General features: G+C 36.1%; 4 protein-coding genes and 1 long non-coding RNA gene across 20 annotated transcripts; 2 read left to right on the top strand and 3 right to left on the bottom strand.

Moving 5' to 3' along the window:
- Positions 1-13069: 13069 nt before the first annotated feature.
- LOC108218189 (uncharacterized) lies at positions 13070-26058 on the bottom strand. 14 transcript variants are annotated; one of them, XM_064091355.1, is made up of 15 exons: positions 25667-26057; positions 24754-24992; positions 24277-24425; positions 20348-22544; positions 19872-19951; positions 19622-19763; positions 19445-19535; positions 18977-19162; positions 18657-18770; positions 17692-18145; positions 16663-16848; positions 16059-16193; positions 15421-15755; positions 14998-15284; positions 13070-13571 (listed from the first exon to the last, which is right to left on the bottom strand). In XM_064091355.1, the coding sequence occupies exons 1-4, from the start codon at positions 25822-25824 to the stop codon at positions 22338-22340; spliced, it is 753 nt and encodes a 250-aa protein (XP_063947425.1). In that variant the 5' UTR covers positions 25825-26057; the 3' UTR covers positions 13070-13571; positions 14998-15284; positions 15421-15755; positions 16059-16193; positions 16663-16848; positions 17692-18145; positions 18657-18770; positions 18977-19162; positions 19445-19535; positions 19622-19763; positions 19872-19951; positions 20348-22337. The 14 variants fall into 14 exon arrangements, with proteins under 14 accessions (XP_063947425.1, XP_063947419.1, XP_063947417.1 ...); XM_064091349.1 differs by having other exon boundaries at positions 19622-22544; positions 25667-25859; positions 25896-26058; XM_064091347.1 differs by having other exon boundaries at positions 17692-17816; positions 18002-18145; positions 19622-22544.
- LOC108216971 (chlorophyll a-b binding protein 4, chloroplastic) lies at positions 20081-20956 on the top strand. The gene is given in 4 exon segments (XM_064091344.1): positions 20081-20429; positions 20432-20572; positions 20575-20712; positions 20817-20956. Coding segments are annotated over 4 exon segments (768 nt in total).
- Positions 26059-32880: 6822 nt separating the features above from the next.
- Positions 32881-42846, bottom strand: LOC135152367 (uncharacterized). Its single transcript, XR_010291448.1, has 3 exons — positions 41210-42846; positions 35181-40457; positions 32881-34428 (listed from the first exon to the last, which is right to left on the bottom strand). It is a non-coding gene; the product is annotated as an uncharacterized LOC135152367 (long non-coding RNA).
- A 2720-nt stretch (positions 42847-45566) lies between these two features.
- Positions 45567-56425, top strand: LOC108216037 (uncharacterized). The gene is made up of 12 exons (XM_017388692.2): positions 45567-45781; positions 45877-45908; positions 46364-46449; positions 47884-47964; positions 48761-48840; positions 49379-49430; positions 49643-49732; positions 51526-51594; positions 51756-51857; positions 52719-52787; positions 54492-54548; positions 56022-56425. The coding sequence occupies exons 1-12, from the start codon at positions 45708-45710 to the stop codon at positions 56106-56108; spliced, it is 879 nt and encodes a 292-aa protein (XP_017244181.1). The 5' UTR covers positions 45567-45707; the 3' UTR covers positions 56109-56425.
- A 1754-nt stretch (positions 56426-58179) lies between these two features.
- On the bottom strand, positions 58180-67283 carry LOC108219165 (signal peptide peptidase-like 4). Of its 3 annotated transcripts, XM_017392463.2 has the most exons (14): positions 66946-67283; positions 65376-65534; positions 65160-65271; positions 63924-64043; positions 63430-63581; positions 63121-63303; positions 62298-62332; positions 61508-61670; positions 60196-60249; positions 59541-59633; positions 59300-59442; positions 59049-59119; positions 58669-58752; positions 58180-58514 (listed from the first exon to the last, which is right to left on the bottom strand). In XM_017392463.2, the coding sequence occupies exons 1-14, from the start codon at positions 67105-67107 to the stop codon at positions 58417-58419; spliced, it is 1629 nt and encodes a 542-aa protein (XP_017247952.1). In that variant the 5' UTR covers positions 67108-67283; the 3' UTR covers positions 58180-58416. The 3 variants fall into 3 exon arrangements, 1 of the variants encoding a protein (XP_017247952.1); XR_010291045.1 differs by lacking the exon at positions 58180-58514 and having other exon boundaries at positions 58687-58752; positions 59206-59442; positions 66946-67253; XR_010291046.1 differs by lacking the exon at positions 58180-58514 and having other exon boundaries at positions 58687-58752; positions 59222-59442; positions 66946-67253.
- Between the last annotated feature and the right edge of the window lie 4806 nt (positions 67284-72089).

The raw sequence follows: 72089 nt of genomic DNA, 5'->3' as shown, positions 1-72089 counted from the left end.
TAATTAAATCATTATTTGTATAGTTAAAATAGTAATATTATATAATATTTTCTTAAATATTTATAAAAGACATTAAAATAGTAATAACTATATAATTAAAATTTCTCGGCGTCGCCTAACGGCGACCCCTCGTATCTTAAATAAAATTAAAAAATTATAATAAAGTGTATGTAAAAAATTTTATTTTTAAGTCATTTATATAAAAATATGCTCATAAGATTTTGGCCCGTGCTTATCACACGAGTATGATTTTTTATTTTTTTATCTGGTTGACCTATATATATTTTTTATTAACAAACAATATGATATGAAATATAAGTTATGAAAGACAATGAATGTAAGACTCAAAATACTCGAGTTATGTTATTAGCGATCACTACGTTGTAGACGTTAAAGATAATATGAACCTTTTATACGAATGTCGATTGAAAGAAATGAAATCACGCAACAGAAATTACAACGACGCGGACTATATAAATCTTTGTATTTAGAAACATATATAATTATAAACTTAACATGATTAGGATGATTATAAAGCTTCCATCTATTCCTTAAATATAAAATTAAGGTGAATATGTTGATGATAGAGTTTCCACCCGTCCTTAATAAAAATTGATAAATAAGTTAAGAAATAATTAACATTAAAGAAATACATCAATAAAGGAATACGTATGTAGTCATAATTCAGTTACATTACTAAAATTATATGCTATAATTATTGCCTATATTGAAAATTGATAATAAAGAGATTGTTATAGAACTAAAAACGGGGGTGAGCGATTCGTGCTTTGGACTGGTCTCGGTGCGAGATGCCTACGTATCTTCTGCGTGGAGAAGAATCAAGTCCAAAACGTAGTTCTAGTTATGAGGGGTAGAGCCCTTTATATAGGTGCTTCGGAGTCAGAAGTCGGATGGAAGTACGCTTCCATGTATCAGACTTTCTATCGAAGTAGGTTTCGAGGCAAGAGATAAGATAGAGCTCTTATCCTCTTGTTGTTGACGTTTATCCGAACTTCTGAATATTTATCTGCTAGAATCAGATGTATTATAGAATTTGGACTTGTAACTGGACCTCTGACTGGGCCTCTATTAATTAATTACGAAATTAATTAATATTTAAGAGCCTCGGGCCTTATTTAACTGGGCTTTAGTGTTCTTGGGCTTTTAATATCTAATAATAATTAAATATTACTTCTGACCCATATCATTTGCCCCCCAACTTTCGACAAGTTTTGTAAAAACTTTTCAAAAGTTGCTGAGTCCTTATCGGCTTTCTGAGCTCCTGATTCATATATCATGCGAGAAAGCTAACTTCTGTAAATTCCCATCGTCCAAGGTCTGAAGTTCCATAAATAGCGCAAGGATCTCACCGATCTTGAAACGATTCGAGAGATGATTTGAATTGACTGTATAGTAAAGATAGCTCTGTTTCGTACCCTTCGGGATCGTACTTCATTTTTGATTGGAGTATCGGAAGACATGAGTCTTTCTTTTGACTTTTCGAGTCGTTTTCATGACACTATGAGTCTTTTTTATTGGTACAACAAGTATCCTTAAAAATTACGTTTGTAATGGTACTTTCGAGCACTTTCGTATTTTTTCAGGGCTAAATTCAAATTAATTGGAATTTTTATGATGAAATTCCAATTTTCTAGAATTTTTCGAGCCTTTATATAATTTTCAAAATATATTTGAAATTAAAATTTTAATTTTATGATTTTTCTTGTATTTTTCCCTATTTTTGGAATTTTTGGGACATTTCTTTTAAGAATTAAATAATTCTTTAATAGAAATTCATCCCTCTCCCTGAGATGCTCCCTTGGCGTGGGTACCCCCGCCAAGGAAGCACTTTAGCTTGCCACGCCTAGGAGTTATGTCTCCTGGGCGTGGTTGGTTGATGTCTTGATTGTTCTGCCTCCTTGGCGTGGGTACCCCCGCCAAGGAGGCATTTTAGCATGCCACGCCTAGGAGTTATGTCTCCTAGGCGTGCTTGACATAGCTTCCACTGTGACATGCTTCCTTGGCGTGGGTACACACGCCAAGGAGACATAATTCCATACCACGCCTAGTGGCAATGCCTCCTAGGCGTGGTTGACCTCAAGGCCTTTACATAGGCTTCATTCGTTAGTGCTTCCTTGGCGTGGGTACACCCGCCAAGGAGACACAATTATATACCACGCCTAGGAGAGATGCCTCCTGGGCGTGGTTGATTTAAGGCCTTCACAAGGCTTCATTTGTTATGCTTCCTTGGCGTGGGTAACCCCGCCAAGGAGACATGTTGTTACACCACGTCTAGGAAATATGCTTCCTGGGCGTGGTTGGCTTTAATGCCATCATAAGGCTTCAATTGTTATGCTTCCTTGGCGTGGGTAACCCCGCCAAGGAGACATGTTGTTACACCACGTCTAGGAAATATGCTTCCTGGGCGTGGTTGGCTTTAAGGCCATCATAAGGCTTCAATTGTTATGCTTCCTTGGCGTGGGTAACCCCGCCAAGGAGACATGTTGGTACTTATTTCGTAAGGAATGCATTTCGCTACAATCGTCTTAGGAACATGTTACCGTTATAGGTTGTGGGCCTTAGTCTATAACCTGTCAGGCCTATTTTTCTTTATTTTTTGCGTGTATCTCCCAGAATTCTCGAGATCCTTCTAGAATAGGTTCGAATCTTTCAAGTTTATGGGCTTCCCGCCTTTGACAAGGCTTGATGACCGGCCCAAGGCCCATTTTACGGGCTGTAGCCAGTTCATTTTAGGGTTTACCAGCAAGTGAACCGGTTGTGGATTGCCTATATAATGAGTGACTGAGAGTTCATTTCTCATTTCACTCCAAAGTTTCCAAGTTTAAGTGCTAGAAAACCCTCCCAAACACTCTCAAAAATTCTCTTATTTCTCGGCGAATTCTTAGGCGTATCTCCGGCAATCTTCAAGTTCTTTCCAGATTCCGGCCGATATTCAAGGGTTTTCCAGTTTTCCGGGCGATCTTCAAAAATTTCCCAGGTTCCGATCAATCTTCATCTTTTCTTCATTCGTTTCTGGGTTTCAAACCTTCATCACAAGGATATCAATGGCGGATTCTTCATCCTCTCAACAATCCCAGCTTTCTCAACAGCCCGCTGCTCGTTCTCGCGTTAACCGAGGTAAAAAATCCCTCGTTCATGCTAGCGTTTTTTCACTTAGAGATTTATTAAGTGAATTTGGTCAAGCGTTCCCCAATTTGCTTCATTTAGATGCTTATAATTATCCCACTAAGCTCACCCAAAAAGATATTGATATTATGAGCAAGTTGTTTGGAATTGAACACCCTTACAGGGCCGAGCTCCCAGGCCCAAATGACCGGGCTTGCTACCCAAAGCCCGGGGCAATTAGGATTTACAAAGAGACCTTCTATGCTGGGTTCAGATTGCCTCCCCCAATGTTTGTTTATAGACTTTTAGCTGAAGCCCGGGTATGTCCAACCCAACTCCAGCCCAATGGCTGGAGGTTCATAAATTGTTTTTTGGTCCAGTGCAAGAAGCATAATTTAGAGCCCAGCGTGGCTGTATTTAGATATCTTTTTAAGTTTGTGAACGCCCCAAATGACGAAGGCTGGGTCAAAATCCAATATCGGACTTTGGGCCGCAGCATCTTTGTTTCTGACTCGGCCCCTGATTCTCTCCCGAATTGGAAAAAACAATGGTTTTATTTATACATGGAAGGGGCCGATTGGGCCGACTACTTTTACTCGGACTTCAGCCGGGCCGAGGACGGAACGATGCGGTCCCTTAAGTTGGGGGTCGAGGAAGAGGCTGCAATTAGGGTTTTGACGGGGGACAACCTCCACCATTGCTCGTTGCTTATCTCGGAGGCCTCCCTCCAGTTACATGGGCTTAGCGATTTGGGCCCTGAGGGTATGCCCCATCCACTTGCGCTTTTAATAAACTTCTGTTTACCTTTATAATTTGGGCTTCTAACTTTTCGTGCCTTTGATTTGCAGCCCAAGTTGCTTTGGGGAGCATATTCAAGAAGCGCGAAACCGCCGCTTCTCAGGCGGTGGTTACCGAAGTGCCCCGCGAGAAGAAGTCGCGAAAGAGGGGAAAGTCCCCAGTTATCGAGAAGGTTCCTGCCTTCTTGACTCCTCGCGAGGTGTCTGTAGAGGAGGATTCAGGCCCCTATGTCGTGGAGTGGGGCCTTCTTAAGAAGGACACCGTGGTGGGAGATTCTCGGGCCGCCGCGGAGTGGTCCAAGAATGTGGTCACCCCTCGGGATCGGGCCCATGTGGTCGAATCGTCTGAGGACCTCCAGATTGAGCTCCTGGGGGCCCAAGCAGTGGCTACGGTAAGCCCAACTTTAATTGTATGCTTTTTTATTTCGAAGCCTTCCTTTTTCCTTACTTAGAGAATTTTCTATATGTTTTTTCACCTATATGTTTTTACTGTGCAGGTCAACACCTACCTCCAGGCCGCCGTCCATAATTTGAAGGCGGTTAGGGCTGAGAAGGCGATCGCGGAACGCGATCGCGATCGTTACTTCGAGGCTTCAACTGCCAATTTTGAGCAGTTCCGAAAGGTGGAAGCGGAGCTCGTGGCCGAGCAAGAAAAGGTCCGCGCCCTGGAGGCGGAGTTGGCCAGGGTGAGAAGAGAGGCCATTGCTGACTACAAGGCGTCGAAGGAGTTTGAAGACCTCCTCAACGCCGAGTACGACGCTAATTTCCCCGAGACCTTCAAATCTTGCTGGGAACGGATCGTCGAGGAACTCAGGACCCAAATCGAGGGAGTAACCCTGGAACGATTCCCTGTTCCGAAGCTTCCCGGGGAGGAGACCCCTTCCCCGATGGCGGTCGAGGATCTCGGGGATTCGCATCCTGTGGACTCCCAAACTTTGGAGATTCCAACCGAGGTTCTCGAGATCCAAGATTCCCACTTGGATGAGATGGATCTTGGGAAAGGTGGGGAGGCCCAAGACGAAGCCCAGGATAAGGCCCAGGAGAAGGAGGCCCGGGAACTTGAAGTCCAGGAGACTGAGAAGGTCCAGGATGATGCCTTCGATGATGGGCTTCCTTAGTCTAGGTTTCCTTTTCAGCCCTGCGTGGCTTGTTTTTGTAATTATTCAGATATTTATACCCTTCGGGGTTTTAACTTATTTATCTAAGTTCCTTTGTTTCATATTTTGCATATCGTGCATTTAATATTTTCTGCTTAGAATTTTTTTTTTTTTTTTTAGATTAACTCTCGTAAGATCTGTTAATTCAAATCTCGAAATAGTCACGGGAACTTTAACTTTCATAAATCGGAATTAATTCAAAGTAATTCGTACTTAGAATTTTAAAACTCCGAATCATCTTCAATCATTTTTAATGATTGGGATAGCCCATCAGGGTCGGTTGACTCTTAACCGTCATATTTGGAATTTACTTAGTACTTTTTCTCAGCTTCAAGCCTGTATCCTTTTTCAGGATGTTTTATAAACTCATAACACTTTAACAAAATCAAGGCTAAAATCCTCGGGACTTTCATTAATACCATAGTAAAAGAGATAAACTAAGCTTGAATTCAACTACATGGCAGTGGTCGACATGACCTTATTCCTGTGACACCTATTAACTCCTACTTTCATACGATAAGTATTAGATATAATATATCTTCAAGTTGGTTGCGTGCCAACTTCTGGGAACTTCACCTCCTTCCAGGGTTTGAAGTTTGTATGAGCCATGGCCTGTGACAGCCTTAACTTGGTAGGGGCCTTCCCAATTTGGAGCCATCTTGCCTTTGGGACCTACCCCAGAAGCCTCAACTTTTCTAAGTACCAGATCTCCTTCCCTGAAGTATCGCTCCTTAACCCGTAGGTTATAGTAATAGGAAGCTCGTTTATGGTTTTCCACAATCTTGGCATGAGCTTCGTCACGAATCTCGTCAATCATATCAAGTGCAAGTCTCATACCTTCTTCATTGGCTTCTGGCTCATACTGCTGGACCCTGGAAGATGTATGAGTGATTTCAAGTGGCACCACTGCCTCGGCTCCATAAGCCAGCTGAAAGGGGGTGGCCCCAGTTGAAACCTTGCAAGTTGTTCGATACGCCCATAGTATAGGAAGTATCTCATCGGCCCAGGATCCCTGGGCTTTCTCAACTCTTTTCTTCAGTCCATCAAGGATTATCCTATTGGCCACTTCAGCTTGTCCATTAGCTTGAGGATGGGCAACTGAAGTGAAGCGTAACTCAATCGAGTAATCCTCACAATATCCTCTAAACTCAGCATTATTGAACTGAGTCCCATTGTCTGTAACCATGACTCGAGGTATTCCGTACCTGCAGATAATGTTCTCCCACACGAATTGAGCAACTTGCTTGGTGGTTATCTTGGCCAACGGCTTGGCTTCAATCCACTTGGTGAAATAATCAATAGCAACCAATAGAAACTTTCTCTGCGCACTAGCAAGTGGAAACGGTCCAAGAATATCCATCCCCCACATTGCAAAGGGGATAGGAGTACTGATAGACGTCAGCATCTCAGGCGGCTGTCGTACAACAGGTGCAAACCTTTGACAACGATCACACCTTTTCACATAGTCTTGAGCGTGCTTTAGCATATCTGGCCAATAGAATCCAAGGCGAGTTACTTTATGAGCTAATGCTCTTCCACCGAGGTGTTGGCCACATACCCCTTCATGAACTTCTCGAAGGGCTTCTCGAGCCTCATCCGGCCTCAAACATCTCAAATAAGGGATCACAAACGATTTTCTATATAAGACCCCTTCAATGAGTACATACTTAAGGGCCCTCACCTGTAACTTCCGCGCTTCATCAGCATTGGGAGGTAGATGACCGTTTTGTAAGTACACCTTAATCTCATCCATCCAAGTGGCCCCTGTGTTAATGGGGGCAACTAACTTTGCTTCGATGCTTGGGGTTCTCAAAACCTGATAGTAAACACTTCCTGAGCATACCTCATCATCGGAGGATGCAAATTGCGATAAGGCATCAGCCTTGGTGTTCTCCTCCCTTGGCACATATTCTACCAAGCATTCTTCGAATAGTGCCATCTGGGTCTTTACAATCCTTAGATATTTTAGCATAGTCTCCTCACGGGCTTCAAACTCTCCATTCACTTGGAAGACTACAAGCTTCGAGTCACCACAGACCTTCAAATTCTTTACCCTCAAGGTTCTGGCTAGACCAAGTCCAGCTATCAATGCTTCATATTCTGCTTCATTATTGGTGGTCGGAAAGTCTAGCTTAATAGCATATTCCACAGTAAAGCCATCAGGGCTTTGGAGCACAAGTCCTGCACCACTACCTTTTGTTTTTGAAGCCCCGTCAAAAAATAGTAGCCAGTATTCTTTAGGTTTTTCTTCCTTAGTAGGTTCTTCTACCTTGTCTCCTTGCCCCCCGACTTCCTGGTTGCTAATGGTGCATTCAACTAGGAAGTCAGCTAAGGCCTGTGCTTTAATCGCCGTTCGAGGTTTGTATCGGATATCAAATTCTCCAAGCTCAATTGCCCACTTGATCAATCTTCCACTAGCCTTAGGGCTATGTATAACATTTCGGAGAGGTTGGTCTGTCAGGACTTCTATCTTATGAGACTGAAAATAAGGTCTCAACTTCCTCGAGGCCGTAATCATGGCCAAAACAAACTTTTCGATTACTGAGTAATTGAGCTCCGCTCCATGCAGAACCTTGCTCACATAGTATACTGGTTTCTGGACTTTGGATTCCTCCCGAACCAAGACGGCACTTAGCGCTTGTTCCGAGACAGCTAAATATACATACAAGGTTTCACCATCAATGGGTTTCGGTAGAAGAGGTGGCTCTGCCATGTACTTCTTCAGTTCCTCAAAAGCTACCTGGCTCTCTTCTGTCCACTCGAAATTCTTAACCTTTTTCAAGGCTTTGAAGAAAGGTAAGCATTTGTCTCCTGACTTGGATACAAATCTTCCTAGGGCCGCAATCCTTCCTGTTAGCTTCTGTACATCCCTTACATTCTTGGGAGGTTCCATGTCAAGGATAGCTTTAATTTTGTCAGGGTTGGCCTCGATACCCCGTTTAGAGACCATTAGACCAAGAAATTTCCCGGAACCAACCCCAAAGGCACACTTGGCCGGGTTTAACATCATCTTATGCGTCCTCAGGACTTCAAAGGCCTCTCTAAGGTGTTCAAGGTGATCCGCTTTGTTCAAGCTTTTCACCAACATATCGTCTACATATACCTCCATAGTCTTTCCAATCAGATGTTTAAACATCTTGTTTGCAAGGCGTTGGTATGTTGCTCCTGCATTCTTAAGTCCAAAGGCCATAACCAAATAGCAAAATACACCAAAGTCAGTGATAAACGATACCTTGGGTACATCGTCCTTGTCCATCCGGATCTGATTATATCCGCTGAAGCCATCCATGAAGCTCAGCATCTCATGGCCAGCGGTGGCATCTATCAACGTGTCTATCCTTGGAAGAGGGAAACAATCCTTGGGACAAGCATCATTCAGATCAGTGAAGTCTACACACATCCTCCACTTTCCATTGGCCTTCTTGACCATAACCGGGTTAGCTAGCCATTCTGGAAATTGAATTTCCTCGATAAACCCGGCTTCCAACAACTTATCGACCTCCTGTTTAATGGCTTCCTGCCTTTCGGGAGCGAAATTTCTCTTCTTTTGCTTAAACGGTCTCCTATCAGGGTTCACATTCAACTTATGAGTCATGAATAAAGGATCAATACCTGGCATGTCAGCCGCTGTCCAAGCAAAAACATCACGATTGTTCCTTAAGAATTTTACTATTTCTTGCTTCAAGCCTTCCTGAAGTAAGGCTCCAATATAAGTAACCTTTTCGGGTTCCTCAGTATACAATGGGACTGGAATCAAGTCTTCGGCAGGCTTGCCTCTTCTTTCTTCCTCTTCTCGGACATCGAGATCCTCTATGGGTAGTACTTGCCCCCCGGCTCCTCCAGATCTTAAGGCCCCAATATAACAGCTTCGGGCCATTTTCTGATCTCCTAATTCTTCTCCAATTCCGTTTTTAGTCGGGAATTTAATCTTCATGTGGTAAGTAGATGGGATTGCCTTAAAAGCGTGTATCCCGGTCCGTCCAAGGATGGCATTATAGGTTGACGAAGCTTTAACAACCAAGAAATTTATCATGCATGTGGCTTGTCTAGGCTCGGTACCCATAGTTACAGGTAGTTGGATCATGCCTTCAATCTTGGTTTCCACATTGTTAAAGCCATATATTGGCATGTCCGAGGGTGTTAGTTGAGTATCGGAGTATCCCATTTTTTCATAGGCGTCATAGAATAAGATGTCCACTGAGGCTCCATTGTCAATGAGCACTCTCTTTACGGACGAGTTGCCAATCACTGGTGTAACTACTAGGGGGTCATCATGGGGAAACTTTACCTTCTCGAGGTCGACGTTATCGAATGCCATGGCATAGTCAATTTTTGCCCGCTTCGGGGGTTCTCCAACTATACTCATTACTTCTCTCGCATAAGCCTTTCTCGAGTTACTGGAAGTACCAGCGGCTGTAGGTCCTCCGGAGATCACATTAATAACAGGCCCTCTAGGCTGAGTTCTTTTGTCATCGTTGTCTCTTCCACGATTATCATTGTCTCGATGATTCTTATCTCCATCCTTGGTAAATTTGGATAACTTGCCTCTTCGGATCAAGAACTCAATCTCATCCTTCAACTGCCGGCAATCATCGGTCTTATGTCCTGTGTCTTTGTGGAATCGACAATATAAATCTTTGTTACGTTTCTCCGGATCGGTCCTTATAGGCTTCGGCCATCTAACACTTTCGTCCTTCTTAATTTCCAACAGGATTTGACTCCTCGGGGCGTTAAGCCTGGCATACTCAGTAAACCTCGGCCCCATCTTCTTTTTAGCAGGCGATTTTTCCTCATCTTCCTTCCGGGAGTACTTATTCTCAGCATTATACTCCGTGTCATTCCCACGTTTCTTGAAGTTGGTATTCGGTCCTTGATTATTCTGGGATTTTCTCAAACTTTCCTCCGCCTTTATATACTTTCCGGCTCTCTCTTGTAAATCGTTCATATTGTCCGGAGCCCTCTTGGCTAGAGATCGGCGAAAATTATCATCAGTAGTGCCTTGTTGGAGTGCAATCATGGCTACCTTCTGATCAAGGTCTGGGACCTTCAAGGCTTCTTTGGTAAAACGATTCATATATTCCCTGAGTGATTCGTTCTTTCCTTGATGCAAATTCATTAGAGAGGCAGAGCTTTTAGCATGTGTTTTGCTTCCAACAAATTGCCCTACGAAAGCCCTGCTTAAGTCAGCAAAACAAGAGATAGAATTAGGGGGTAGGCGACTATACCAATGTTGGGCCATCCCACTCAAGGTTTGGGGGAAAGCGCGGCACTTGATTGCTTCGGTGACGGGCTGGAGTAGCAGAGCGTTCTTGAAGGTCCGAACATGATTAGCGGGATCACCCGTACCATCATAAGCTTTAATGGTGGGGAGCTTGAATTTTCGGGAAATCCTTGCACCCATGATTTCTTGCGTAAAAGGGGGAACCGGGTTATCAGGATCGCTTGCTGGTAACAAGTGAATTTGATTCATCACGGTTTGACGAGGGATTTCCTCCCTAGATTCTGGGGGTTGCATCCTTGCCTGGTCTCTCTTTAACCGTGCGATTTCCTCTTCATGGGCCAGGATCCTTTCCTCATAAGTTATTGGCCCCCGGGGCTCATTAGCTTCTTGCCTATGGCGGCGTCGACGGTGTCGATCAGCATCTCTCCTCCTTCGAGGGGGTGTATCATGCTCCTGCTCCGATTCGGAAGAGTCGTAGTCAGTTACATGCACATAGTCATCTCTTGTGCCTCCACGGGTGGTTGTAGTGACCGTTGAGTAATGTGTGCCGGCGTCGGTGACGGTTGCAATTACTCGAGTCAGAGGGGGCAGCGAGCCAAAAGTCAGGGGAGTAGTAGTTTGAGCAATGGTCGTACCAAGCGGGAGGGTGGTAGTTACAGGGGTTGACTCAGTCGAGACCCCGGTGGTGGTTCGACTGCGTGGAACATGGATTTCAGAACGTGGTCCGGTTGGGTTCGTCATGGTTGTTGTTGTCTTCCCACAGACGGCGCCAAATGTTATAGAACTAAAAACGGGGGTGAGCGATTCGTGCTTTGGACTGGTCTCGGTGCGAGATGCCTACGTATCTTTTGCGTGGAGAAGAATCAAGTCCAAAACGTAGTTCTAGTTATGAGGGGTAGAGCCCTTTATATAGGTGCTTCGGAGTCAGAAGTCGGATGGAAGTACGCTTCCATGTATCAGACTTTCTATCGAAGTAGGTTTCGAGGCAAGAGATAAGATAGAGCTCTTATCCTCTTGTTGTTGACGTTTATCCGAACTTCTGAATATTTATCTGCTAGAATCAGATGTATTATAGAATTTGGACTTGTAAACGGACCTCTGACTGGGCCTCTATTAATTAATTACGAAATTAATTAATATTTAAGAGCCTCGGGCCTTATTTAACTGGGCTTTAGTGTTCTTGGGCTTTTAATATCTAATAATAATTAAATATTACTTCTGACCCATATCAGAGATGTACGTGATAATTATTCATAATGGAATAGATTCTGTATTGATTTTATAACGGAATAGATTTTTCATTAGTGTATCATTAATATAAACAAATATTTAAAATAATAATAATATTTCATGTTTGGAGTAAACAATTATAAGTTTATGGATCTATAATTAAATCATTATTTTACCAGTTAAAATAATAATAAATATTAGGTAATTTTTATAAAATAATCATAAAATACATTAAAATAGTAATGACTATATAATTAAAATTTATCGACGACGCCTTGTATCTTAAACAAAATAACAAAAAATTATAATAAACTGTATGTAAAAAAAAATTATTGTTAAGTTATTTAAATTAATATATACTCATTCTTCAAAAATTTATTTAAATAAAAATATTTCATAGGATTTTGGCCCGTGCTTAGCACACGGGTATGGTTTTTGTTTTTTTTAATTAACCTATATATTTTTTGTTAACAAATAGCATGATATGAGATGTAATTTATGAAAAGTAACGTATTATAAGAGTAAGATACTCGAGTTACAACCATTGTCTTACCAACGCATTTTTATATGGACGGAGTATAAAACAATTAGTATGTATCAATATCAATTATATATATATATATATATATATATATATATATGTAATTTATTTTAATTAATTTGGATAAGTATATTATCTATTGGAAAAGTATAAATAATATTGAATATAAATTAAATAATCACGAAAGTATACTCCCACAGTCCCACCAGATTCTTTACAGTTTCCTTTTTAAACTGTCCCACTCATTTTTTTTACATTACAAAACTTTCCTAAAATTGTTAATGGGTCCCACCATTTTCCCACTTTTTCTTCCTTTTCACACTACTTTTACTCAACTATCTCTCTTTTATATATTAAAAATCAATAGGTCTCACCACTTCACTTACTTTTCTTTCTCTTTTCCACTACTTTATACATATTTCTTAACCTCCGTGCCCAAACTCAATGTAAAAAATTGGGTGGGACGGAGGGAGTATATGTTAATGAATGATCAATAAATTAGAAAATTGAGAAGATTATATAATTCGAATTTATTATTATGTAAAGTTAATGGATAATCAATAATTTATTATTAGTAACTGAATAAAATATACACTAATTTTATTTATTTTCTCGCTCATTTGTGAATTTATTATCCATTTTTATATAATTATGAAAATAATAGGTATTATAAATTTGTAAGAATAAAGAAATATATAATAAACTCGTCTTTTGTTAATAATAATTGTGTCTCATTTTTGTAATAAACTTTATGTTTATTTGAATAAATATAATTTCAGGCATAATATTAAATAAAAAAAACATTTAGAGTTATATATGTATTTCTCTTGAACATGAAGAATAAAAATGAGTTAAACATAAATCATAATGTATGATTTGATGATCTGTACATTAATTTTTTGATGGATTGCATATTATTTTAGACATGAAACAGAGTAAATAAAGTTGAGTCAAAAAAGATGTAAATATACAAAATACTGATCTACGAACCGGGAAAAACAAAAGAACAATGCTCATTTCACCTCAAAAATAATATAATCAAATCAAATAAAATCTCCAATATTACACACTCTGCAAAAGTGAGTGAAAAAGATGTAGTCAGGATGAAAGCATAGGATGACAAAAAATACATAGATCAGGACCCAAATATCTATCCTTGAATAAAGAGTAATATTAATGAAACACACAAATTCTTGATCAACAAACCAGCAGAAAAAGAGTGCAGTAAAACACGTGAACTACAAATGTTCATAAGTGACTCCATCATTTTTATCTGGTTGATCTAAGGTGCACAAATTCTATGCACAATAAACTCCAGAACAATAACACATTAGTCAAGCATTATTCACACATTAGTGTTGCTTTATACTTTGATGATCCTGTATCTTAGGATCTGGGACATCCAAAAATGCTTCATCACAACAGCCTGCATATTGCATAAAATTGATCAGCACTTTGTTGCAGTGCTTATACAGCATGCCATAGAATTGATCAGCGACCTGAAAAGCACTCAAAAATCTGAGACTTATAAGGGGCATAGACATAAATGAATGAACATGCTTCTAGCTCTTAGCATAAAATATGTACAGTACTACAAATGGAGACATTATGATATTTATTAAAGTGATTCTGAACTATATTGTACTTTGCGATCGCTACCGCTAGTGATAGAAAGTACTTGTTTCAATTGACTGTATTATGGTAATTTTTTTTATGGACGGGTAATATGATTTTGCAAGGAATTGCTAGACCTGGGTATAATGATTTCATATGCATGGACTGAGTAAAGCGATATATTAATTTTCTGGAAATTTTGATATTCAAGATGGATTCAATTAGCTAGGTTCCTTGTCAGTAATTTAACATGTCAAGATTCCTACAATCTCTGTATTTGTGCTGGCGTTTTGTGTCCTTACATGCAGTGTATCAAAAAGCTCTCTTACTAAGCTCTCTAGACTTGATATTCAGAATGAGCTGAAATCCACTCAAAGGCAACTCTGGGAACAAATGACTTTGCCAAGTGTCATGGAAAATGATGATAATGAACTTCCTTTTGATCAAGATTCTACTGATTTTGTTGAGCGTATAAAGAAAGTACTTGAAGACTCGAGAGAGATGCAAAGGAATCTAAATTCTGGAATCAGCAAAAATATGAAAAGGTTTGGTGATGAGAAACGTTTTATCGTTAATAGCCCAGGAGCTGACATTGTCAAGGTTTACCCAAAAATTGAGTCAAAATGGATGTTTGGAAATAAAGAAGTTGTTCCCCCGAGAGCTGCTATAGCAACCATTTACATCATAGTTGGAAAAAGTGGAGAGAAGATGTGAAGGCAGATCTCAAAAAAGATTTGTTAGAAGATGAGGAATTTGGTAAAAAAATATGTAGCTCAAAGACAGGTTTGTAATGCTATTTACCTGTGAAGTAATCTTGGTTCATATATAATACTGCACCTTGATATAATGATATTGTTGTTAAGGATGCATTTTCCTATTACTATGCAGCAAGATTTTAGCCCTTTTGTTTTCGCCAATTCTTTTGTCATATCTGTTTGTGGACAGTTGAGCTTCTTAATATTGATGATTCCACAAAATGTTCAACCATATATTATATGCAAATTGTTGATCCAGTAGCTTAGCTTAATAGTTGCTAAATTTCTGTTCATATCATCCAATTGCCCCCAAAACAGGACCATGTGGGTTAAAGAGTTAAAATGCCTCTGTCACATTTCATTTCCATATACTTAAATATGTATAGTACTACAAATGGAGAAATTATGATATTTTCATACCTTACTTTGACACATGTAATTGTTTTGTATAAACCCCAGGGCACATGGTAGAGCTAGCTAGAATATGCATACCAGAAAAGCCAAAACAAACATCATTCTGAAATAAGAACACTAACTTAAAAATGAAGAAACTTACCTAATATATAGACCATCAAGCCACTATACTGATTAGAGAGAATTGTAAAAGATTTAATTCTTCAACAGAGACGATCCTCCTGTCCTCTGATAATGTAACTTTGCGATTAACTGCAAATGGAAGGCTCATCCTCCTACAGCAATCCCCAGACTCAAGTACGGATATTGTTTCACCTGATGAATCTTTTTCTTATGTTTCCATGCTAGACACCGGCAACTTTGTGCTCTATAATTCTGATCAAAAGATAATATGGCAGAGTTTTGATCACCCAACAGAGGCAATCTTACCTGGTCAGAATCTTTCAAATGGTCAGGAATTGTTTTCAAGCAGGTCAAAATCTGATTATGCCACAGGAATATTTAGACGCAAGATGCAGATTGTAAAATATCTAACCGATGGGTTTCTGAGAAGCAGAGAGTTTACCTCATGAAAATTGATCCTGATGGTATCCTTCGCCAATATTCACTGAGTTTCGATACGAAAGGAAACGGCTCATTAATTGTATGGCAATCTTTGGCAGACAGATGTGATCCTAAAGGCATATGTAGCCTAAACAGATTTCGTACTCTCTCTGATAATGAACCTCAATGTGAATGTGTACCCGGATTTGATTATGTTAGTCCTGACAGCTGGCCTACAGGCTGTGAAGGGAATTATACAGCCGATAGGTGCAAGAACAATGACCAGAGGATCCCTTATAGCATGAGATCATTAGAGAATATTCAGTGGGAAGATGATCCTTATTCTGTTCTTAGGATCTACACACAGAATTGAAGCCAGTATGTAGTTAAGAGTTTCTAGAACATGCATACAATTGAAGAACATGAACAGAATAACCCGTAAATTTCCAAATACCTAAGCTTTATTCTTGTTTGAAACATAAATCTCTATAAAGACTGATTAGTCATTTGCTTACAAACTTTATCTTCTATGTTGGACGCATCTAAAATCGAACTAATACAAAATAAAGCAATACCTCTGCTGGTGACAATAGCATTTTTATAAAATACACCAATCTGATTCCATTAAAGTAGACAATTCGAATCAAGATCAGTGCTTACAGACTCTAGTGTTTGTTTTCAGGCCAGATAGTTTGACTGCTCTATTCTGGAACTCTGCCGTGAGGATCATTTGTGCACGTGATCCTGAAAGTGTGTCTGGATTGTTATGGTGCCCTGATAAACATATCTGGTGAGCTGCAGAAATTAACAGAAGATTTAAGCCATGACTCAGAGTTTGTTTCGAAAGATAAAAACTAATAAGCCTATCCCAGTACCTACTTTGGATCAAAGTAAGTCTTTCTTCCCTCACTTCTATATCAATTCATTTTGTTTGTCATCAAAATATATTGATATTGTAATTACTATTCATACCTAAATGGAATAGAAGAAAATGCAGTAAATTATGCACATTGTATGTCATCAAGTGGATATATGTGTGGTATGATATGCCCGTGTTCTGTTAATTGGCAGAAGAGGTAAACTTGTCATCATATTTTTTCTGTGAAGAAGTGCAGGAAGCATTCTAATGTTGGTATCATTATGTTTCTAACACAAATTTCCAAAGCAAATAAACCAAACAACTACATGTAACTACAACCTAACAATGCTGGGGTCATTACTACTTTTTCCCAAAATAAAAAGGAAATAAGTAGAGAAGGATCACCTGCATCCTTTCAACATTTCCGATTTCTCAAGCAGCCCAATATCCAGTAGAACATGCTCAAATTTCATTATGTCAAGGACCGAGGCTCCCTTGTCCTGCTCTACTTCTTAGTTTGTAGATGGCTCTGGACAGACGGCTCTGAATATACCAGGATTTCTCTCTTGCAGGCAGCTTAAGTTCACTTATCTAACACCAGTATAAAAAAAGATTGTATTCCCAAAATAGATCAGAAATGAGAATAGAAATAAATTAATTTATTTAGGGTAAGCACTCAACAAACAATAATAATGACTTCCTGCTCAAAAGTACTCAAACTAAAGTAAAAAAATTTATAGTCCTATTTTAGAGATAAATTTCTATCGGATAAATTCTCGACGAAATTTTGAATATATTTCCTACTACAATAAAAATAATTGAATTTATAATGTACTCCAACAAAAAATATGTAGATAATAAGCTGGTCAAAATGGGATTCACTTTAATGAGACGCCTAGCTTGTGTCTCGGTAGGCGAGGCTCACACCTCTATCAAGTCGCCCTGTCTTTCACTATACAAAGAGGGTGTGCCTTGCGGCATGTGATTGTTGGGTTTGTGGAGTCAGATTCGGAATAGGATATGGTTAGAAATATTTGGACTCCTATTAGAGTTAGATATTTCAAAGTTAGACTCCTATTTTGGTTAGGCCAGTTTCTTCTCTTATAAATACTCCCATGTAATTGTAAAATCACAACACAACAAATTGTGAGAGATCAATAAAATTAGTGTGGCTTGTGGAGTAGGATTTTCCGAACCACGTAAAATCTTTGTCTTGTGTGATTGTCGTTTATTTTCTTGTTCTTGTTTATTCGCTTTTGGGTTTTGCTTTCGTTGTTGTATACTCAACAGTGATATCATGTTACGAAGTTGCATGCATGCTTGTCTGGTATATTTATGTGACAGACTATAGTGAAGGTAAAGGTTTTAATATACATGCTGCATGAAACCAAGAACAGAAAGAACTTGTTAATTGTTAAGCAGAAGAAAACCTACCTTTGTAATCTCTTTTAAATGCTTCACTCCAATTATAGCCAGCTCTTGTAACATCGGTCCGTACATATATAAGCTTCCTGACCTTCGTTTCAGCATGTCTTGTTTGTGTTTGAAGTATTTTAATCCTATAAAGATTATCAAAATCAGCAAAGAGAATAGAAATTGCAACTGTCATAATTTATTGTCTCTTGCTGCCTCATTCCGAGATCTACAAAAGATTGTAGTGGGTTATTCTTTTTCATTTTTTTAGATTTTTTCCTGGTCGTCTTGTCACAGTCTCCTCTTTCTCTTTAGTATTCGCTGTAGGCACCTTAGAGTTGGTTGCCCTGCGTACATAGGCTGTCTCTGTGATGAATCAATGACACAGCAGACATGCGGATCAAATATCAGTATCTTCCTCAACAGTTTTCTGGCAGATTTATGATCTCCCAAAGCCAAAAGAGCTTGGTACATCCTGTAAAAGCAATCATAACATATAAGCTCAACAAAAATGTGGAAAATTGGTAAGATGATGCTAAAAAGTTAATCTAATTTCTACTTGAAGGTGAGCTGCTAACATAAATCCAATCATAATGGTACTATGTCATACATGACAAAACAATAAGACGATTGCTTTCTTTTACTTTAAAAGACTTGGGACATTACATGGAAGGCCTACTGTCTCATATTCTTGCCACATTGAGTAACAACTTTGTAAACCGTTGGCTTTGGCCCAAGTTGTGAGGAGGAAGTCAAGACTCTTTCGTGAAGGACATAAATCAAATATCAAATATTTTTTGAAGGCCTGAACTACATCGAGAACGATTTGCAAATATACAGGCTCCGTCTCAGCAACTTGACAAAAAAAAAACATATCCCATGATCAAGATCATGAAATAAGCAACAACTTATTTGCTATCCCGATTAAGATTATTATAAAATCATAATAATAGCTTGATTGATAATAGAGAGAATCATAGAAATACCTCATCAAAAAGATCTTCACTTGCCATATCATAATTTTGAAACTCATCCCTCAGTTTCTTGACCAAATCAACAGCAGTACTTCATGAAAGAATATCAATCAAGCAACCATTAACCTAATAATTAAACAATGATACATCAATATATGAAGCCAATTTAAAGCATAATATTAAAATAAAACAATATAAGGATGTTAACGTTAAACAAAATTTACTTCAAAAATTTGTGCTCAACACAATATGAAACCAATATGAAGAGGAACAAATGCATCTATAATTTACAAATATAAGAAATTGAAATAATTGAGGAATGAATCAAATACCTTTTTCCCGTCTGCCTACGACATTTTCGTTCTCTCTGCATATACTCATCTGTCCAGGTGAAGAACTGAGAAATTTTAATGTAGGCTCAATTCTTCCCACAAAGTCTCTTTTTAGGAAGGCTGCATAATATGCGACAGTGATTATGCTTGTATATCTTATATGTGCATAACTTACTCCATCCATACCTACAAATCATTTATTCATTCAATCAAAAAAATATAATTGGTCAATAATATATATAATATATACAGCTGAATTGTATTCAAAGAATCAAAATGATGAAGTTGAACATGAAAAAATAATGAAAAATTCTCTCTGAACTTATATCAAACAGTAGGAATGCTAAATACAAATGAAAACTATCAATTATAGATTAACAACCCATGCATTAATAAAGATATAGAATGAAGAATTCAAACTATGATATAAATAGACATCAGAATCACCGGATGGAAAAGGATCTTGACCTGGACTCAGTGAACCGATGTCGATCAGCGATACCAGCAGAAATCTGAAACAACACTGTATGGCCAGAAACCCGTGCACAGATCGAACATCCTGCAAAGCATTCCAAAACCAATAACAATGCAGCTTCATCCGACTTAAGATACAAATCAGTTTGAAAGTAAAGGAGCAAACAATACCTGATGATCTTGGAGGCTAAAGGCCCATCAAACCTAACCCAAGTCTCATCAGATTCGAGTTCTCACGTGAACCAATCATTTGTACAGGAAGGATGTTTAGCTGGCCTGTTAGAAAATCGAATCCACCATATCGCAGAATCATCTACGTGTCACCACCGGTGGATCCCACAACTTGCTCATAACCAGTAAGAAGAACGCAAAATATACGAAGATTAATAAGCAACAACAGCAAGATAAGGTGGATAAGGACCTTGCAGCACCATAGGCTGATAAGCATATCCAAAATCATAACATCAAATCACAGCCACTGGTTTCCACAGATCCAACTGCCTGATTTTTTTCATTGAACCAAAGCCACGAATATGGTTTTAAAATGAAGTACAAAATGGCTACAAGGGCATTACACTGAAATCACCAGCAGAATTGAGAATACTACATTCTTAATCTGAGAAAACAATAATGGCTGCAGTCACCACCCAAGCTTCGGTAGCCGGTATCAGGCCGTGTGCCTCGAAGACGAGGTTCCTCACCGGATCATCGGGGAGATTAAACCGTGAGGTCTCGTTCAAGCCGGTGGCTTCAGGCTCATTCAAAGTTGAAGCCAAGAAAGGCCAGTGGCTACCTGGCCTAGCTTCCCCTGGTTATCTAGATGGCAGGTACTTATATGGAAACATGTTTACTTCTGTGTACAAGGTAAGTTTAGTGTGCTTAAGGATAGTAATTTACCTTTGTTTCTTCATTCAGTCTTCCGGTGACAATGGATTTGATCCTTTGGCGCTAGCTGAGGACCCTGAGAACTTGAAATGGTTCGTCAGGCAGAGCTTGTTAACGGACGATGGGCTATGTTAGGTGTTGCTGGAATGCTGCTACCTGAGGTTTTCACCAAGATTGGTCTGATCAATGCTCCGGAGTGGTATGATGCTGGAAAATCCGAGTACTTCGCATCATCATCGACCCTGGAAGTGTAAATCAGGATCCCATCTTCAAGAGCTACAGTTTGCCACCAGGTGAAGTTGGTTACCCAGGCGGCATCTTCAACCCTCTGAATTTCGCGGCTACTGAAGAGGCTAAAGAGAAAGAGCTTGCCAATGGTAAGTCACCAAGCCTCCTTTCTCCTAAACCATAGTTTAACATCTAGCAAATCTAATTTGCATTCATAAACTAGGAACTAATTCATGTGTTACAAATTTTACAGGAAGACTGGCAATGTTGGCATTCTTAGGGTTTGTGGTTCAACACAATGTGACCGGAAAAGGACCATTCGAGAACCTTCAGCAGCACCTAGCTGACCCATGGCACAACACAATTGTTCAAACTTTCAGCGGCTCAACATAGGCTAAAATTTCAAGAGAAGAGTCGATTTAAGAAAGAAAATCATGTTACTTTGTATTGTAAACCATGAACACATGATTTTCACTGAAAATTTGCTTTATTGTGTACCTTCAGTTTCAATGTACAGAAGTAAGATTGCAATATTTTTCTACAAGCAAGTCCAATGGTTGTGCTAAAATGTACGGAGTTATTGCTGTAATTTAGAACCAAAAAGTGATTTTTGATGCTAAACTAACAACATGGCTCCAATGGTTGGTGCTATATCTTGTTCTATCTTAGCTGAAGATATAGAACACCATCCGAGTGATGATTTTTACATTTTGTTCTATAATATAGCTATAGAACAAGATATAGCACAAAATTGGACTTGCTCTTGACAAGCTCCATCAACAAACAAAACACAATGAAACCTATATTATTATGCACAAGTTATGTAATCTTCTTCCTTTTCTGCTCAACATTTAGTATACAAATGCAATAACATAAAGCAGCACATATCAAGGCATGTAACTGTTAACTTTACAACTTTGTGCAGGAAAATAACAACTAATATAAGCTGCTTAATCTTGTGCCTGATCCATAGTTACACCATATACCTCACAGCATTGAACCACCTCAAACATCACAAAATGTATTCTATATTCTAGCAAAACTTTTACCATCGATGTCCAAGAGTATTATTTCATAAGATGCAGACCTAAAAACACCTACGATTTTAATCAATAGAGTTGTTGAGAATATTTATATTTTCCTGGAGTATATTAATTGGTTAATTAAATCTTGTTTCTATACTGACAAATAGATATAAGAAGATGGATAACATTCATAATCTTCAACGCTCCTACTAGATTCAAGTCAACTTCCATCATCACATGTTTAGCAAGTCATTACAACATATATTCAACTATATGAACATAGATTATTAACACAAATTTCATATGATCCATGACTTCAATCTCCTAAAACACGCAGCATAAACGAAATTGCAAAATCATACTGGATTAATAGATGGTAAAAGAACATATACCCAGTACACATATGACATTCCCAGCTCTTCAGCCCTTGTTATTTCAAACTGAAAAGCGCTAAATATATGAAACTAACACATGTATAGAATCCATAAGAATATAATGAAATGACAACGTAAAAATTATTCTGCACCTGAATAATAAGAATTGAGACAGTATATATACACATATAACTATGAGCATACATCTATGCTACATAAGCACACTTCTGCCTGTATATATGTATGTATCCTCTTTAACATTATAGTCTAGATCAAAGTGGATATGAGTTTCCAAGCATTCAAATCAGAATAAATTTAATACCTTCTATTGTGAAACAAAGATGTATTTGGAGGTAACTAAGAAAGAGTAACGTGTCATCCCAGAGCAGCTTCCTCCAGTTCCCGCTCTGTCAGTATCTTTGAGGAATGAATAAACTTTGTATTTGAAGGAGACTCAACTGCTTCCAAGTCTGTGGTTTCAACAGAAAACTCACCTTGGAGTGCATCAACAGTTCTTGTGATGAAATTTGTCCTTGGCATATATTCTTTCATGCAACATATGAAATCCAAGTGATTCCTAGCCTGAACATACATTGAAGTGCACCCAGTTACAGAAAAATTTCAAAGCAATGTTTTATGTAATTGCAAAACTTTCAGTGCGAATCTATTGATAACGCTTAATGTTCACTGCAGAACTATAAATAGAATCCCCGTAAGAAGAACCCTGCACAAATGCAAAAAAAAAAAAAAAAAAAAAACAAGCCTGCACAAATACAAGTGATCAGCTTATGCCCTTACAATTTAACAGGTCCTGACCATAATATTCCCTCAGATTGCCGACTACAGGTTTACGTGGATTCTCAACAGAAGACAGTTGGGATGAATTGATTATTATAGTATATGCTAATAACGTTACCAATATAGAGTAGGAACGTTTGACAGGCACAATCAATCAAATGCCCTCAGAAGTTCAAAATGTGCTCAGAATTGTCATAAGAAGGCTCAAACTCCGGCAGGATCCCTGCCACCCTCTCAATAATGTATGATAAATTTTGTGCCTATAATGTAAGGGCCTAAGGGGACTAAAAAGCAAAGTTTCTTACATTAAGGACTTTATTAGTGATAACAAGTTTTCTCTTCTAGCCCTTCATGAAACTAAAGTTCATAGTAATCTAGCTGAGAATATTTCCTGTAGCCTCTCAAGAAAGTTGCAGTGGTCTTTAACTATAATGCATAGGAAGGATGGAATCCATGTATTTCATATCTTTCTGAATTATCAACCCTGCACAAGCCATTCATGGTCCCCAAGTGTTACTTAATGGTGATTGGTCTGGTTCTTTTCCTCACTCGTTCGCAAATATCCTCCCAAGAAGGCTATCTAATATCCTAATCACTGTCCGGCGGCAATTACTTTAGCAATCTATTGAAAGAAGCAGCTCAAACCATTTTAGTTCTTCAATTACCTTATCGATAGACCTGGTTTCCTGGAGGAAGTTAAATGGCATGGAAATATAAAATTATAATTGGTGATCCGTGGTTCAAGCTTAGTTAAGTTCTAAACTAAAAGGGTCAAGGAAACCATGGCAACTCTTAATAATTCTACTGGAAATTTACACAGTAATGTTCACGTGGCCAGAACCAACTTATTGTCTTACCAATCTACTTTACCCCCTTCTACTACTTCTGATGGGCTAAGGAAGGGCCGCTTGTCTTTTTTATATTCTTCTGCCCTCTTGGAAGAGGGAAAATTTCGAGCAAACTGGGTGAAACAAGTAGATGTTAACAATTCATATCATCAATTGTTGGCGTAGTCATCGGAAATTGAATAAAATTTTAGCAATTGAAGATAATGCTGGGGTCCTCCAATTTGGTCATGAGGATATAGCTGTAGAATATTGCAAAGATTTCCCCAAGTCTAAATGTCCGGGGCCAGATGGACTTATTTCTGAATTTTTTCTAGATTCTTGGAATATCACAGGTGAGGATGTTTGCAAAGGAATTAGCCATTTCTTTCGACTTGTCAACACCCAAGAATCATTGATTCTGCCGCCATATCTCTTGTGTCTAAAGATACGAATGCTTTTTCAGAGTATCAATTTCGACCAATACCATGTTGCAACACTCTTTGCAAGTGACTAAAAAAAAAAATTGGTCAAAAGATTGCAAGGTGTTATGGCCAGTTTAATATCTAACAAAAAATCAGTGTTTGGGCCAGGTCGTTGATTTATTGGGGATACAGTTTTATTAGCTCAGCCCTTAAATAAATCCAATTGTAGTCTCTTATATAGTAGAAGCTAAAAGATAGGGGACATACTAGTCTATATTCAGGAGCTCGTTTCGGAAGCTTGAGATAAGCCATGTTATTGATTTCATAGTCCCACAAAAACGATGTATGATGAATCCAACGATTTTTGGTGATAGATTGAGCATTTCCACCAAACTTGCGGTTGCCAAAAGCGTAATCTACATCATGCAAAAAGAATATTGAGTAACTTAAGCACCAACAGAATTTCAATGCATGATAAGAAAACTAAAGGTGTCATAAGCCAGTGAACTGAAATAGATCAGTTACAACTTCAAACATTGCTGACAGCTTGAAGCAATTTTATATATCACCTAATACATAGTTTGTGAGTTGAGGCAAACCAAACTCACGAGAACCTTTTAATCACTTATTTGGTGTATAGTAAAAAGGATGGGGCTTTCTTCTTTTTTTTTTGGGGGGGGGGGAGATGGTTGAGATATTGAATTCATTTTCGATAGTGAGCAGTATAGAGTAAAATGTACATACCATTCTCGCGGAGGACAAAATCACCAACTCCTTGAAATACTCTGCTGTACAATAAGCTACTCCAAGACATGATAGGTCGAGGATATGGTTGAACTTCAGAAACATCATCCTTGTTGCATATGAATGTGACAAATATCGTACCAGTATCAACAATAACAGTACCTCCTCCGCTAAATCTTCTAATCACGGGAACTTTATCTCTCAAAACAGAATTGATTTCAAGAAGTTCGGCAGGTTTCCTAAGCAAGAACAATCATTTAAGGAATATTAGCATCTTGGAAAATATAGGTGAAGCACGCATGAGATGACGATCAAGAAAAGACAACCCTACGTCAAATCTAGCCAGGTGATGTCCCCAGGGTCCTACAAAGCCAGTTGTAGCAGCACTGTCATTCAGTTCACGAATAATGATAAAATTAACGAAAGCATCTATACTAAGCACAAAATTTTCTCACACATGGTAATAATTTCAGAACTAACTCGTTAGCTTAATAGCCTAACATATTTTTGAAAACTCAAAAATTAATAATGCACTGTATCCTTGATTCACTACAATAGTTACCCAAATGAATAAATATACTACTAATATCAACATGTAAACATAAAGTATCACCATATTCGTTCCAATTCAAGCCAGACAATGTAATGCACAACGAACAATATTAGCAACCAGTAGTCATATTATGTTTGGTCCTCACCTTATTGCTCCAATTGTAAAGCTTCAACTTTTCAAGCAGTGGACAATTAAGAAGTTAATTTGCATTTTAATTATTGAACTCGAGCTGATTAACTATGCAATGTGGTGCATTCATAATCTTGACTAGCAAAATCCCAAGAAAGATAACTACAAAAGTGAATATAAAGAAAAAGTACACCCATCAAAAAAAAAAATACAGTGAAAAAAGAGAAATACCCAGAAATGCCCATAACAATGTGAGGTAAATTAGTTCCATCATTGATAATACACCAATTATGTGGAGAAGTACGAAGCAAACGCTCCTCTAGGTGAAGTTGCTGCAGTATTGGCACTCCTTTAAGTCTTATAAGTTTCATCAACGGAAGCGCCGCCATTGGAGAATTTGAGAGAGACCCCTTTTCTACTTATCTTCGTACCGGCAATCGAGTTTAGATTACCGGCAATCGAGTCGCCGGAGCTCCGGCGAATGGTGAGGGATTTAGGGGCTTTTGAAGATTTTCTTGGCGATTGGGAATTGGGCCTGTGGATTGGTAGAATCTGTATCAATTCGGAAATTATTTAATAACCTACAAATCATTAATAAATTAAAATTATTTAAACAAATATTTCAAATTACAACTCTATTATACTAAATCACGTTTATAAATTATAATTTTAAGTTCATGTGTCCACCTATACCTATATATCCACTACTTCGTGTGTCCGAGTGATACACCACCGAGTTTGTCTAATTTCAAGTCAACAAAAAAATAGTTGATGTGTTGTTGAAAACAATTTATTCTAATAATATATTTAGAAAAATATTTAATCGGTAAGAATATTCCAATAAAATGTCAAGTGGTGTATTCAATTGAGATTTTTAATATTTTTTTTTAATTTATAAATTTGATAAATTGCATCTGATTTTGATTTTGAACGAATTTTTGATAAAATATCACAGAATTGTTGATATGGGTTATTTAGAATTTATGCACAATACTTCAAAACCTCAAAAAACTTAAAATACATACGAAATCCATCATTTTATAAAATCCAAAAAAAAATCATGAGCTTTTGAATACCATCTTGATTTTAATGAATTTTAAGAATATCATCAAAATTTTAAGCATGATTTAAAATCCTGAATTAATATCACCACATTTTCTAGCATAATTTGAAATCACAATTGAATAACCAAGATTTTAATGGTTTTTTTTAAACGTAGGAATCCGCAGCCGCTACCCTTCGGGTGCGCACTGGGTAAATGGATTTTAAATAATCTCAGTTGAATTTCCTCGAATTTCGTGAATAAAAAAATCTTTTAAAATTCTAATTAAATACATCTCCTAAAATTTGATATCATAAAAAGGAAAATATTCCTTTTATGGAAAATATATTAAACATGACATATTCTAATTAATTAAAATATTTTAATCAAATTTTTTTAATTAAGTTAATTCGTTACATTCTTATTAGTTTGTATTAATTTCATTATCGCTATTCATCATATTTCAAAACTCATTCAAATTAATAACAAATAATTTTATTAATTAATCAAAATGATATTGTGCACATCACCCAAACATATACAAAATTTTATATTAAAATATGTTATTCAAGTTCAAAATTCGATTTTTCAACCAAAATCAAGAGTGTTAACGTACATTAATTTGCAAAAGACATTATGTTGATTTCTCGAAACACTAGTATCATTTTGTCCATGCTCTTTTAAAATTATATTATTATTAACTTTTATCCTTTATTATTAAAGAAAATATATTTATAAAATAAAAAAAAAGTCTGTGTAAAATTTGTAGTGCAAAAGATAAAAATATAAACAGATATTGAGGTATGTTTTGATATGTATGATATTTAGTTTCCTCTATTATCTTAACCAATAAATAATCAATCTGTTAGATAATGTTTTCCCGTAGGGTTTTTTTATGTGTTGAAGTGCTTGAGATGCTAAACGCAATTATAACAGTGCACCAAACAGGTCTCGAAAAAGTGTTAAAAAATAAAAAACATGAGGAGAGAGAGAAACGAGGAGAGAGAGAATTCAAATTTCAAATTTTCAAACAATCAGCGTAGTGATGATCGGAATTTCGCTGACACCGATCAATGGTTTAAGGTCACTAGGCATCATGTTACAGGAAAGAGAATTACTGTTCCGATTTCAGAACCTGGGAAGCCAGTAAAAGGGACTGGGGGGGAACGAACTTATGCTCAAGTACTCCAACAGGGGGTCGCAGAGAGTAGTGAGAGACAACAAGCAAAAGAAGATCCAATAAAGAACCGGATTTATCGAAATGGCTGTATATCAGTGATGGTGAATAATATCCCTGATAATGCAAGCAGACGTGATTTATGGCTTCTTTTCAATGGAGGGAGACGAATCAAAGACATCATTCTACCTCGAAAGAAAAGCAAGTTCAACACGAGATTTGGTTTTTTAGTGGTAGCATCCTTGGGGGATGCTCATGTTTTGATCTCCAAGTTTAATGGGATGGTATGTGGGCAATACAGATTGAGGTTACTTCTTGCTAAGGACTCCCGCGCAACTGGGACCTATAGTGATTCTAATGGGAATACCAGATGGATGGGTGCGACTGACAACTCTCAGAACAAACTGCAAGCAAACCGTATTCCTGCTCCGGTGGCTCTAATAACATCTAAGAGAAGTAAGGAGGTTTTGGTAGAACAACCTAGCTTCCGAACGGTTAAAGGAGTCATCTCACCAGACAAGCAGAGTATGCTTGACAGAAGCATGATTGGATTCACAAAGGAAGTGATCCAAGAGGACATGCTTCAGGAAAAAATTCTTGCCAGAGGATATAATTTCATTAAGGTTAGTGGTCTTACTCACAATGAATTTCTTATTTCCCCAGTGGCAGAGGAAGATAAAGAGATGGATTTAAGTGGATTAAATGATTTATTTGAAAAGTTTAAGAAAGTGGAAGACTCGGATCTAGTAGTGCCTAGAGTTGCTTGGATTCTGTGTGATGGACTTCCATTATCTGTCTGGAACAAGACAACTTTGGAAGCTGTGCTGGGTGATTGGGGAACACTGGTTTCAGAGTTTTCTGATTCCTTGGATTTTTCAAATGTTCATAATGGGGCAATCTGTATTAGTACCTGGAAAGTTCTACCCATAGAGGAAACTCTAAAGGTGATGGTTAACGGGTTGGGTTTCTGGGTGAAAATTAGAGAAATGCGTGATTCGAATAGGTCTTTCTCAAATTCAAAGAGTCAAGAAGATGGACTCTACAATGAGAGCATAGAAAATGCTTACAGCTTGGCTATCCTTGAAGAGCCTCGGGGTGATGATTCTGTTGTCTTAAATGGGAATTTGCAGTCAGATGATATATTAGCAGGTGGAATGCTGGCAATGAATCTAGGAAGGAAAGTAGGGCGACCTCGGAAACGTGCTCCCACTAGGAATGTTTTTGAAGTGAAAGGGTTCCGCAAAATTAAGAGTCGTTACAACAAAATGAAAAATAGACAGATAGGAGCAGCGCAAAAGAGGTCTAGGCTGCGTTCTGATAAAATGAAGGCAATTGAGGCCGCTCCTCCGTCCATGGGTAAACAATTATTAGCAAATGGGCAAGATGTAGCGTCACAAATCCTTGAAACAGCGGAGCTTATGGGTTTGGTGCTCCAAGAGAACAGAGAGCAAGCATTAAGTCGAATTCAGCAAGTGGATTTAATTTGGGATAGCAGTAATCATTCATGGATAATGGTTGAAGCTGAAGGTCTTTCTGGAGGCCTTGCCTTCTCATGGGATTCAAGTTTTATTGAACTTTCCAGTCAGTTTTCTAGCCGGAATTGGATTTGGTTTCATGGCAGAGGAAAAGGGACGCTGTAGTCGACTTGATAGAGCTTTAATCAACCATGCATGGCGAGCTAGTGGGGATTGGTCTCTAGAATCTAAAGGAAGGAAAAACTCAGATCATTCGGCCATTTTTCTGAGTCAAGGCTCGATTGATTGGGGACACAAGCCATTCAAAGTTTTTAATGCTTGGTTAGATAAAGAAGACTTTTTAGACCTCATTTTTTCACATTGGGACAAATTACGCGACTCAGGAAAAAATATTCATAGTAAGTTCAAGTCGCTTCGTAAAGTTATAAAGGAATGGCTGCACTCTTCAGATTCTATTGAAGAGATGATTAATAAATTGGAAAAGCAAAGAGATTCTCTCTCAGGGTCTCCAAATCATGGTATAGAGTTGAAATGTGTGGAACATCAGCTCCTTGATGCTTATGCGGAACAAGATAGCCAACTGAGACAAAAAGCAAAATTAAACTGGGATTTGTACGGAGATGGTAACACGAGATTTTTTCACCAAGTCATTAAATATAAACAAAAGCATAACCAAATTAGAGGTATTCTTCATCAAGGGATCTGGTATCAAAAACCAGCGCAAATTAAGCAGATTTTTGCGGAACATTTTGCAGAATTCTTTAAGAAGAGCTTCAATGTTCTTGACTTTGATGTCTCTGGGCTTGTTCCGCAGCTATTGTCTACTCAGATGGCTAGAACCCTTGAACGTGACTTTACGTTAGAAGAATTGTATGGTGCCCTGATGAGCATGAGTTCCAATAAATCTCCTGGTCCAGATGGGGTTCCTATAGAATATATAAAGAAGATGTGGGTTACTATTCACCAGGATGTTCTGCACATGGTCCAGGAATTCTGTAATACAGGCAAGTTGCCTTCTGGTATTAACTCTTCTTTTATTTGTCTTATTCCAAAGCTAGATAATCCAGCTACAGTCAGAGACTATCGTCCGATCAGTCTGATTAATTGTACTCTGAAAATTCTTCTTAAAGCTTTATCGACTAGATTGGGCAACTTCTTGCCAAGAATAGTGTCAGATGTACAATCAGGTTTCATGAAAAATAGAAGTATTATGGAGAGTTTTTTACTGGTGGAAGAGGTAGTACATAGTATTCAGCTGAAAAAGGTGGAAGGTTTTATCTTTAAGGTAGACTTTGAGAAAGCGTTTGACTCTGTCGACTGGAATTTTCTTTTCAAAACCTTGACAGCGTTTGGCTTTGGAAGGAAATGGATCCAATGGATTAGACAAATTTTAGAGAGCACTCGTATGTCTGTTCTAATTAATGGCAGTCCTACTCATGAATTTGGTATGGCTCGTGGTTTGAGACAAGGTGACCCGCTATCGCCTTTGCTTTTTAATATCGTTGGTGAAGTACTTCATCTGATTATAAACAAGGCGACAGAGTTTGGGTTCTTTCAGGGTTTAAGATTGGGGACAGGACCTCCAATTTCGCATGTTCAGTATGCGGATGACACAGTATTAATATTTGATTATTCAATCTCATCGTGCCAAGGAATAAGAATTGTGCTTCTCTTATTCCAGCTTCTTTCAGGCTTAAAGATAAATTTTTTTAAAAGCACTCTGTATTCGAAGGACCCAGCAAGCACAATGTCTACCCAGTGTGCTAACATTCTAGGCTGTCATAGCAGTACTTGGCCTTTTTCATATGTAGGTTACCAGGTAGGAGCATCTCATAAACGAAGACATTTTTGGAGGCCTATTGTTAAAAAGGTGAAGACTAAGTTAAGCTCTTGGAAATGTCACTCTCTAAATAAAGCAGGAAGGTCCTCCTTAATCAAATCGACCTTAAACAATTTACCAATATATTGGCTAAGCGTGTTTCGGGCTCCTAAATCAGTTTACTTGGCTATAGACAGAACTCGGAGAGGTTTCTTTTGGAAAGCGTTAGACAATGGTGCAAATGAACATACAAGATTGCATATGATAAGTTGGCCTCTGCTATGCAAATCTAAGCAAGCGGGAGGTCTAGGTTTTGGAAATTTAGAGTTTAAAAATGAGTCTCTTCTTGCCAAGTGGTGGTGGAAATTTGAGGCTGATAAGAACAGACTCTGGAGGAAAGTTTTGGTCGGCAAATATGGAGAGAATTGCTTGTTCAATCTGAGACAAGCATTTCAGGCAAGCTTGAATCCAAAAATCTCCCCAGTAGTTCGAAGTATAATCTCTATCTCAGACAAATGTTTCAGCTCATGTTGTTCAAGCACAAACATTGCATGGCGTTTAAGAAATGGTGAGCAGATAGAATTTTGGCTCGACAATTGGCATGAGGTGGGTATTTTAAAAGATAAATTCAATCTACTCTTCGAGAAAGTTGCTCACAAATATGCCACTGTTTCTCAATTTCTGTATGCTAGAGGTTCAACTTCTTGGGCAGCTTTGTTCGGAAATTTTTTTCCGAGTTCTATAGAAGAACAAATCCAGTTATCATCATTCAAGGCTCTGGTTCATGGTATAAAATTATCAAATACGCCTGACAGAATCATATGGAAATCTTCTAAATCTTCTTTTACGTCGGCAGCTGTTTACCAGCACCTTTCAGAAGATTTTGAAATTAGTGGTAATTGGCTGCTTTTTTGGCAAATGAAAGTCCCACCTCGTATTAAATTATTCTTGTGGCAGGGTGAGCATAATAAGCTGCCTACGTATGATAAACTTAAACATCGTTCCTTGGTTGATGATAGCTCTTGTAGATGGTGCGGACAATGCGAGGAATCTCACCCTCATTTATTTTTTCATTGTTCCTTAGCACAATCTGCGTGGTCATGTCTGAGACACTGGCTTGGAGTTAGTCACTTGGATACGGCAAACATGACTTTATCAAGCTGTTTTAAGAAGTTAAGATCCATCTACAAGTGTGCTAGTGGAAATATATGCTTGGCATCGATGTTTTGGTCTATTTGGCTAGCTCGCAACGACTTGGTATTCAGAAATGTTCGTACTTCAACTCAGAGCTTAGAGGTAGCAATTAAATATCGAGCCTTCTCTTGGGCCCGTGCAACAAAGTTCATCTCTAACCATCTTCAAATTTGTTGGTCTATGGATCCAGCTCAATCTTTTGTAGTTCAGTCCAAGAGAGATTTTAAGGAATGGTTGAATCATTGGTCTTCGGCTTATCAATATTTGAGCTTTGTTGATGGTTCTTTCAAGAAACGGGCCAACTCTCAGACTATGGCAGGTGTCGGAGGGTTTATTATCAATAAAAAAGGTAAATGTACTTTGGTTTTCTCAAGCCCAATTGCAGCACAGCATTGTTATGAGGCTGAAACTAAAGCGTTTATCATTTTATTACGCCATCTGCACCATAATATTCTCAATATTAATTCATGTGTGATTTTTACGGACTCTGCTACACTTGCTCGGAATTTTCTTAAATTCCAAGGAGGCACTTACTGGGATGCTTCCTTCCAGGATCTGCTTGGTAATAAATTTATTCACAGAGTTAGCCTTGTATTGATTCCCAGGCACTTAAATACTTTAGCAGATTATTTTGCCAAAGAAGGGTGTGACATCCCCAAAATCCGGGGGTCTGGATTTGGTGCCACTAAAACAAAATTATTTAAAAACCTGTATTTGCGGAAGAAGGTAAAACAGATATTTCAAAATCTGGAAATTTTAAAAGAGATTTAAATCAAAATCACTTTGACCCCCTAAAAACAGGATCGCTAATAGGTTACAGCATTGAAATCAGAAACTAAAACTTACAATCTTATTACAACTTAAACTACATTAACAGCTAAACTTCGATAAGAAGAATAACTGATAACCAAATAAATAAATCTATTTACAACTGAATTGAAATAAATCAAATTCTAACCATAACTACTCTTGTAAACATCTCCCTGGCAATCTCGCCTAACTTCAATCTTACGCGCAGCTTATACAGGTGATATCTCAATCCCTAGCTGAAAGGGTGAGAAACAATAGCAAGAGTGAGCAAAAATGCTCAGCAAGATAATAGGAAAGGCAAGAGCCACAAGATATAAATTCTTTTGAATTGAATTAGAGTATTTGAAATAGAGCAAACTTTTGAAGTAAATCATAACATTTGTAACTCAAAAGTTTATCAAACATATAAATCAATATGCTTGAAAATTCACAAGATATATTTGACAGTAAACATAAGCTATCATAAGCTTAAACAATAAATGACCAGTTTTTGGATTGGAATCCTCAACTGACGGCGCACTAACACAGCTGATCAGGACATCCTGTGATAGCACCGAATCATGCTTCGTAGAAGTAGATCCAAACAATAGGTACCGAATAGAAGGCAACACATTGGCCTTTGGCAAATCTGGCATTATATATATATTTCATATAATACCTAGCCCTTCGCTGGACCGCCGCCACGGCCTCTTACGCATTCATCCAATCAAAACAAAATAATTTTGCTGGTCTCTCTGGCTGGACTAATCACTAGCCCCTTACGCCATACAATCATCTTTTTCAAAACCTTTCTGAAAACTCTTTCATTTTCAGTTTTAAAATACTGTCAAAATCAATTTCATTAAAGTCTGAGTACAGTTTTAAAATCCACCTCAATGCGGCTCAAAGGAATTAAAACAACTATTTTCGCTATTTAAAATTTCCAGGGTTTATGTCTGGGACAGAAGACCAGGCATATATTGTAGTATCGAAATATGACTGCTATGGAGTCATTAATAGTTTTCAAACTGGAAAAGGACTCAGACAATAATTTCCAGAAAACTGATTAAAATAATCAGAATACTTTTCAAAGAAAGTTGTCACTGCTCATATAATAGTAAAAAGTATCGAACTAAAGATATTCGATATTTTAAATCACAAGACAAGATTGAAGCATTAGTACTTTTAAATATCAGAAACATGCTTGCAGGAAGTACAAGTTATAATTGCAAACTTGCTTTATGAAAAGAGGAATTGAAATAGTTGCTCTTTAAATAAAAGAGAAGAATAGGAATACTTGCCTTTGACAGAAATGCTTGTGACAACCTAGTCACATACTCGAGATTCCTAGATTGGCTTTAATTGCTAACCTCACCAATTACCACACTCTATTGGACTATCTTACGGCACCATCTGCCTTATCGAATTATTTCTGACTTGCCTTGCCACGCTATTTGCTTGCTTTATGAAAATTGTTGGTGCACACGTCTCGAGAGACTATATATAACAGCAGTATAATATTTTAGTCGAGAGCAATCCAGTGCAGTGTCAATTCGCAGAATCGAATTTATATTACTACCCCTTCGCAATATAAACATATATAATACATATAGGTAATAGATACACATAGTATTGCAATTAGTCACATCAGCACATAACAGAGAATTTGCATGCTTTAATATTCATACAAATATAATCTGATAACTCCTGTATATAATCTCATATTTGATTATATATATGAACACTCAATAATACATCCCTAGATAAATTCCAAATCCGAATTACAAGTCCAATTGTAATTCAATCATATCTCAAATCAGCTCAACATTTAAACAAATATAAAATAATAAATTATTTGAAATTTGGACAGAACACTTTTTAAAATTGAGTACCACAATTCAATAACACAACAATCCCGTCCAATATAAATATAAGTCAAAACACCAGCTTATATAGCTAAGTATGTGATTCAAATAACAATAACATCCGACAATTTAACAAGTCACAATTAATAATAATTCATAATCAATAATCAATCTGGGATTTAAACTAAAATAATAGCGACAATATTATAATATTTTTAATCCGAAATCAATAATTGACTTCCAGAAGTAGATAATAACTTCTGAAATTTTAGATAAAATTTATAATAATTGTCGCGGGATTTTAAATAAATATAATCCGGAATTTAAATCAACACTAATATTTATATACAAGCCACTATTCCATGCTATTTAATCGGCAGTTACCTATAATTGGCTCAATAGAATATTAAAGATTATTATTATTATCGTTATTATCATTGTTAATAAAAACAATAATAACAATTATAACAACAATAAAATTAACATTTTATTCTCCTGGCACCTCTGTATCCTCTCTAATTCTTTCTGCAACCCTTCTAACAAAACATATCATATTTCCTCTTCCCCAGCCTTCACCACTATCCCGTCTAAAGCACTGTTCCACCACAAGTATCCAACTCATACACACACCTACAATCGTATTGCACCACCGACCAGTCTCCGGTGGCTACGCCAGAACTGTTTTATACATCAATTTTCACATCAAACTCCCCTCCTGATTATAATCAACTTGCCGAGTTCAAAGCGCCATCCACAACTAAACCTCTACCTGCCGGAACCAGACTTTATCGTTATCAATATCCCCATTACTTTCTCCAACCAAATCATGTCATGAACATCACCTCCCCATACCCCTGTTCCTGCAATAGGCTGGCCAGATTCTGGCTGTCCCACTACCGTCTACAACTCCCGTCAAATCCAACCAGCACTCAATCCAACAATCAATCACACGACTGACCTATGGGCACAAGTACCCACCTGTGACAACAACTGCCTCCGCGTTGCCCCGGTAACCATACAAGCATCTGCCTCCAACCAGCAGACCCACTACAACCATCGACACACTCCTGCCTTCATAAACCAGCTCACAGTAGCTCCTTCATTCAACTTCCAACACAACTCATCACCCCCACTTCTATACAACACCTAACAGCAGCCGCACCCCACCTTCTCCAGCTTTTCTTTCTCACAGACATTTAATCAAACACTTGTCTGCCTCCCTCTCTCTGTCACAGCTGATCCCTCCTCCCTTCTCGCTGCAGCATATAAGCCACAACACGGCAGCACTACAGGGCTGTTCTCGCACCCTACCTGCATCTCATGCGACTTTCACCGTCGCTCGGCAACCATCCTTCATCCATGCTTTCGCCGCACCATCAACAGCTTCACAATCAACCCAGCCTCTCTACCATCATATCTAACTCGATCTCTCACCTTATTTCTCCATCTGCTAACGCGGCCCCCTTCTCCATCGATTCAGTCGCGATCAATCCAACAGGCGGCAAGCCGCCGCCATCAATCGACACACCACCACCATCGCTTATGCTCCGAACCCGCACCAACAGCAACACACAACCGTGAGTATATGCCTATATAAGCTTCAGTACACACAAGGCTGGCTCCACCTCCTTAACGGTGGCGACTTCTGTAACCCTAATTCAGTTTCCCCTGTTTCCTCCAAAACTATATGCACCGACTGATTACTCTGCTTTTCTATATAAGTATAAAGACTAAACATACGCAGGGCCTATAAAATGTATACTTCACGTGTACTACATCTACCTTTCTTTTTCCAATTAACAAAATGTATGAATATTATACTAAAATCATATTCACACAATTAATAAAAATTGTATAACAATTTGGGGTTTTAAAATATTTCCCAAATTTAATAATAAAATCTATATATAAAAGTATAGAACTCGGAATACACAATATTTGTAAAAATAATATTATTATAAAACTTTTCTCTATTTGTAGAAATAATGTTCAAAATCATTTTAAATTGCAAATAATTAAAATAATCATTTGCAAACTTTCAAATATTTTTGATTCCAACAAAAATATAAAAATACCACAATTTGAATATTTTGGTAATTTAAATCCGGCAAAACTCTTGGGCTCAATTCAAAATAAATATTGGTTTTGAAATCAAAAGACAATTTTGCTTTATCAAAAAGAATAACATAAATCAAATTTTCTAAGCTACCCGCTCAGACTAAAATAACAAATCAAATGCACATTTAACAAGTAACACAATTAAATCAAATAATCACATAATTATAGAAAATCTCAAAATTGTTTTGGAAAACCCAATAAATTGGAATAAAATATAAAATTTTATTCCTCATCTTTTTAGAAAATTAATAACAACTAATAAACAATTATATAATTTTCCGAGTCATCACAAACTTCCCCCCTTACAAGGATTCCGTCCTCGGAATCCACGAAGAAAGAACTAGAGCACGTCATTGCTTGCAAGTCGAATCATGATCTGCTTTTATAAATGTAGTCTTATACGAAATCTTGAAATGCATTGGCATGATTAGCTCGTCCAAAACTGGCTGGCCTACCCTCAAAAATTAATTGGAGAAAGAAGAATCATGAATTTTTTTTTTTTTGAAATATATCAGATTTGATATATTAAAGTAATTGTCATATGTATTAGTTTCAAAAACAAAACTACTTTGAAATTAAGAATTACTGAGAGATCAATATGATCTAGAGAACTATGTTGCGTATCTAATTGGAGATACTACTAAAGGTAATTAGCCTTCTTGTAATGCACAACACACAAGTGATGGCGTCCCATCAAACTCCTATCACACAGACAGGTAGTCATTGTGTCCCCTACGAATAGGGTTGTTCATCTCAGTTAGAGGAAATAATTATAAAAGGAATTTTAGAATCAGATAAATGATCATTGTCTTTCGACGAATTAAAATCTGATGCACACCTTGGATCAAAACTGAAAAAAATTTCAAAGGAGTTATTCTAGAGAAAAGAATAACCAGAAAGAATATTTATACATAACGAGTAAATGGTGATATATTGAAATAAGAATCATTCACCATTTTGAGAAGAAATGAAAAAGTATAAATGAATTTTCACAAACTCGACAGGGCATACCACAACCTAAAAATAGGTATCATATTAGACTCTGTCACAAAACCCAAAATATGGGCCAACACAAGTATAGCAATACTACTCAAGAGAGAGTATACGCTTTTTAATAAACAACTTTATAAAAGAGATGTTAAAATAGATTATTGATTGAGAAAATAATCAATATAATCAACAATGAGGAAGGTATTGCCAACAAGAACACAAATATCTTCTCGATTGATTCTTCTGATGGCTCGTTTCGATTTTAACGACTCATCTCGATGTTCTGATATTCTGACCGACTCGTATTCGACTCTAAAGATTCCATCACCGCAATCCACTTTAGTAAAAAGTCTTATTCAGCTTGGTACGATCAGAAGTCATCTTCAACTTTAGACAATCAACATTGTAGAGCGTTGGAGTTCTAGCCTACTCATAGCACTAATTAAATAGCTAAACACGAATTCTATATAATCCTCAAATCAAAGAATCTCTAACCCAACAAGTCTCATACTCATTCTATATATATATCTAGAAAATCAATAAATGACCCTCCACTAATACTCAAAAAGTGGTAGAGATGAAAAGAAACATTCTAGACTAGACAGGTATACAAACGAGTCTAGCTGAGATTGGTTACTCAAAAAGTCAACCTCAAGTTCAAAAAGATTGAAAACTAATGGTGTTCCATCATGTTTCTCCTTAGATCCAACTCACTATCCTGTAACTGCAAACTAGGATATACCTCAAAGTGATTGCTCAGAATCAATACTCCAATCTCAGTTCTAATAGCAAAGACTATACCCAATAGTCTTGACGTACCTCTATATGAGGTTCAACTAAACATCTCCTTAACTTGTAAGACCACCTATATTTTGATTTCAATAACTTATAACCTACAGCTCTGATACCAACTGTGACATCCCCAAAATCCGGGGGTCTGGATTTGGTGCCACTAAAACAAAATTATTTAAAAACCTGTATTTGCGGAAGAAGGTAAAACAGATATTTCAAAATCTGGAAATTTTAAAAGAGATTTAAATCAAAATCACTTTGACCCCCTAAAAACAGGATCGCTAATAGGTTACAGCATTGAAATCAGAAACTAAAACTTACAATCTTATTACAACTTAAACTACATTAACAGCTAAACTTCGATAAGAAGAATAACTGATAACCAAATAAATAAATCTATTTACAACTGAATTGAAATAAATCAAATTCTAACCATAACTACTCTTGTAAACATCTCCCTGGCAATCTCGCCTAACTTCAATCTTACGCGCAGCTTATACAGGTGATATCTCAATCCCTAGCTGAAAGGGTGAGAAACAATAGCAAGAGTGAGCAAAAATGCTCAGCAAGATAATAGGAAAGGCAAGAGCCACAAGATATAAATTCTTTTGAATTGAATCAGAGTATTTGAAATAGAGCAAACTTTTGAAGTAAATCATAACATTTGTAACTCAAAAGTTTATCAAACATATAAATCAATATGCTTGAAAATTCACAAGATATATTTGACAGTAAACATAAGCTATCATAAGCTTAAACAATAAATGACCAGTTTTTGGATTGGAATCCTCAACTGACGGCGCACTAACACAGCTGATCAGGACATCCTGTGATAGCACCGAATCATGCTTCGTAGAAGTAGATCCAAACAATAGGTACCGAATAGAAGGCAACACATTGGCCTTTGGCAAATCTGGCATTATATATATATTTCATATAATACCTAGCCCTTCGCTGGACCGCCGCCACGGCCTCTTACGCATTCATCCAATCAAAACAAAATAATTTTGCTGGTCTCTCTGGCTGGACTAATCACTAGCCCCTTACGCCATACAATCATCTTTTTCAAAACCTTTCTGAAAACTCTTTCATTTTCAGTTTTAAAATACTGTCAAAATCAATTTCATTAAAGTCTGAGTACAGTTTTAAAATCCACCTCAATGCGGCTCAAAGGAATTAAAACAACTATTTTCGCTATTTAAAATTTCCAGGGTTTATGTCTGGGACAGAAGACCAGGCATATATTGTAGTATCGAAATATGACTGCTATGGAGTCATTAATAGTTTTCAAACTGGAAAAGGACTCAGACAATAATTTCCAGAAAACTGATTAAAATAATCAGAATACTTTTCAAAGAAAGTTGTCACTGCTCATATAATAGTAAAAAGTATCGAACTAAAGATATTCGATATTTTAAATCACAAGACAAGATTGAAGCATTAGTACTTTTAAATATCAGAAACATGCTTGCAGGAAGTACAAGTTATAATTGCAAACTTGCTTTATGAAAAGAGGAATTGAAATAGTTGCTCTTTAAATAAAAGAGAAGAATAGGAATACTTGCCTTTGACAGAAATGCTTGTGACAACCTAGTCACATACTCGAGATTCCTAGATTGGCTTTAATTGCTAACCTCACCAATTACCACACTCTATTGGACTATCTTACGGCACCATCTGCCTTATCGAATTATTTCTGACTTGCCTTGCCACGCTATTTGCTTGCTTTATGAAAATTGTTGGTGCACACGTCTCGAGAGACTATATATAACAGCAGTATAATATTTTAGTCGAGAGCAATCCAGTGCAGTGTCAATTCGCAGAATCGAATTTATATTACTACCCCTTCGCAATATAAACATATATAATACATATAGGTAATAGATACACATAGTATTGCAATTAGTCACATCAGCACATAACAGAGAATTTGCATGCTTTAATATTCATACAAATATAATCTGATAACTCCTGTATATAATCTCATATTTGATTATATATATGAACACTCAATAATACATCCCTAGATAAATTCCAAATCCGAATTACAAGTCCAATTGTAATTCAATCATATCTCAAATCAGCTCAACATTTAAACAAATATAAAATAATAAATTATTTGAAATTTGGACAGAACACTTTTTAAAATTGAGTACCACAATTCAATAACACAACAATCCCGTCCAATATAAATATAAGTCAAAACACCAGCTTATATAGCTAAGTATGTGATTCAAATAACAATAACATCCGACAATTTAACAAGTCACAATTAATAATAATTCATAATCAATAATCAATCTGGGATTTAAACTAAAATAATAGCGACAATATTATAATATTTTTAATCCGAAATCAATAATTGACTTCCAGAAGTAGATAATAACTTCTGAAATTTTAGATAAAATTTATAATAATTGTCGCGGGATTTTAAATAAATATAATCCGGAATTTAAATCAACACTAATATTTATATACAAGCCACTATTCCATGCTATTTAATCGGCAGTTACCTATAATTGGCTCAATAGAATATTAAAGATTATTATTATTATCGTTATTATCATTGTTAATAAAAACAATAATAACAATTATAACAACAATAAAATTAACATTTTATTCTCCTGGCACCTCTGTATCCTCTCTAATTCTTTCTGCAACCCTTCTAACAAAACATATCATATTTCCTCTTCCCCAGCCTTCACCACTATCCCGTCTAAAGCACTGTTCCACCACAAGTATCCAACTCATACACACACCTACAATCGTATTGCACCACCGACCAGTCTCCGGTGGCTACGCCAGAACTGTTTTATACATCAATTTTCACATCAAACTCCCCTCCTGATTATAATCAACTTGCCGAGTTCAAAGCGCCATCCACAACTAAACCTCTACCTGCCGGAACCAGACTTTATCGTTATCAATATCCCCATTACTTTCTCCAACCAAATCATGTCATGAACATCACCTCCCCATACCCCTGTTCCTGCAATAGGCTGGCCAGATTCTGGCTGTCCCACTACCGTCTACAACTCCCGTCAAATCCAACCAGCACTCAATCCAACAATCAATCACACGACTGACCTATGGGCACAAGTACCCACCTGTGACAACAACTGCCTCCGCGTTGCCCCGGTAACCATACAAGCATCTGCCTCCAACCAGCAGACCCACTACAACCATCGACACACTCCTGCCTTCATAAACCAGCTCACAGTAGCTCCTTCATTCAACTTCCAACACAACTCATCACCCCCACTTCTATACAACACCTAACAGCAGCCGCACCCCACCTTCTCCAGCTTTTCTTTCTCACAGACATTTAATCAAACACTTGTCTGCCTCCCTCTCTCTGTCACAGCTGATCCCTCCTCCCTTCTCGCTGCAGCATATAAGCCACAACACGGCAGCACTACAGGGCTGTTCTCGCACCCTACCTGCATCTCATGCGACTTTCACCGTCGCTCGGCAACCATCCTTCATCCATGCTTTCGCCGCACCATCAACAGCTTCACAATCAACCCAGCCTCTCTACCATCATATCTAACTCGATCTCTCACCTTATTTCTCCATCTGCTAACGCGGCCCCCTTCTCCATCGATTCAGTCGCGATCAATCCAACAGGCGGCAAGCCGCCGCCATCAATCGACACACCACCACCATCGCTTATGCTCCGAACCCGCACCAACAGCAACACACAACCGTGAGTATATGCCTATATAAGCTTCAGTACACACAAGGCTGGCTCCACCTCCTTAACGGTGGCGACTTCTGTAACCCTAATTCAGTTTCCCCTGTTTCCTCCAAAACTATATGCACCGACTGATTACTCTGCTTTTCTATATAAGTATAAAGACTAAACATACGCAGGGCCTATAAAATGTATACTTCACGTGTACTACATCTACCTTTCTTTTTCCAATTAACAAAATGTATGAATATTATACTAAAATCATATTCACACAATTAATAAAAATTGTATAACAATTTGGGGTTTTAAAATATTTCCCAAATTTAATAATAAAATCTATATATAAAAGTATAGAACTCGGAATACACAATATTTGTAAAAATAATATTATTATAAAACTTTTCTCTATTTGTAGAAATAATGTTCAAAATCATTTTAAATTGCAAATAATTAAAATAATCATTTGCAAACTTTCAAATATTTTTGATTCCAACAAAAATATAAAAATACCACAATTTGAATATTTTGGTAATTTAAATCCGGCAAAACTCTTGGGCTCAATTCAAAATAAATATTGGTTTTGAAATCAAAAGACAATTTTGCTTTATCAAAAAGAATAACATAAATCAAATTTTCTAAGCTACCCGCTCAGACTAAAATAACAAATCAAATGCACATTTAACAAGTAACACAATTAAATCAAATAATCACATAATTATAGAAAATCTCAAAATTGTTTTGGAAAACCCAATAAATTGGAATAAAATATAAAATTTTATTCCTCATCTTTTTAGAAAATTAATAACAACTAATAAACAATTATATAATTTTCCGAGTCATCACAAAGGGTCTAAACGAGATAAGTTACTAGCAGCTTGGTACTAGTAATCATGTTTTCTTGTTTAGCTTGGTAAGAGTATTAATTACCGCCAATCAGATGGGAGCTAGAAGTATTATTATCAGTTGACATTAGGTTTATTAATGAAGACATCATATCATCACCCTCAGGTCAACTCTCTCGCCCAATGCATGTTCAGCGGAATCAAGTTCATCATGAGATTTCTGGTTTAGCTGGTTTTCTCGAGCAAGCAAAGCATTAATATGAAATTACTTCTCAGATTTGAATGAGTTTTGCTACTCTCTCATGCTTTTCTCGCAGTATATAAGAGTCTGATTGTTGATGTCAAATTCACACTCACTTTCACTATGGCATACCCTTAGATAAACCCAAACCCAGGAACCTTAAAAATCAATGTTCATGGCGTGCATGCAAACCCTCCTTCAGCTATAGGCAACAACTCAGGTCTTGGAGCAATCTTCCGTAACTCGCGAGGCTCCATGCGTCATGTAATGGTGGGAACTATCCCGTTCCTGTCAAAGCTTGGAACTGAACTCTGGGCCATTTATGCTCCGTTGAGGCGAGCAAAGGTCAAAGGCTATGAATCTGTTGTCATTGAAACAGATAACTTGGAGGCATACAGGGCTGTGCAGGATTTTCCTCTAGGTACTCCAGCTCCAGTCTTTGATATCGTCTCTCAGATCAATATCCTGTTGAGGGATCGCAGCTAGACTTGTGTGTTGGCCTATGTCTTCCCTGCGCGGAACCATGTTGCCAGGTTTATTGCTCGTCTTGGAAGAGATGTCTCTGATCGGCTGTACACCTTGGATCGTATGGTCGGCCCTCTCGAGGAGCTCTTGGACTGGGACATGGGGCTCGGTGTCGATCATCCGGACTTTATGGATGTGGTCATCCCTGATGAGGCCCCTGACCCAGTTAATTTCAACGTTGCCTTGGGCATTGCTGATCAGGTGGATGGCCTCTCTCTTGGCCAGGTTGCTGCACAGGGTCATATGGCTAATGCAGATAATGGTGTTGCAGATGCAGTTCCCTTGAACAATGTCATGGCAAATGGAGGGGCGCAGCAGCATAATCAGGCAAACCAAGCTGGGGTTGATGAGGCAGTGGGCGATATTGAGGAAGAGATTCAGCCGGAGTTGGATGTCAATGGCTTTCTCTTTGCTGGGGATCCGCCAATAGATGATATTGACTAGGATGGTGTCTATCTTATCCCAGCGTAGGTTTCGTCTCTAGGATCAGCTTCTCTCGTAGTTATATGTTCCGATTGAAGCTTAATAAGTTGTGTTCAGTGTTTCGTGTCTAGGTTCAGCTTCTTTCGTAGTTATATGTTCTGTTTGAAGCTGTTAAGTTTGTGTGTAGGTCTGTTCTGTTTTAGGTTGGATGGCTGGGATGTAAGCTCTATGTTTCTGTTCTACTCCATTCTCTTGTTGGAGGATGGTTTTATTAATAAAAGTTCTTGCTTTTCAAAAAAAAAAAAAACAGTGCACCAAACACGCTAAACACAGTTTATATGTAGTCTAAATTGCATGAACAATTTCCTATAGGTACTTCTGTTTATGGACATTAATTAATGGTTCGAAATACAGGTTGCTCTGGTCAAGAACTGAATGAACTTGTGACTCGGATATTTTTTTTCCAGGCGGTGAAAAAAAAAGAGTAAGAACGAATTAACAACTAAAGCTGTCCTCGACGAGTTCACAGAACTCGAAAAAATCAACAAGCCCGTCACCGTTTTGATCATAAATTTTAATCATCTTCTGACATTCTGTTTCCGAGAAATCTTTTAAGCCCAGCCTCTTGAGGACTCTAGCTAACTCCTTTTGGTCTACATAGCCATCACTATTCTCATCAAACAAATCGAAAGCTTGCTGGACTTCCCCCAAGCTTGGCTCATTCACATTGAACATATTTGCCATCTCATGTGAACTATGTTCGACAAGTAGAACACATATGTTCTGTAATATGTAAATATGTTCTGCAAACTTAACATGTTTTGCAGAATAATGTGTTTTTCACTATTTAACTTGTAGAATGTTTAGGATTGTCAAAATTTTTAACAAAATAATGATGTTTATAGAACATGATTTGCGAAATAACACATTTTGCAATGTTTTTATGTCATTCTATAGTTGCAGAACATACGTGGTCTACGGTACTAGAGTAAATATGTGGAATACATGGAACTTTGTTCTTACATCTATATCCAAAAACATTATAAAATATTTATATATTTAAAAAAATAAAATAAAAAGTCTTGATAAGTCTTGAACTATGCTACCCAAACAAGCCCAAAATCAAAAAAACACAATCGGAGAGGTTTGGAATTTGGAGTTTGAGGATTTAGGAAAACGGCGTCGTAGGCGTCATCCTAGTTGAGCATAAACCCTTGGATCATCAAAACCCCTCCATCTTTCACTCGCTGGTGTTGTTGAAATAGGAACTGAGAATTAAGAGAAGGATGTTGTCAAGACTAGGGAGGATCCGAAATGTATGTGTTGCCGGTGGTGGTGTGGATGAAATCACCAGTTCCTTGTAAGTAAATTCATCTCTCTCTCTCTCTCTCTCTCTCTCTCTCTCTCTCTCTCTCTCTCTCCTCCCTCTACTTATAAATTCTTTTCTTTTTTCAGCCTAGGAGCCTCAAGAAATTATCACTCTCATGGTACTCTCTCTCTCTCTCTCTCTCTCTCTCTCTCTCTCTCTCTCTCTCTGGTTCAGTTGGAAAAAAAGAAGTGGTATGTGAATAACATCTAAATGTGCTTCATTTCTTGAATGAGGTTTAATTGTATATATGCACAATTTTAAGTAAAATGACCCGAAGATGCACTATTAAACAAAATGGCGTTAACTGCTTATGTTAAATATTTAGAATATATGTAACTTATACTTGTGTTTTTTGTATTAACCCAAATGTGCCACCTTTGTGGACTGTTTTGAGGCTTTTAACTCCAGATTGTGCGAAAAGGGCCAGCCGAACTATTGCCATATATTGCTACTAATTTGCATATATGAAATATAGGATTGCAGAAATGTTCACATCTGCTTAATTTATTGCTCGCTGTTCCACCACATTACTTGTAAAACACACTTAATTACATATACCTATCAATCTTTTAGTTGCAGGAATATATTCCAATATGCTCAATGGCTCTTGTGAACGACATTGGACTTGTGGACATACAAATGCTTTTCGCTCAACAATGGTATTAACAAAATTGATTTGATTGCATTGGTATTATAATATAATACTTCTTGCAGTGTTATGTGTTAAAAAACATTCGGTATTTAAAATTTAAGTCATTTAGCCTAAAGTCTCTAGATCCAATTTATTCCTTTTCTTCCTTCAACCAAATTTCTTCATGGACCAGCTCTACATATTATCAATTCAGTGCTCAGTGTCCCTTTATTACCTCAGATATTTTAATCTTATAAATTTGCCATCAGCAGCGTTGCTTGGAGTGAATACACATTTAAGGTCACAATTTTATGATCAAGTAAGATCCGCATTGAATTTTCTTTCCGGAGAGCACAAATTGAACTAGTGATCAATCTATAAGAACCTTTTAGCGAATGATACTTTCTGCTAATCCATAGCATTGTTGGTTAATGTGATTAACGAAGTTACTTTCCTCACTGTCATAAAATCAATCCTATTTTTTTTTTTTTTTTGACTAATGTGGCTTATAGCCTTACAATTTGAGTATCTGTTCTAAGATATTCTCGAGGCGAGCCAGAGTCGAACCCAGGACCTGAGCCAACAGAGGATAGGCCCTTAACCACTTGGGCTATCCAATCGTGCTCCATCCTATTGAGATTCTCATCCCATGGATTGTTATAAACAATCTTGATAAGGTTTGTGTTCTCACCCAAGTAAGGATTTATAAGCTAGAACCAGAGCTAGAACCTTTATTGTAGCTTGATGAAAACGCTATTGGGTGAATTTAAAGAGCAAAAGCATCTTTCTAAAATTTCAAGTTCTGTACTAAATTTATTGTCCGTAAGATTTACGGTATTCCTAAAAGACAAGAGTCTTACGAGACTAGTGGACTAGTAATAATTGGGATTCAACAATACAGTGATAGTGAAATAAAATACTAGAGCTACTAGACCATGTTAGTTAGCATGGGATTCGTGAATTTTTAATTGTTATCTGTTTGAAGATCTGCTTATAGGTTTCCGTTACTACTTTCATCCCATTCCTATATGCACAGTAGTCAAATTTGGTGAAGTTGTGGTTTTTGTCAACAGACTGCTCTGATTTTGATAAAAATTTAGTTGAGAAAAAAGAAGAATATCTGTAGTTCGAAGCCTTTGGGCCAGCCATCTCAACTTGTGAGGGACTGCAAAATGAAATTCCATAATATATACTTCATCCGGATTCCCTGCATATTAGTTTGGATAGAGACCTTGACATTACTTTCAGAGCTTTTACTACTTTGTAATATATTATCTGTAATTGAAAATGAATAGATTTTGTTTCAATTCTTCTCTCCTTAATTACCATTGAACGGAACTGTTCTTTGCGCCCCTTTTTTTACTATCTCCATTTCCAAGGTGGCAACTTTACTTATCCTTTAGTAGTTCCTTATTATTCTTTTGTGCACAATTCATTTGTTGCTTTGTTTTGTATTGTCTAGGTTGTTCAACAGCCAATATTCTGGAATCATCAGAGAATGGTTACAACGCAAACAAAAGCCCCTGCCCAAGCTCGGCATAAAGTATGGTAGTGTTATCTTGAAATTTGAGTTTGCCCTTGTATGTTTTGTAGAAGTTTTAGATTATTTTTCACTCTTTTTGCCGAGCATTATATAATTCATGTACATCACATATTCACACTCAAAGAGACTGCGAGAACCTCACATGCACAAATGAGATAAGTTGTACCGAACACGTGCAACTGTAGATGAGGATATCATCAAAATACACGACAATGAACCTGCCAATGAATGGGTAAAGCACCTGGTTCATGACTCATGAAAGTGCCCAGTCAAGCACGGTGGACAACCTTAAAGGGTCGACTAACCACTCATAGAGCCCATCTTATCTCCATTCTAATATAAAATTAATTACATCCACTTTGCAAGTGAAAATTAGCTAAGTAAATATTCACTTCGCAAATCAATATTAGCCAAGTAATAAATTATTTTGAAATGTTGAGATAAAGCTAATAGGATGAATTGTATTCCCACTTGTATATTCAAAAAACATAGTTACTAACAATTTTTCAATGCTGAAGTATACCGGAATTAATTGAATATTTGAATTGTCTTTGTTGTTTACGATCAATAGTACTTTTGAATAGACTAAATGTGAGAGTAGCGGCAGTAACTCTATAATTCTTCTTCCTCATTAGAATTGTGGCAAACTTTGTAGAGATAGTGATAATATCCTGCAGAGTGGAGATTTTACATCTTACAATGATTATTATAAACATGTGATCATGAAATATCCTTCTCTGCATAGAATTGAGGTTTTTGTTGACAATAGCAAACACTTTCTACTCCATGCATACAGGGCACCCAACTTTCTATGCAGAGTCCTGGATTTGTCATTGAGCCATATACACCCCGTGAACGAATTGCCTTTTGGCGAAGGTTAGTAATTGATATACTTATCGTCTAGTTATTATTGTATCAGAAATTTCAAATCTATATTATCGTCTAGGCACTAATATTAATTCAGCGTAGTAGTGCACACATTTATTAACATGATACTCCCTCCTTCCCATTATACATATCCCTCTGACTTTTTGCACGTAATTTAACGTGCATAAAAATTTACTTCCGATTAATATATTTTGAATTTTCTTTTTCTGAATAAAAATATAAACCATAAACTTTTATTCACAAAAAAATTGAAAAAATATCAAGCGAAAGTATCTTTTTATGCACTATAAATTACGTGCAGAAGTCACAGGGACATCTATAATGTGATGGAGTATGATAAAAATTATCATCTTCATAGAATTAAAGTTCTTTATTTATTATTTTTTGGAAATGAAGTACAAGATGTCATGAGTAAAGTTAATAAAGCTCAGAATTTAGATACAGGTTAAATGAAAAGGTGATAAACATTTATACTTCACTTCATCCAGTTTGTGATAAATCTTGATCAGATTCTTTTGTAATGCAGATGCTTCACTAGAAGTGGATGGAGAAGAACAAAAGACGACATCATTCTAGAGGTATGTTTCCATGTGGTCTTGTAAAGTCTAAAGATATAACTTGCCTATTGTTGCAAGACTTGAGAGTTTAAGTCACTAAAAAAGTTATCAGAAAAGTGTATATGCATGTTGGATATTATGGAAGACTCTTATAAAGTAGGGAGTGTGTGCAACTATCAGCTTTCCTAGTGCTCCATGATATTTCTCATTGTTCTTTTTTAAATAATCCACAGCTCAAAAATGCATATGCCATTAGTAAATTGCGGAAAAAGGGATATTCAAAGCAAAAGTTCTACACGGAAGCCTTTAATCTATACAAAGAGGTTCATACTTTTTAGCTTGATTAATATGCTTGTAGCGATGACCGACTTTCTGGATAGCCTCTGATATGAAATTAATACAAGGCATTTAAAGGTGTTTGCCTTTTGTTTTATATATGTATGCTCTCTTTATAGTAATTTGTAGTTGCTATTATCATCGAGTTTGAATTATAAAAAGCCTTTTCCGGAAAGTATGTTATTCGGGAATCACAGCATTTATCTTTGTTGTTACTGGAAATGTCTCTTTTTTACAGGTCAGATAATTGTTTTACCGATAAATCAAGCAATATTCTTTGTTTTTATCTTGAAGCAGCTAACATGATCAAAAAGGCGAAAAAATCTTGAAAAGGCGAAAAAAATCTTGAATTTCATTTAAATAGGTGAAATATATTTACAAGTCAGACTGAATATGCCTGAGAGAGAAAATATTCCTTTCGTAATATACCTGTACACAGCACTGATATCATGAACTTGAACTTATGATATTTTTAATTAGTTCAGCCATTATTATCTCATAGCATATCCCTCGAATTGATTTCTGAATGTGCAGAGAGGAGGATGATATATATTCCTCTTTAGCTTTGATAAGCAATGGTAATTGCAACATAAGTACTTGATGTATCTCTAGGTTTAATTTGTATTCTACATGTTGCAGATTATGAAATTTCTTTTTTAATCTTGGACTGTCATTCACAAACTAAAATAATTGGGATTTCAAAGGTGTACTCCATATGAAATTCCTATAGGAGGATCTATTTAGGAAGAAAAGAATGCAATTATGATTCATAGTATTCCTCAAATATTTGGAAATAAATTGGTGCTACAATTTGTTGATGTGAAATTAAAGAATTCAACAGTGACCGCATGCTATTAAGATTTTTACGCAGTCCTAGTTTATTAACTTGCAGGAGGACATTACATAATAGAGTCACAAATTCCTTGTTGGTTTTCATTTTCATCTATTGCACAGCACATAATACACATGAGATAAGGATGCACAAAATGAACTAGTATGATAATTATCTAAATATGCACACACATGGGACAAGAATGCACACACCTGAAAGATGACAAACAATAACCTACATTATTATCTAATTGCGCACATACTTGAGACCAGAATGCGCACAACCCTGGAAGATGACAAACAATAATCTATGGTAGAACCTCTACATAGTAATTCTTTGTATAAGAGTAACTCCTTCAGTAATAAAAAAAATTACAGTCCTAACTCGGGACCAGTTATAATTAAGAATAACTAATGCATTGTAATATTGTATGTTTTCTCAAATCCATCCTTTACAAATTTTCCTCTATATAGGAATACTTCATATTTTTTAATATATATTTAAATAAATATACGAAAAATATTATATTTTCAAAAAATATATTATATTTACATTAACATTTAGGATGGCTTTAAATATTTCTTAAAATATAGTATAGACAATATAGATAGGTAAATTATTTTTTAATATATAACTGTGTTTGGCAATCTATAGCTAAGAATAACCTTCCTGTAGTAATGTTTTTTTCTTGGTCCTGTGTAGAGGTTTTAGTGTAAATTAATTTTAGTATGAGATTTGAGATTAGCAAATGAATGCATCTTTTTCTGTGAATAGTTTGGAGCATTCAGACTGATTGAATCAGCATTTAAAGAAATTGTATATTGTCTGTTCCTGTACGTGACCTAATAATTCTGGACATGACATTGTAAATTGTGAATTATATTCTTGTAGAGATGTGCATTGGATCAATATCACTGAAAGCTCACTAGTAAAATATTTCTTTGGCAGATAAACTCTCATATAGCGACTCGTGACAAGGCATCCTTAAGGAAAGCTGTTACAGAAAATATGTATTCTGTATGGCCATGATCATTTTTACTCTCAATTGTTTTGATTCTGATCCCCATGCTTAAACAAAATTTTGTATCTTCCTTAATCTTTCTAATCCTATAATAGTTGAAGTGATTTGTACTCCCTGCAATGCTTTATTCATGTAATTGTATAATCTTTGGGAACAGACGCTCAAAAATGAGATTAAGCAAAGACAATCAGTGTGGAGCAGTGTTTACTTGGAGTTGATAGAACCTGCTGTGAAAATTCGAACGCTAAGAGCTCGAATGGTGAGTATCATTGTTTCAGAATATTGAGTTTTCTTTAAATTATTAATGATATGCTTGCTAAAAAAATGCTGTTGACTGTATTTTTAAGTTGCAATATATTGGTGTTTGTAATCCGGTAGGCCATTTTATTTAAATTCAGTGAAATTTTTTAGTTTTTATTCTTATGATTTTGGGGGTTTTAGCTTTCTGTGGTGAGTTACAGATTGGAATGAGGAGCAGTGAAGGTGAACAGAAGTTAGTATCAAGAATTATCTTTAGTTATGTATGTTATTAAGGTCTGCACTGTGTTAAGATTGAATTTTTTTGAGATTATTCATTGTCAAGGGTATAGGATGGGTTTGGAATTGTTGATATGTTCGGTTATTAGTGTTGAATTTAAAATTTATTGGTACTTTTCTCTGGATAAGAGCACCAAAGTATGTGCATATCCTTCTCAACTAGGTAGGTTATTCTATAAGGTTTGTTCATTTTATTTAAATAGAAGAAAATTTTTTGGTGCTTTATATGTCAGCGGAACTCCATGCAATCAATAGCTTACAGAATTGGACTGTTAAGTACTAAAATTTAATCTCTTGTTATTGGTTGTGATCTGATATATCCTCCTTTCTGTTAATGTGGTTAAGAAATCCAAGGGGTAGTGATTTTTCTTCGATTGAAATAGTATAGTGTTGTCCTTAATTTTGTGTGATTGTATTATGTTTTAAAATCTGTTTTGGGTTCTGTGACCTCTGCAACGTTAGATTTAGAATAATTACTAGAAGCTGATATCAACTTGGACAATGTTTAAATTTATCCCAGCTAATCTGGTTTTTACCTTTTGTTTTGCTAAATATTTTTTCCTTGTACATTAAACTTGTATAGATTGCTATTGACAAGGATGACCTCAGTAAATTCTTCATGCAGCTTACACTTGAGTTCTTGACAAAGCAGGTAAAAGTGGCTGCCCAACTATGCAGCTCCTTGTTTTTTGCTATTCCATTCAGAAACATATTTACGCTTTGACATAAAGCTTTGGTTAGAAGCTTCTACTGTTTTATAGATAAACTATTTTATAATATGCGATGCAATTCTTCATTAAAAATGAATGTAAAATACTATAACAGGAAATATAATGCAAATTATCGATAACCACTACCTATAAATAAAAATTTCATATCCAATACCTAATAACTTTTATTCTATATTAGGTATTAATAAACTGATAAAAATTATTTAGTTAACAAATTTGTTAATTTCGAGGTCTGCATCGCCTATCCAGCTCTCTAGTAAGTGTTTGGTCCAGTTCTATTATTGTTAGTTTTAGGTTCTTTTTCGAATCTTGGAAATGGCTGTAATTTCCTGGCTTGGTCCCACATGTCTTTTATGTTGCTACGTATAATTTCTGTGCGTTACGAGAATACATGTAAGAGGTCGATGCTTTAGCAGATAAAGAAAGCTAAGATCAATAAACAATATGATCTGTTCAGTATTGTGAAGGTTTCGTTGAGGACCATTTAAAAAAGGATTCCTGGAAGGCTAAACAGCCATGAATTATGGTGGCCATCTATCCTGAGTCATTATTCAAATAGAGAGGCTTTGTCCAACATGTCTTTTGTGTTGCTATCATATCATTCTTGTGCTTTATGAGAAGTACAAGTACTAGGTTAGTGCTTTAGCAGGCAAGGCTCAGATCAAGAAGCAGTATGATGTGTTCAATATTGTGTAGGTTTCATCGAGGACTATACTAAAAAAGGGTTCTCCGAAGGGTAAAGAGGTTCATTCGATTCCTAAATCCATAAATCATGGTGGCTATCTGCCATGAGTCGGCGTTCAAGTACCGAGTTTGCAAGCCCAAGTCATGATTCCTTGAAGTTCTTTAAATTTCAACACTAATATGAATCTTATAAGATGGGTTTTCAATCAGAATAAGGTTTTTGGGATATGAACTTTATGCTTATTGATGTACTCTTCGATTCTGAGATAAGTCTAAAATCTCAAAATGGGGGTCTCGAGTGAGATTTGTGATAACGGGTAGCAAAAGAATGGCATCATGCCATGACAGCGAGATTTAGTCAACCTCATGGTTATTAGTTGCTGTAGCAAATATATGTACATACTCTTCTGCCCATGTTTTCTCATCCTAAATCAATAATTTCCCTCTTTTTTCAACAACACTCACATATGTCAAAATACAGACATCCTGGAAGCGTGTGAACTTTTATTATGTATCATAAACAAAAAGAGCCCTTCATCTCTATGCGTATGCCTTTATAGTGTTGAGTACTTACTTTTTACTTTTTAGATGTTGATAAGGCAAATTTGTAAAAAAAAAATGACATCAAAATAAACCATTCACCTCAAAGAAATAAGCGATGAATTTATAGGACGGACATATTAACTTATTAGATATATGTATTACAGGAATGTAAATCGTTTCTGGTTTGTGGTAAATAACCCATGGAGTTAATGTCATCTGATTTTGCGTTGCTAAATTATTAAGATTATTTGGTTGAATATAATATCACCATATTTGAGGTGTGGCATTTGTTACAATACCTATTTTCATTCCCTCGCACCACCCATCAGGTCATATTCCTGTTGATAGGTTTATAATTCACTTGAAAGCGTTACTAACATTGTTCCTTGATTGTCCAGAAGTTTGAGGCTTATGATTCAAGTGGTGCTATTGTCGCTGGAGACAAGGATAAGGAGGTACGGAAATTGAACCAGTCATACATTCTTACATGCATATGCATAAACTGCTGTGATTTTCAACACTTAAGTTTCTTAGTGCTGCTTGGTACAGTTGTAAGACAAAGCTATGTTACCCAGATATGGTTATGGGTGTCGGACATGGGTTCGGATGCAAGAGACGGATTCTTAGTTTTAGGATAGTTAGGATTTCTGGATATGGAACATAAATTAGACAGGGGTGCAGGGACTCAGAATGAAGGCTCAACACAATTAAAACTTTATATAGATTGATTTCTTGCACATTCATAAGGCTAGTGTCTACTACAGAGAAATCACATGCACTTGGTATGTATTTTAAATTGTAGCATAAAATTAATAGAATAACATGAAACAATTTATTTATGGACTTTTTAAATAACAAGACCATAATATTCATTTTGAGGTGGGACGGTACAGGTGAAGTTTGTGGTTTTAATAAGGATCTGACTCAGATCCCATAACCACACCCATGTAATGACAGTGGACATGGGTACAAGGATAAAAATGGAGAATCTGTGTAACAAAGGGGCAAACTATATTATTTTATGGTTATCTTTTACTATGATGATTTTTACCTTCCTCTAAATTATACGGAGAAAATGAATGATGGAATTTATTCCCTGGAAGGGAATTTATTAAAATCTTATAGGAAAAGTTAGAGAAGAAGGTAATCTGTAATTGTATAAGAATTTTTTTACGAAAGAAAAATGGGCGAAAAGAAGTTTGTATGTAAAAGATACAGCAAACAGTGTGGTGTATGTTATAAAAGTGGATCTGTTTATGGGAATTCAATTCCTCCTGATGCGTAGGGACTCGGAAGAAAACCTATAGTGCTTAAGACCTTGATTGCTCCGGCCAAAAATTGTCTCTACTCGAGGCTCCATCTACCTTTCCTTTAAACCATCTGCCTAGTTTCCTACTGGGATTCCTTAAGAGATGACTACAATATAGTAGCGGTAGTTGAGTAGCTATGATAAGAGAGGATTTTGAAATGGATATCATCAGAGATGTAGGAATTGGCTTTAACTTTATGATAAGAAACCGTTGTTCCAGCAGTAGACTTTTTTGAATACAAGTAATTCTTTCATTAAGCAGGTCGGAATGATCCTTTTTGATTAGCCTTCTAGATTAGTGTTGCGTCTTAGCTCAGTTATACTTCTGATTTCGTTTTAGTCTTTAGCATTTCTTGTTGGAACTTGTTCTGTTCCTTTTCGCCTATATTGGAATGCCTAGTATTGTGTTTTTATTTGTTGGGTATATACAATTACTACTTGGCAAAAAAAAAATAGTCAAATAATATGGAAGGCTTATTCCAACTTTTTCTGTCTAAAGTTCTCCATGTAAAACTCTTTTGATTTTGTACTCTGTTTAATTTGTTGATTCACACAGTTGATTTGTTTTGCTTCGACTTTAACTACAGTGAAACACTTGCAATATTTTGCTTCCTGCTAGGTACTTGTTCGCGACATATGGGTTTTTGAAAAGTCTTTCTTTCACCCGAATTCTTACTGGCGACTATGTGGGCGTATTAAGGTATAACAGGTTATGTTGTTTTTTGGTGTTGGTGAGATAGCTCTACTGAAGTTCAGAAATCAGAACAGATTTTGATCCATGAGCAATTGACTGTGTGAGGTCGTTTATCATGCATCGTTGCATATCATTAATTACTTGAGCAATAAAAGGTGATATGGGTGAACTCAGTATTTCAAATTTGTTCTTTGCATTCTTGTTTGTTACATGTGACGAATAAGCTGATCCTATAGTTGCCAGTTTGGTAAAATTTTGATTCTAGTGCGACATTCCAGCTGTAATTTTAATATTTTTTGCCAAGTCAAGGCGGTAATTGTTTTCTTACAGTTACAAAAAGGAGACACAGGATATCGAAAGGAAACTATTGCATCTCTAATGCACTGGTCTGTCTTTGATAATGGAATCTCCTAGTAGAAAGATGAATTATTAATCTGGTATTAATTATTTAATGAAACTGAAGTAAAACTGATGTATACGGAAATCTTGGAATATATATCTAATTTTAATTGCATGGTTGGATCATATATATGAATAGAACACTGCACCCAGAAGAAGTTAATGAGAACTGGGTCTGTATACTGTGTTTGAAGCGCTTGTGTCTGGGAGCACTTATAATTTTTTTTGGCTTCTGACTTATAAGTTGTTAGAACTAGCTTGTTAGAACGGTTTGTGTAAAGAATTTATAAGTCAATTTTTGATTTATAAGCTGGGTTGGGATGGGGTTGAAAATCATAACTTCTTTTAGTTAGTGACTTATTTTATTTATAAAATTTAAATTCACAAAAATATATACAATCATTTAAAAAATAATTCAACATATTCTATTATTATAATTCATAGCTTTTGTACTAAATAAATTGTACAAAAAATATCAATAAATTTATCCAAACACATAAGTTAAAGATTACTTTAACTCTAAACTTCTTACTATAAGTAAAAAGTAGTATTGCAAGTTAAATGGTATTACATGTGATGATGCAATTTGCTTGTAGAAGAGGTGAAAGAGCAGTTAGAAGCAAAAGAGAAGGTAAGGAATAGCTCAGAAACAATGCAACCTTTGCACTATACTTTATACCTTGCCCACCTTGTATACAACATTAAAACCTTCTTAGGGAGCTCTCCTTCCCTATATTCTAGTTACAAGTGGAAATTCAATCTTTTACCTTTCTGTTTTTCTCAACCTAATGAACTTTATCAAGAAAAGTTCATCAACATTCGTCCTCAAAATTTTAACTCTGGGATATTTTGGGTCAATTGTTTGCCGCAACCTTTCAGCGGTTATCATGCACAAACTTAAATCATTAGAGTGGCTTTATTGCTCGGTGTGCATACCGGCCTCTGCGTTGTGTGCTGTTTTTGGTAATTTCCGCGGCTTGCATGAGCAGACGGAAGCAGGGCAGCTGCTACAAGTCCCAGGAAATGATGGTCCTGCGCCTTTGAATAACAGAGTGGCGGATGTGAAAACGACGATGCCACACGTACCTCCGGCAAGAAGGGTGAAGAAGAGTGTGAGCATCAGTGAAAATGTGGAAGAAATAGTTCCCAGCAAAAAGTGGAACAGAAAGATATATGGAATGGATAATGAAGATGTGAAACCATTGAAGTCAATTTTGAAGGTTGGTTCTCGCATAAGGGAGAAGCAATAATAACACACAAGGAACTGTATATTATTTTATCTTCATAGGTCTATGAATAAATTTGTTAATATGCTCGTGAAAATGGTCGTAAATAAATTCATGAATGAACAAGCTTGTGAACTGGTCTATGAATAAGTTGTTTTAGTCACCACAAGTTAAAAAAAAATGAACAGCAAGTAGCCACAAGTTCAAAAAAAGTAAATTAAAAAGTAAATTTTAATTTATGTATTTGAATTTTTTTTATCGGGTATAAAAAAATATTAATATAATAATAAAATATTATAAATTTTTATTTCAGATGATTTTGTACACTTTATAAAATAAAATTTTTAAAAATAAAAGTAATTCACTAAAAAGAGAGAATTTTCAAAATCTCATATTCTTATAAACTCGAATTGACTTATAAATGAGTATATATGGAAACAGTAAATTAGGAAAAGAAGTTAAAACAAACATCCCCTAAATATTTTACTAAGTTTTTTTGTTGGTGAGGCTAGTGCACACAAGTTTAAATTATTAACAAACTAGGTCTATTGCTTTGTTCTGATGGTAAACATTTTTTTACAATGTAAGAGGTAATGCACAAAAGAGGTGTATGAAAGTACAGATTCTATTCTATAGCTATGAGTTCTGTATTCCTAGATGTTGTTAGATATGATCTCCACAGTCAAAGTGTAGGTTTAATTCGACGGCTCATGCTGGCATATCCTCTCTGGTTCTCCTTTGTTCCACAAGTTGTCGAGTTCCCCTCGGCTGTTTGCCAGCGTCAGGAATGTGCCTAGATGGGCAGCACATGATATTGAATCAAAATTAGGAAGAAATTGCAACAATGAAGAGTTTCTGATTCATGTTTTATGCATATTAAAACAAAGATGCTATTTCAAATGATAATAATATGAAGGTTTCCTATAAATGGTTGCTGGACAGTGTACCTAGCATAAAAGGTACAATGTAGAGTAAAGCTGGCTGACCATGCCCATCCATCAAATTCAAGGCCAGATATGTGACGAGAAGACCTGTAGCAATTTGGCAAAAACATACCAGACTAAGGAAATTTTGAATATGACAGAAAATCAAAAATCCCCCAAAAGGCTAAAATAGTCCAATCTTTCTCTTGTATCAATAAAAGGCATATTAACATCCTCAAAATATATATGGATCCTCTATTTACGATTTATACATACAAGTATGATGCATGCAATTACAAAACACATAATCTTGTACCGAACTAGATGTGGATCATGCTCAAAAAAAGGGTTCAAAAGATGTATCTCAGACTTGGAGTTTGCATGGTCATATAACAGGTTCATACCTAAACCATAAGCTATTATAGTCCAAAGAAAGTATCCACCTCGAAGCTTTTTCTTTGCTAGCCAGTCATACCTGCAGAAATAGAAAATTGATAAATGATTAGCTTTCTTATTATTTTAAGGATCTTTTTAAAAAAATTAATTAAGTGATATACTAACTGAATAGTGTATTTACATCCACCATCAGTGTAAATAATGCCTTGGTCTCTAGCAGCACATAGCAATCAAGAAACCAGAATCTATAGGCTCAAACCTTAGGGAAAATACTACTAGCAATCCTGGTAAGATAATATCACCAAACCCAATAATGCTGTAGCCACCCCAGGTGTCAAACATCCGTGGAATTTTTAACAGCATCGGAATGCCATCTTCGCCGCTATTATCACCCCGAGCTACCTATATAGAGAAGAGAAAAGCGTTCCATCTATGTCATTATATGGTTTCGAATGTGTTGAGTAATACCCACAAGTATGTGAAAACTTTCAACAACTCACCACTATCATAACACTTTTATGGAATAGCCATTTGGAGACGAAGACCCAGAAAATGTCATACAAGAAAGCACAACTGAGAAGAACTGTTCCAACCTAACCATACAAAAGAAAAGAGAAATGATAAAAAAAAAAAAACTTGTTTGGCAGATGATTTACAAAGATTCTCAATCTATTTTCAGATGCTTAAGCAGGATCTGATTCCTACTGTTGCATACTATCAGAATAAATTCTTGTCGATTTGGAAGAGTACTCCAAACAACCTCCAAAACCATAATATTATGCAAATGAAAAAAATTAAGATAACCAAAGATAAAAAAGGCACAAGAACAGGTACGATGTACAATCTAATGAATCTCACACTTGTCTGCCACTTGATCGAAACATAATTTGTATATGCCATGGCTTAAGGATTCTTAATTAAGAAGTAAAATGAGAATGATTTACAGTTAGAAGAAGCTAGGCTAATTTTTAATGCACAAGACATCAACACAAATGACACAGTTAATATCAAAGACTCAATGAGCACAGTCCCAGAACCAAACAGAAAGTGTTCTGAGGCTAGCATTCGCATACACAAACCACAGTTTACATGTATGTATGTGTGCTCGCAGATTAGCCCAGTAGTTCATGAAAGAAAATGAGATAGGATAGTCACCTTGAGATTTGGAACTCGTACAATTTGAAGAACTGTTATTATCAACGCAACACCCTGATGGAAAAAGAAAAGTAAAGAAAACTTTTACTTCAGAAATAACACTGATGATTGATCTCAATTATATATGCATTCCCTGAACTGTCAACGGTAAGGTTTTATTTACAGCAAGCATGAAGTTAGAGCAACCGTTGGTGTATATACCTCAGGATAACTATATGAATTCCTAACGACAAATAGGAAAAAAAAAAGTGGAGTTATATAACAAACAGAGCAGTTCCACATCATGGTGAGTGGTCACAGAAACTGATTTAAAATTAATGGAATAGAAAATTTGCTGATATCATCAAATTCATGTCTATTGTGTTCAATTTTTATTTTTTTTTCCAATTTATACAGTATAGAAGAACAAACTGGATCCTATTGTGGCACTACCTTTTTCTTCAAGTTGATAAAGATAAATGTTGACTGATGCAAATCTATGAAGAAGTGCGGTGTTTCAAAATATGTAACAGGGAGATCAGTGTTTGCTATCTAAAGGCAGTACAGGAAAACAGGCGGTTCAACTAGCCCAAAAGACTGGCAGTTTACTTTCATCTTTCAAGAGAGCTGATAAGTGATAGAAGTGCAAGTTGCATTCATATTCAAATAGTTGTCTATATTCGCTCACGGATGTTACTATTTCACTACTGTATGTTGTATATTTTTAGAGGCTATACAGGGTAAAATGAACTCCCTATGACCCTATCACACTAGAGGTTAGGAAGGAATACAAGATATTTGTAGCACTTCAACCCATAGGTAAGCAATCAGAGAATGAGCACTTTAACCCGACTTGAAGTACAACCTTCTCAATGTTTCAGCATCCCATCAATCCATTCTAAGTGATCTAGTCACTGTTCCCCCCTCCAACCACTGGGAATAGTTTTTTTAACAGCTAACCCTTGGTTTTCAATTTCTTATAAATACAACAAACTCAAAACTTATCAAGGTAGGTAGCTGTCTTCAAGTTTTTTATGGTCTTCAAATTTAACAAGTTTTGGAAAAAAAAAATGCAATATTAAGGTTCTAGAAGTTATAAACGAATACGAGAGTATATCTTCTTCGGATATCAGACTATTGGAATCAGAAAAAGTGGGAGTTAATCTTTTAGGTGGTGAATTTCCTTGCAAGTACATGCATATAACTAGGAACAGACTGAAAGGAATTCATTTCTCTAGGAATTTAGTGATCATCAATTATAAATGAATAAAACTCATACACGTCTTTAAAAAAAAAAAAAAACTCATACACATACACACGAAAAATTTCTTACAAGGACGTCTTGACCTATCCAAGCAAGGGAAACACGGCGATAGGCTGCCCAAACGACAGCAAAAGCTATGCAGAATGGAGTAACACCCAGAGTTAAGTATGAGACAGCACCCAGAAGGGGGAGTTTAACATTTGATTCACGAGCATGGTCAAAGAACCTGAAACTGTATTAAGTAACAAAAACAAATACTTTACATAACTTATGTGACAAAATAAATGAAAAGTTGTCCTTGCAATACATAGTTACACAACCTATCATTGACATGTGAATACCAAGTAGAATATAGTTATTGTAGCAATTAGCTGCCAGAAAAAACTAAAGGAGAGAAAGTAAACGTATATCTCTACTTTAAAGACTACGAAGAAAGGTTAATGTGTCTCAACACAAATATTATCTTTTTAATTAATTTTTGCCCGAGTTCAAGTATTTAATATTTACGTCTAGTATATAGGATCATATTACCTTAGTCAATGACATTTGGAAGTGGACGGAAGAGATTACTATTATCCTAATTTAAAATTTCTTATGCCTATCTCTCTTCAATGTTAATGAATTTACGCAAAAAAAAAAAAAAAGAAGAGAAAAAATCATTTTTCCAACAAGTTGGAGGTTGAGATTTTGTGTCGATATATATATTATGAACAAACAAATAGAATGGAAGGCGCAAGAAATTTTGTGCAAGAGAAAAGATGGAGCATTTCAGTTTCAAAAATATTTTTCGAACATCAGTATTACAATAATAATTAGAATACACGTAAGTTATGACCCATGAACAGAACAGTTTGTATACCATGATAACCAAGCCACCAGACAAGTTTGCAAACCCTGTAAATACAATGAGGGATCAATATTAGCACTAAATCTCAAGAAGTTAAGAGTAAATAAAATAAAGCAAGATATCATTACTACTGATTCAGAACAAAATACTTCTAAATGACATAATACTTGGTAAACAGGATATCCATGCCCATATCTCAAATTACATCAAAAACTAGAATATAAAAAGGTTGGTAGTCGAACCAAAAGATTTCTAATCCACATTATGCCAGGCATCTTTCAATTATACCCATAGGCCATATGGTACACTCATGACTCAAGTGGAAGGGCGTGGTTTAAAATTTTGCTTATCAAAATAAAATAACACAAAATGAAGCCTAAAAGTGATAATGCTTCTAAAATAACTTCCAGTTGATAAAAATGGAATAGAATCTCATACAGGCCAAATTCCTGTTTAACTACCATCAGTAACATTGTAAAATGAGATGCCAGAATAGTTGATACCAAAAAAATGACTTCGAAACAATGTACTGATTTTCCCTCTAACAATTCCACTCATATGCCTATTTTAAGTAGGAGAAATTGACAAGTGATCATGAGCACGAAAAACATGTCAACAAAGGAGGAGAAAATTACACCTAACAGGAGCAAGAGAAAAAATTTGAACTTCATGTGCTTAGAGTAAAATTGTAAATTTAGATTCATACAGTTCATGAAATTTTTAAAGAACTATAATTAAGAGCATAGACAAGTGACTAACAATAAACTTTATGCAAATTTCGTTGAGTATAACAAGCACCAACAAACAACAAATTGTGATCTGAAGGAAAGCACACCTCAACGCCGCCAATGCAGAAAACCACCACCAAAATTTCAATAAACTTGTATGACATGAACTTGTAAAGCAGGACCAAGAAACAAGATGCTATCAAAATAAACAGAATCGCGGATGTTGTGGTAATGTCCACCACGCTACTGTAAGAATTTTCATCTGGCCTCAAATAATCATCTGGCGCGTCCTGCAAGAACATTAAATTTATCAAATTAAAGACTAAAGAATTTTTAGCAAGTACATGCCCCAAAATATCAAATCGATCACCCTATAATAGAATATAAGATAACAGAATATTATAGGACAGCAGGACCTTTAAGAGCTTCTCCTGTTCATTAATTGCTTCGTTGTCACTCCATGCTGACCAATAAGACGCACATAAAATGGTTCCAACAGCCATAATCCATAAGAACACTTCAGCCACATCAATTGATGGGCGATCAGGAGAGTATAGTTGTACGGTAACTGCACAAAGAAGATCCTATCAGTGAAGGTGCATCATGCGTCGGCTATCAAATACAAGAGGCATCGTTCATGTACAAAAATATTATAGACCATTATCAGGACACATCTCATTATAAACGAACGCTGAAAAAAACTATGTCCCGACCGTCCCAGAATAGATGAGCCTTTGACTTTGTGAATACAACTATTTCACAGTGAAGGAATGATACAATGCGCAAATGGCAATATCTGATCAAAAAGTTCATAACACTTTTTTCTAGTCTTTGATTTTTCAAACCAAACACATAAATCTATGATTAACAGTTACTCTTATCTGTATTTTAACCACTGAATAAGTCTTACCGTTAAGATCTCTGTTTATACTTTCTTCCAAAGTTGCACCGACATCTTGTGGGAGCATAACTGCGGGTATGCTGATTTCCATGAATGTTTCATTTACTTCACATACCATTTTGAAAAGCTCTGCAGAAGAAAACAAGTTAAAAATAAAATATACAATTTAACTTTCTGAGCTTAACATACAATATTAACTATAAGAACAATCTTAAAGATCCTTTTGACATCGCAAGCTCCAGCTACACTGACGTTAGTGACATTGTACATTTATGCTAGCTCCTGTTTTCATTAAGAAGCCATATACACAAAAAATGTAAAACGATTGAGTGAGTTCGAATAACGCAATTTGAAAGAAATTTAATTAAGTTGGCCTCCTTACTTCCACGGTAACCTTATTGATGCCCTAGCCAGAATGAATCGATTCAAGCAGTTGTACCAATGGTGGAATGGATATAAGATCACAAAAATAATTCAGTGAGACTTAAAAGACACACTAGGGAGTAAAAGATATAGTTTATGCAGTCATAAGAAATTGCAATATCGTTATGATGCTATACTTAAGGTTTATCAGCACTCTATACTTTCTATTTGTGTTTTTTCGGCTCCAGCTTTTCATTCATTTCCTGAAAATTTTGTGTTGGTCTATTATCTACATTGTTTTTTGTAGAGAACGAATTTATTGTTTTCTATTTTTCAGTATTAAATAATTGCCCACTGATTCAGTATTAGTTAAATATACATTTTTGTTTTCCACTTGGTTATTTCGTTTTTTACTAAGAGCGTCTCCAACCTATTACACTACTTTGGGTGATTTTTTACATCAAAATGGTGTATAAGTTGCACTATCTTCTAATCAACTCCAACCCATTGCCACTAAAAGGAATCCTTCTTGTACTATATAGGTTATTTAATGGTTAAAGTGCAATATTTAGGCAATAAAGGGTAGTGCTGGAATATCTAAAAACACAAGAAGTTACACCAAACTTTGGTGCAACACCAAATATGGATGGTGTAATATTTAGAGTTCGGCTGGAGCTGAATTTTACATCAAAATGGTATAGAAGTACAAATTTGTAGTTGGGTTGGAGATGGTCTAACTGTCTGATTTGCAGCTCAAAAGAACTAGAAGTTCGATGTTGTGAGTATTGACCATAAGTTTAACAAAGTAGTCTTTCACAGTTTGACCAATGTTGGACCAGTTTTCATAATTCACTTAAAAAGTGTAAAGTGAAACTGAGTTACCTTTCTGGTCGTTTATAACGAGAATGGCCGATGCACCAGCAGCTTCAGCAATATTGGTCTTTGATGTGAAACTGCAGTTACCGCGGTGCACTAGGATGACCTCACCTGTAAGCTAGCATTAAATAGACCATCAAGATGTTAAAGTTCTGACTGAAGTGTGACAATTACAGGCGAACAAGTATTGGTCAATGAGTAGAGCAGAATCGCATATTAAACCTTATTTTTTGGTTTACTGCAACAATCAGGAGGGTCTGCCAGGACAACTCGACCTTTTATAGCATCTTTCTGCTTTGATGGTAAGGTGGGACCAAATCGAGCACCAACACCAACAAACACATCTTTCTTTTGACTATCAATGAATGTTGGAACTTTTACCTGGTTAGAATCAGTAAATAAGATGTATGACAAAGATGAGTTTATTTACATAATGTAACCAGAAAAAACTTGACATCATAATTTCTAACCCCAAATTATTAATAGTATGAAGCAAGAGGCGCTGGATTAGCTACACATATTGAATGCACCAAAATATGTTAAATAATTGTTCCTCTTCATCTTAGAAACACACACACAAAAAAGGTTAATGGGTGTTTGGTTGGGGAGAATGGAATAGGATGAATAAAGTTAATGGGAAGCAATGGCGGTAGGAGTGAAGTTTTTTTAAAAAAAATGAGTATGGTTAAAATTTCTATGATGAGATTTGGGAGGAAAATGAGTTTAGGGGAGAATGGAGCATTTGGAGTTTGGAGCTCTGGTTTAGGGGGATAAGAATGGAATGAAGGACGGAATGAAAATTTTAAACATTTACAAATAATATAGTTCAAAATTCATGACATTCCTTACATATTTATTCATCCTAAAGAAACACAGCTTATTAACATTAAGAATTTATATATGTAACTTGGCAAAAAAAAAAGAGAGAGAGGAAGTGTATATGTCATAGCCACATACATCAGTAACTACTATATATTTATATATACGATATGTAGTTCAACATATTATCACTACATATACAATATAATCTGGTATCAGATACAATAAAGAACGAATTTTTTTATCCTTAGGTCATCCCAATTTGACTTCCTTATATAATTTAATTAATGCAACTTTAATGCACAAACTAAATTTTCCATCTTTAGTTCATCCTTAGTCAGATAACAAAACTAACCAGCAAACATATAGACGATCAACCACAACAATTGTGACTACTACTTAAAAAAGTTACACAAATCATAATGATCACCATAACCAAAATCCAAAAACCCAGATTATCACTTACAATTACACCAAAAGAGTAAAACTCTACTTTCAACTTCAATTAATATGATTTATTAAATATTTCAACCAAAAAAGTTAACTCTTGTATGATCCAAGTCGGAAGCTGGTGAACCAAAAAGAATCTTTGACATGTATCCAATACAAATATATGGCAACATTAAATTCAAAATCAATAGCCACTTTTTGATACATATATGCAAGCTTGTTGCCATCTCGGTGTAATCATATATGTTTTGATACTTTAATCGAAGATATACAAGCTTTGCATCAACAAAAAAAAGAAGAAGAAGAGGCATCCAATTTCCTTTCTCACATACATATAAAATATTAGTCAACACATGATCATCCTATTAATTTACCATGTAAACCAATCCCAACTCTAAAAATCAATCACCCTAACATCAAAAAAACCAAGCAAGATTAGGCAAAACAAACATGATCAAACAACAACAAAATTAAAAAAAAAAAAAACAAAGAAAATTACATGAAAAAAAGATTAGAGTTTTACCAGAACAAAGTCATTGTCACAGCCTGGCTTCTTTGGAGCAATGTTATCTTGATGAACTACATCACTAGCAAACACAAGTGAAGAAGAAAATAACAAAGTAGCAACAATTACCAAAACTGCAGCTAAATTAAGTCTTGCAAGCTCTTTAATTGATGCTAACATTTCTTTCTCTCTAGATCAAACAAAAGGGTTGTCTTGGATTTAGTTTAATTTTATTTTCTGGGTATGTAAGTTTGAGCTATGTTAACAGCAGAGAAAATGGTAAGAACAGGTCAGAGGAAGAAGAAGATATGTACAAAACAAAAAGAAAGAGAGAGAGATGACGTATAAATGTTATTGAAACTACAGTAACCTATAAATTACTGTAATATTTATATATAAGTTTTTAATAATTAATATGTTTTCTATGCATAATTAGAAAATAACATAAAAATAGTCTTTACCCAACGATTTTACAACAACTAGTTTACAAAATTTATTTAAGTTTATAATATGAGAATAATTATATAAGACTTAATTACTGTAAATTTTTATCTATTATTAAAATTTAGAGAAACGAAACTAATAACATTAATTTGTATTATTTTTAAGTGACCAAGTGTATTTAAATTTGAGTTTCCTCGTAACAAACGATAGACATGATCCAGCTCAATTATTTTAACAATGATATGTACTTTTTGTCGGGGAGTTCACCTGTAGACTTAGGATTCGTGGGCGACGCGGCTTAGGATATTATATTCCTATATCTTGTACTTGCATGATGTTTCCTCTGCTTAAGGAGAATTAGTCTGTTTTTACGTTGTCTGAAATTTATGTTTAATGACGGCTAATAAGTCTTTTTTAATGGTTGGTTGGAGAAAAGAAAATAATATAATATACATTTATATTTATATTATATTTGAAAAATAAAATTTTAGTATTATAGCATATATAATTATAAGTTATAAAATTATTAAAAATTTTGTTTCAAATTTTTTATTAAAATATTAAATTCGAGTTATGTGAGATAATATGACAAAACAAATATTTTTGTCTTTTTTGGTTGAATCTTATATCACAAGTCAGCTAACAGAATTAAGATGGGTGGTTCAACATCATCTTCCTCCAAGGTTATTGACCACTTCTATTAATTAAATACGCGGAAACTTGATCTTTTCCCTTAAACTTGGTCTATTTATAAACTAAAACAACATTATACTTGAGGACATGTTCTTTAATTTTGAAAGAAATGCTAGTAATCTCTTGTTGTGGCATTTCCAAGAAACTTATGATACATGTTCTTTAGATATAATTTGTTAGTGTGATATTAGAGCTACACAAAATTCTTAAATGCATCATTAAAAAAATATAGAGCTATTTATCACATTGAAATATGTGCCATGCCAATTTGTAGACTCAATCAATGTAGCCGCTCTGGTTAGGCAACGAGTAGAACATCTTGTACCTTACAGCTGCATGGGAGCTAAAAGTAATGGCAAATGTTGCGGAATAGTGGCGGCGGCCCGTCAGTGCTGTGATGCAGCTAGGAGGCTCATATTTGAAGTTTCAAGCCATAGAGAGATCGGTCTCACTCCATCCGAAACAATTGCTCAATATTCTCATGGTGGATGTAAACTTTTACATGCATCTTTTATATTAAAATTGTTGTACCAACTATGGATCTGTCTTTAGGTCTTGGTACTAGGGTCCAGACTTTATTTCTCTCAAACTCATTTAGCTCTTCTTGCATTGCTTGAATCCAGTCAGCATCTTGAAGAGCTTCCTCCACCTTTTTAGGTTCTGTTTGTGACAGAAAGCAATGATGTAAACACTCATTTGCTGTAGCTGTCCTTGTTTGCACACCTGCTTCTGGATTTCCAATTATCAAATCAGGTGTATGAGATTGGTCCACTTCCTAGCATGTGGAAGTTGGCTACTTTCATCATTGGATCCTCCCCCTTGATCCATGCTCTCTTGATTCTGTTGATCTTCCTCTGTAGCTCCCCCTGAATTTGTGCTATCAGAGTTTGAATCAGTATTCTCTGATGAGTTTGAGTCAGCATTCTCTGATGAGTTTGAGTCTTGGGTAGAGTCTGAAACATTCTGATGCTCCCCCTCAACATATGCTTCATCATTAAACTTGTAAATTTTCACCAGAGTTTGCTGTATTTTGATCACAGTCAGAGTTTGACTGTTCATCAGAGTTTGTCGAATCAGAGAATATTTCTTCTTTTTCAAAATGCAGTTCTTCATGATCATCCATATCTGCTAAACCCATAATTCTCTTGTCATCAAATGACACATGTATGGATTCCATGATCACCTTGGTTCTTAGATTATAGACTCTGAAGGCCTTTGTTGTCAGAGGATAACCTACAAAAATGCCTTCATCAGCTTTTAAATCAAAACTTGGTAAGCTGTTCTGGATGAGTCTTCAATACAAAGCATTTGCACCCAAATACATGAAAGTACTTCAGATTTGGCTTCTTTTTCTTCACCATCTCATATGGGGTCTTGCCATGCTTATTAATCAGTGTTGCACTTTGAGTGAAACAAGCTGTTTGAACAGCTTCTGCCCACAAATAAGTAGGTAATTTAGCCTCATCAAGCATAGTTCTGGCAGCTTCTATTAGAGTCCTGTTTTTCCTTTCAACTACACCATTTTGCTGTGGTGTTCCAGGTGCAGAAAATTGTTGCACTACACCTCTTTCTTTGCAGAACTCTTCCATTGTTGAATTTCTGAACTCAGTTCCATTATCACTTCTAATGATCTTTACTTTGTCTTCAGATCCATGGTCCAGTTGCTTCACATGATCCATCATATGCAAAGCTGTTTCATCTTTAAAGTGAAGAAAATATACCCAAGTGTATCTAGTATACTCATCAACAATGACAAGAGCATATTTCTTCCTTGCAATGGATGGTACATTAACTGGTCCAAATAGATCAACATGTAGAAGATGATATTGCTTCTTTATTGAGAATTCAGTCTTACTCTTGAAGGATGTCTTTCTCTGCTTGGCCTTTTGACATGAATCACATAGACCATCTGAAGTGAGTAGTGATTCAGGGAGTCCTCTCACAAGCTTTTTCTTTATAAGCTCATTTATGGAGTTGAAATTGAGATGTGAGAGCTTCTTGTGCCACTTCCAACTTTCTTCTGCAGAGATTCTTGTAGATAAGCAAATTGCTTTTCCTTCAGAGTTTGTAGGCAAGTTGATTTCATAAATATTTCCATGTCTGTGAGCAATCATCACTGCCACCTTGCCTGTTGACTTGCTTACTATCTCACTGTGTTCTTCATAGAAATCAACATGATATCCTCTGTCACAGATCTGACTGACAGAGAGTAAAATTGTGTTTTAGCCCTTGAACAAGAGCTACATTTGAGATGATGACATTTCCAAGATTGATGTTGCCATATCCCAGAGTCCTTCCTATGTTGCCATCTCCATAAGAAACACTTGGGCCAGCTTTCTCCACAAACTCTGACAGCAGGGCCTTATTTCCAGTCATGTGTCCTGAACATCCACTGTCCAAGACTAGGATATTCTTCCTGTTGCCCTGCAATCACAAAGACACTAATTGTTAGTTTTAAGGACCCAGACTTGCTTGGATCCCTTGGCCTTATTAAGTTTGTTAGCTTTTGCAGCGGAATTATTATTATCAGAGTTTGAGCTAACAGACTTTGGAACAGAGTTTGTACTGGAAACAGATTTTGTACTTGCAGAGTTTTTATTAACCTTTCTCAAAGAAGGTTTCAATTGATAATAATCATAATACAAAACTATGATATTCTTGCAAGTATAAATAGAATGCCATAAACTACCACAATGAAAACATGGATCTTGTGGTTTATATCTAATACTACTTTTCTAACTAACTCCAGACTTTGTAGGTAAGGAGTTAATGTCCTTGTTCTTCCTGCAAAAATTAGCAAGATGATTAGTATTTCCACAGTTATGGCATGTCTTCCTAGGTGCATTTGGAATAGGCATGTAGTTATTACTCTTGTCTATTCCAACCTTGCCATTTCTATTTTTCCTAGGCTCCTTGTCTTTGTTATCAGACTTTATCTCTTTAAGCTTATGCTTAAGCTGTTTCTGAGTCATCAGTCCTATGTTAACCTGTTTGGGCTTATCAATTTTAAATTGTTGTTAATCTGATTCTGGTCTACTCTGTTTAGACTTAGAGGATTCAGCAACAAATTTAACAGGTTTAACCTTAGGCTTTTGAGTTTTAACAAACTCTGTTTTTGATGACTCAGCTTCCTGAGTTATCAGTGTACCTAGTCCTTTCTTCCAGTTTCCACTACCTAGATATCCTGAGTAGTTTTGCCTGAATTAGTTCCATGTCTTAATAATATCCCTTTCCTTAGCAAGTTCTGATTGAAGAGATGTATACCTCTTTAATACGTTCATCTTTGACAATGACAACATCATCTTCTCTCTTCAACCTTCTCAACATTTGAACTAATTCTTTTTCTAGATAATCATTCCTTTTCTTTACACTTAGAGTTCAGATTTTAATCTTCATTCTCTAAAGTCTGATCTCTAAAGCTGATATGCAAGTTTTTAAGGAACAATCTTAACTCAGTTATAACTTCAGTATCAAAGGCAAGAGTAGAATGAGGTACCTTAGCAGTAGATTCAGAGTTGTTGTCAGTGTTTGCCATCAGAGCATAATTGACTTCTTCCTCTGAATCAGATGTATCTGTCCAGTTTCCTTTCTTGGTGATAAAGGCTTTTTCCTTTTCTTTCTTGGCTTTCTTGCATTCAGATGCAAAGTGACCCTTTTCACCACAGTTGAAACAGGTATACTTGTCAGCTTTTCCAGCTTTTCCTTCCTTGCCCTCATTCTTCCTGAAGTTCTTCTTATCATAAACTCTGTCAGAGTTTCTGTCTTTCCTTGAGAACTTTTGCCTTTGTTGAAATTTTTGTAGCCAACTTCTTGAAGCTTTTCACCATCAATGCTGCTAACTGCATCATCTCATCATCACTTTCTTCAGAGTCTGAGGGAACATCAGAGTTTGAGTCATCAGAGTTTGATGACTCAATGTCAGACTTTGTGACACGAGCTTTTCCTTTGCTCTTAGCAGCTTCCCTCTTGACTTTTAGAGCAACAGACTTTGATTTGCCTCCATGACGTTTGCTCCTCTGCTCCAT

The sequence above is a fragment of the Daucus carota genome, chromosome 4, assembly GCF_001625215.2.
Source record: "Daucus carota subsp. sativus chromosome 4, DH1 v3.0, whole genome shotgun sequence".
In the NCBI taxonomy this organism is placed as follows: domain Eukaryota; kingdom Viridiplantae; phylum Streptophyta; class Magnoliopsida; order Apiales; family Apiaceae; genus Daucus; species Daucus carota.
The sequence above is the reverse complement of the archived record's forward strand: the minus strand, read 5'-3'. Positions and strand labels throughout refer to the sequence as shown.

Bases quoted from the DNA above. Each gene is read 5' to 3' on its own strand.
- LOC108219165 (XM_017392463.2), bottom strand. From the start codon at position 67,107: ATGTTAGCATCAATTAAAGAGCTTGCAAGACTTAATTTAGCTGCAGTT. The intron at 63,304-63,429 runs GTCCTGCTGTCC...ATGTTCTTGCAG, and splicing joins AACAGGAGAAGCTCTTAAAG to GACGCGCCAGATGATTATTT. The intron at 59,443-59,540 runs GTGAGTTGTTGA...TTCTCTATATAG, and splicing joins ATAAAAGTGTTATGATAGTG to GTAGCTCGGGGTGATAATAG.
- LOC108218189 (XM_064091349.1), bottom strand. From the start codon at position 25,824: ATGGCGGCGCTTCCGTTGATGAAACTTATAAGACTTAAAGGAGTGCCA. The intron at 24,993-25,666 runs GTATTTCTCTTT...GTTCTTGCTTAG, and splicing joins ATTGTTATGGGCATTTCTGG to GAAACCTGCCGAACTTCTTG. The intron at 24,426-24,753 runs GTATGTACATTT...TGCATGATGTAG, and splicing joins TTTTGTCCTCCGCGAGAATG to ATTACGCTTTTGGCAACCGC.
- LOC108216037 (XM_017388692.2), top strand. From the start codon at position 45,708: ATGTTGTCAAGACTAGGGAGGATCCGAAATGTATGTGTTGCCGGTGGT. The intron at 45,909-46,363 runs GTACTCTCTCTC...TCAATCTTTTAG, and splicing joins AAGAAATTATCACTCTCATG to TTGCAGGAATATATTCCAAT. The intron at 52,788-54,491 runs GTAAAAGTGGCT...TTGATTGTCCAG, and splicing joins TTGAGTTCTTGACAAAGCAG to AAGTTTGAGGCTTATGATTC.